The sequence below is a fragment of the Camelus ferus genome, chromosome 8 (genome assembly GCF_009834535.1).
Source record: "Camelus ferus isolate YT-003-E chromosome 8, BCGSAC_Cfer_1.0, whole genome shotgun sequence".
NCBI classification, from domain to species: domain Eukaryota; kingdom Metazoa; phylum Chordata; class Mammalia; order Artiodactyla; family Camelidae; genus Camelus; species Camelus ferus.
This window is the reverse complement of record NC_045703.1, coordinates 50644887-50716975: the sequence shown is the minus strand read 5'-3', so window position 1 is coordinate 50716975 and position 72089 is coordinate 50644887. Positions and strand designations below refer to the sequence as shown.

The following is a 72089-nucleotide window of genomic DNA, read 5'->3' as shown; positions in this document are numbered from 1 at the left end:
ATCTCCTTCTGGTTCTATTCATCACATCTTACGACTTCTCACCACATTTGTTTTATCTAACATTTGTGTTCAGGATTGCTAGAGATATACTTGGACAGGGGTGTGAGGTTGGGGGGCTTTGTTGCTTTATTTTAGGATGTCAGGTATATTTAATTGGATTAAATCATGACACAGTCTCATCAATCTATATTACCCTCCTTAATTTTTTTAAAATGTATACATAAAGTTTTAAAGACTATAATGAATACCCATGAACCCATCACCCACAAATGAGAACATTACAAATAATCTTCTATTTTCTCTTCTTTTGTCTTATACCCCTCTTCCCTCAGGAGGAATAGTCATCCTGAATTTTACATTCATGCTTCCCTTTATTTTACAATAAATATATATGAGCTAAAAATATGCAGATACATAAATACTCTACTATGCAATTTTATGTGCTTTTAAACTTTATAAAAAAGAATATTTATATTATGTGTTGTCTTTTTGGCTTTGAACCGTTGATTCAACATTATATTCTTAATGTCATTAATTCACATCACCACATGACATATTTGATTCATTTCCCTTGTAATATACTATTCTATTATGAACATGTGACATAGTTTATTTATCCATTGTCTGGTATGTGAGCATTTGAGTTGTTTACAAATTATTTGCTATAATAACCCAAGCTTCTATTAATATTTTTCTGCTTCTCTCCTGATTCATTGGTGCAGAAGTTTCTCATGTGCATGTAACTAGAGTGAAATGGCTGGGGCATAGGCTGTACAACTGTTTAACTTTGTATGATAAAGTTATACTGCTTTGCAAAACATCACAAAAAAAAAATCTTAATGTAACAATAATTACAGTAAATGAAAACAAACTAAATTCACTTATCAAAAGACAGACTATCTCAAATTTAAGAAAAGCCAAGGAGGAAAATTGTGAACACAAGCGAATAAAGGGAAGAAAAAAATAAGGAAGGAAACAATAAGGATATATTTAGAAATAAATGAAATAGAGCAAAAAACAATGATAAAATATTAAAATTTTAAAAAAATTTTGAATAAATTCCTAAGTTAACTTCCTAAAAAAGACTTTTGGGAAAACTTCTGCACAGGCTCTTAGAAGACCTGACCAAGAATGCACCTTGCAGCTCTGCTGACGGTGTCACAGAACTAGAGGCACCACAGGTGTCCGTTCCTGGTGGGATAGATGGATGAAGTGTGTTGGGTGTGCAGGACGGAATGTCATGCAGCAGGGGCCATGTGGATGAATCTCAAATATCCAGCACCTATTTATTATTTTTAAAAATCTCAGAACATTAAGAATAGAGAGAATTTCCTTAAGTGATGAAAGATCATCTAGGAAAAATCCTTTAAAAAATACCCTACTTAATGGAGAAACTTTGTATGCTTCTAATTTACCATCAGGAGCCAGACCTTCTATCACAGCTCTATTTGATTCGGTACTGAAAGCCTTGGCCAACATACATAAATAAGGAACGAAGATTTAATGATTAGAAGGGAAGAGGCAAAACTGTCATTATTTGCAACTGATATCAACTAGCAAAAATAAAAACATACAGAATCAAGAGGTGAACTCCAGAAAATAACGAAAGGATTTAGCAAGATTGCCAGAAACAAGGTCAATTTACATTTCTCTATGCCAGCAATGACCAAAGAGAAGTACGATTGAAAATATCAAAGCGATAAAAATAGCAAAGGAAGTGTTTTTTTGGAGAAAATTTTAAAACCCTATTTAAGGACACCACAGATAAGCAATTTAACATTATTAAGATGTAATTTCTCCTCAAACTGACTGAATGCAATTTCAATGAAAGTTCCAGCTGGATTTTTTTTTTTAAGGAATACAGCAAACAGATTTCAAAAAAATATATGAAAAATTAAAAATTATGCATATCTAAAATAATTTTGAAAAAGAATAGCAAAGCGAGGGGTTTCCTGTTAATAGGTATTAAGCATACTGCAAAGCCATGGTAACAACTTTTTAAAAATATCATAGCAACAGAATAGAAAGCTCGGAAGCAGTCCTTTCTATACATTCACATGTAACCAGTAAATGATAGATTGTTTAGTAAATGATTTGGTAAAATTAGCTTACTACAAAGAGAAAAATAGATTTCTACTTCACATCATACATTAGGGTTAACACTACATGTTTTAAAGAACTGAATGTACAAGGAACACTATAAAGGTAACAGAAGAAATGTAGAATATTTTTGCAGACTTAAGATGGGAAGGAATATTTTAAATGAGACCCAAATACTACAAGTCATAAGGTTAAAAAAAATGGTAGATTAATTTACACTGAAATTAAGGATTTCTTTCCAACAAGATAACTTCATTGGTGACAGATGGAGAGAAAATACTTGTGATACCTAATATCTAAAAAGGATTTATTTCTAGAACAGAGACATAAATCAACAGAAGACGGGAAACAATAAAAAAAATGGACAAAGGATATGATACAATTTACAGAAGAGGAAATACAAAGATTAACAAGTATATAAATAGATACTCAACCCTACTATTAATTAGAAAAATGCAAACTAAAAAGATTAAACTTTAGGTAAATTTAGGTAGACTAAATATTAGATAGAGAATGCTTAGGTAATCGAAAAATGTTAAGTTTTAGTAAAAACGGGGAAATGAAAATGATTATGCACTCCAGGTGGGAATGTAGTGTTTCAGCAGCTCAGGAGCGCACACGGGTGGTCATCATCAGCAGGTCCCATGAACAGGATTCCTACCCCTGGGTATATTCCCAGAGTGGCCTCCGCAGAGTTCCACAGACCGAGGCCTGCACACAGGAATTCCTTTACAGAGCAGGAAGCTAACGGCATTACTGGAGGAACAGATGAGTAAAATCTGGTATAGGACTGTTAATGCAGCGGTCGGAAGGAACATGAATACAACCTTAGAAACAGAGTATTGAGTTTTAAAAGTAAGGAGAAAAATCATGGTAAATATTATTAAATTAAAGACATGTTTATATACAAGCATCAAAGTATCTCTTGCAGGATATATATATATCTCAATACATCTATATTCATGTATTTTAAAAAAAAAAAAAAAACCTCTAAGACCAGTGAATCAGAACCTAACTTCAGCCACTGCAATGAAGAATTGTGGTCTTTCATCCAGCTGCCAGATTTGGGCCATTTATACAGGCAGAGTCCCTTGAATGTTAGAGTTCCCTTAAGGAAGGACCATTTATCATTGTCATAATTGTGTACCATAAATCTTTTTCCAAACTCTCCAACAAATAAACATGAGGTCCTTTATTAAGGTAACCAAGCACTGGGGAAAAGAAAACTCCCAGACTTTGGGGATATAATTAGACACTGGATTTGAGCTGACCCTAACCACTGTGGAACTAGAATCCTGCTCAGGTCCACCTGTCAGAGTGGAGCCTAGTGGTGGAGATCCAGGAGGCAGATAATAATGAAGTCTTGGCCTGAATTGGCCTCAGTCTGCAAACTCAACTTGTGACTGTTTCTCTATTTCCTGGAAAAATTGTAATAAAAATCCTTCAGTGATGGAATTAATGTTATTATGGTAGAAAAGACTAAGTGGGAACCCCTCTGACTGCCCCTTCTTTCCAAAATATCAAACAAAATAATAGCACATCCATAAAGGAATCACAGAGAACAGTGCTACCCACCCTCAAAGATGTGGACAACTTCGGGGTTGGAAGATGACTTCTATGATGTTCCCACTTAATCCACTTGTCTGGCCCATGAAGGAGATGCATGTCTTGGGAATGACTGTTAATTACTGACTGTAAATGTAATCACAAGTTGGGCAACTCCAAGTTAATGTATTTTTACATGTCTGGTCTCTTTCCTGAAGCAAATCAACTCAACTCAATCCCAGAAAATCATTGGGGACAGGGACCATCTTTCAGGACTTTCATATGAAGTGATAACTTTTGTGTCCAGAACAACTCAATAGAGGTAGGACCACTGAGGGCTTAGACCTTTCAGGAATGTAGGTTTCAAAAACTCAACCAAGTAAAAAAATCATCTAACCATGTAGAAAATTCCAACCAGCTAAGCTGCTGGTTAGAGGCAAAGAGAGAATTAGTGAGTAGAGGATGGATTAAAGTATAACTGTCAACTAGCCTTGTGATAATTTGCGGAAATAAGTTAAAAGAGACTAATCAGCGTGTACAAGTCTCATAGTTGTACTAATTGCATGTCATCTCTGAGCATTAATTACCAGCCTACAGGTTTATCCTGAGCTGAAGATAATCATATCTACTGTGCAGGGTTGTTTTCTGAACCAAAATCAATATGTATTTACTACCTACAGGCTGGGAGAAAATATTTGCAAAAAATGCGATAAGGGCTTAATTTCCAAAATATACAAACAGCTCATACAACTTAATATCAAAAAAACAAACAACCCAATCAAAAAATGGGCAAAATACCTAAATAGACATTTCCCCCAAAGAAAGAATACAGATGGCCAACAGGCACATGAAAAGATGCACACATCACTAATTATCAGAGAGATGCAAATCAAAACTACAATGAGGGATCACCTCACACCATTCAGAATGGCCATCATTAAAAAATCCACAAAAGATAAATGCTGGAGAGGATGTGGAGAAAAGGGAACCTCCTACACTCTTGGTAGGAATGTAAATTGGTGCAGCCACTATGGAAAAGAGTATGGATATTCCTTAAAAAAATAAAAACAGACTTACCATCTGATCCAGCAACCCCACTTGTGGGCATATATCCAGAAAAGTACAAAAACTCTAATTCTAAAAGGTAAATGCACCCCAATGTTCATAGTAGCACTGTTTACAATATCAAAGACATAGAAGAAACCTAATGTCCACCAACAGATAAATGGATAAAGAAGATATGGTATATATGTGCAGAATATTACTTAGGAATAAAAAAAGAATAAAATATTACCATTTGTAGTAACATGGATGGACCTAGATATTATCATACTGAGTGAAGTCAGACAGAGGAAGACAAACATTATATAATATTACTTGTATGTGAATCTATAAAATAATTCAAATGCATTTATTTAGAAAACAGAAATAGACTCACAGACATAGAAAACAAATGTGACTACCGAAGAGGAAGTGGGGGATGGATAAATTAGTGGTATGGGATTAAAAGACACACATTACTGTATATAAAGTAGATAAGCAACAAGGACCTACTGTATATAGCACAGGGAATTATTGTCAATACCTTGTCATAGCTTATAATGGAAAAGAATCTAAATATATATATATATGTGTGTGTGTGTCTAACTGGATCACTTTGCTGTATAACTGAAACTAACATAGTAATGTAAATAAATTATACTTCAAAGGAAAAGAAATATATATATATATTTGACATTTAGTAGGTGTTCAGTACATAGTGGCCATCTTTTAGAGGAGCAGTAAGATTTAGTGTAAGGTGGTTAAGAGCAGAGACTTTGGGATCAAAACAGAGGTTGGAATCACAGATGTTTATAGACCTGGGACATGATGGTTAAATTCTCAAATTCTTAAATTATTTCTTTGGCAAAATGGAGTTAGATACACTCTTCAATGGTTTTCTTTAAAATATTCAATTAGGTGGCATTTGACACTTGAAAGTACTAAAAAATAGTAGCAATTATTTTTATGAGTTAGAGTCCAAGTTTCTCAAATCTCGTACCGGAAACCCCTGTAAGGAGATATGTTCAATGTAATGTGATAAATGGGGAGAATCACGTGTGTTTGATGACTAGGGTGCAACGAGAACATGGCAAAGTGAAGATAATGGTGATTTTTAATCCAATCTGGTAGGCACAGTTAACAGAAATAAGTCCAGAATGGTAAAAGTGAATTTTCTTATGGTCCCAGACATAATTAAGGAAAAGATTGAGACCAAAATCCAGAACTTCTAACCCTTGCACCAATGTCTTTTATGTGATAACATGTTATTATTTGTATGAGATATAAAGTAAATATACCTTATTCAGCTTTCCTACACAGAATTCTCAGAAGCTAAGATGTGTCTATCACATAATTATATCTTTTTGTGAGTAATAACCAAAATATATGAGTTTCTTGTTTGGAACCACTTACCTATTATTCAAATGCATCTTTTAAACATAATACAATATAATAAGACCCTTAATATCTATAGGAGCCATCAAGGAAGGAAAAGACATTAATTCTTTCACTGAACAAATATTTTAATATCTCGTAGTGCCAGGCACTATTCTAGGTGCTGAGATTACAGAAGTTAATAAAAACAGACAAAACTGGGCAGATGGGGCAGGGAGGGAAAGAAAGACAATAATAAATTCATTAGTAAAACATATAATACTATATCTGCCTTTATGGTACTTATGATAAAATAAGCCAGTATGGGGATAAGCCTTATATATATTTTTTAAATATTGCCGTTTAAAAAGAAGCGCTTACATATACTTCTTAAAAGTTAGAACTTGTTATAACTGTGTTTTCTGTCACTGCAACCTCTGAGAGGGGTGGCTGTGAAAAGATTCTTTAGTACACATTTGGAAAATAATAAAGCTGGAACTACGGTTGAAAGAAGAGAGAAAGCATTTCCTGATGAGTTAAGTAATATCCACAGGGCTTATCCAAGTAACTGTAAAGCCCTCATGGAAAGGTACAATCTCTCTTTTACTTCCCTATGGAAGGGAGGGGGAAAAAAATCTCCATGAAAAGGAATGAGAAACTCTGAGAATTATCTTGAGGAAAGGCTGGAAAAATCGGCAAGAATTTTAATACTCGGCAGTCAGAAAGTTCCAAGAAAAATGTTAGGGATTTTGATCTGCAAATTAAGTTGAACTCCCAAAGCCCTGAAACTGTGCAAAACGTGAAAGAGATGTGACATCTGGAAACTAAAGAATCATTTTTTCAATGAAGAATGAATGATTAACCAGTGTTTATGAAACAGAGAAGATCATGTTCATTATATTTAAGCACCTATATTTCTTTGATTCTTGTATTAATTATATTTTTCAGTCAGGGACCAACAATTATGCTCATGCCTAAAGCTTCATGATTTCCCTAGAAGCACATAAAGGGAAAAAGGCAGAGTTCATATCTGAATCTTATCTCTAATACGATGACTCCTCATTTGGACCACAAACCAAGGCTCAATTAATTCTGACACATCCTTATTTCAACATCTGCATATTTCCAGCACTGAGCTGGGCAATTCTAGCGAACACACAATGACAGCAATTGTCACAGCCTGTCAAGACAATCCACGAGCAAAAAGAACTTCCAAGAAGCCAACACAGTTCTCTGGTTTGTTCCCTCACATATTTGACTAATGCACACTAGATGCTGTGAGAATAAACAAGTCCCACATTGTCGTCTCCAGTTGGATGCAAAGCTCTTTCATGGCTGGTTAGCTTCCCTTTCTGTAGCTAGAGTCTTTGTCTCACATCCTGGTTAGCCTCTCCTAATGGCGATCGGTTTTCACAAGAAGAATTAACAGAAAGCTTGGGTTCGAAACATTCTTTTTTTGTTTAATCATGATCAGAAAAACAACCCATGTCCTAGGGATAATGAGTCAGTAATTAAGACTTTTTTAGTGACCAAAAGAATATTTATGTGGGACATCTTTCCAAAATCTAAACCTCATGGCTTCTGGAATAAAAAGGTTAAGGGAGTTTGAATTAGAGCATGTATAACCTCTCTTTCTCAATACCCATGGCTAATTAAAAAATCAAAAAGTTTCTCCCTAAATGGGCTTCTTTATCAAATTATAGATAATAAAACCATCTTCCAGTTTTTAATAAAGGAACATCCAGTGCAAGGAGTAGAAGCCTCACTTTAGAGGCAAAATATAGGCGACAAGAAATATTGCACGTTCTACTCTCTACAATCAGAAGAATGAATGGACTGCCAACCAAAAGCCTTTCCCCTTCTACTCTAAACAGAAAGAACAGCTGAACAGTAATTCAGAAACATGAGAGTTCTTCTCAATACCCAGAAATTCCCATTTTTAAGCCATGTTTTAGGTTATTCAGAAATATTCAATTCCTTGTAACAACCAGAAATTTTTTAAGTGGTCCGCATAAATAAAGTACATTGTGCAACTTCCCTCCACCAAACCACAAACTGTCACAGCATAAGCAGTCATGTCATTAAAAGAGCAGCTGAAAATTGTAGCTCCAAAGTTGGGATCAGGGAAAAGAGACAATTTTTTCTTTGAAATGTAGCTTTGTGTGTTTTTTGATGTGGAATATCTTTTTCTGTAAGTTACAGAAATAATAAATAACTGTTATTAGGGCTTACTGTGTGCAAGATGCTGTACTACTTTAGGTGGATTACTTCATTTATTCTTTGCACAATTCTATGAAAGAGATATGTCGTTATTATTATTATCCCCCTGAAGAAAATGAGGCTTAAAGTGTAGGCGACTTGGCCCAGGGTGGTGTGTGTATACATACATACATACATACATACATACATACATATATATATATATATATATATATACACACACACACTGTATCTTCTTTATCCGATAATCATCTGTTGATGAACATTTAGATTGCTTCCATGTCTTGGCTACTATAAATGTTCCTGCTATGAATATTGGAGTGCATGTATCTTTCAGAATTAGAGTTTTTTATCTTTCCCAGATACATGTCCAGGAGTGGGATTGCTGGATCATATGGTAACTCTGTTTTTAGTTTTTCAAGGAATCTTTATACTCTTTTGCATAGTGGCTGCACCAATTTACATTCCCACCAACAGTGTAGGAGGGTTCCCTTTTCTCCACATTCTCTCCAGCATTTACTATCTGTAGACTTTTTAGTGATGGCCATTCTGACTGGTGTGAGGTGGTACCTCATTGTAGTTTTGATTTGCATTTCTCTAATAATTAGTGATGTTGTGCATATTTTCATGTGCCTGTTGGCTATCTGTATGTCTTCCTTGGAGAAATGTCTGTTTAGGTCTTCTGCTTATTTTTCAGTCGGACTGGGTTTTTTGATATTAATTTGTATAAGCTATTTGTGTATTTTGAAAATTATGTCCTTGTTGGTTGCATAATCTGCAAATATTTTCTCCCATTTCATAGGTTGTCTTTTCACCTTTGAAAATGGTTTCTTTTGCTGTACAAAAACTTTTAAATCTAATTAGGTCCCATTTGTTTATTTTTGCTTTTGTTCCCATTACTCTAGAAGACGGTTCCAAAAAATATATTGCAGTGATTGATGTCAAAGAATGTTCTCCCTATGTTTTCCCCTAGGAATTTTATAGTATCTGGTCTTACACTTAGGTCTTTAATCCATTTTGAGTTTATTTTTGTATTTGATCTTAGAAAGTGTTCTAATTTCATCCTTTTAGTACAATTGGAACAATACATATAGTTGTCCAGTTTGCCACAATTTGATGGACTTTCTTAGTCTACAAGGAAGTGTGGGAAATTAAAAAATTCCAATGCTCATTAAATTGGTCAAAGGACTGATGTTTTCCAATAAAATACAAGCTCACACACCTAGTAGAATGGTTAAAGTAAAACTAAAACAAAACAAAAACAAACACAATCTATCTTACAGCACCAAATATTGACAAGGGCAAAGAACAGCTGGAACACTCACTCACTGCTTGTGGGAGTACAAAACAACTTGGCTACTTTGGAAAATGGTTTGGCAGTTCCTTATAAAGTTAAATATCCACTCCTAGGTATTTACCCAAAAGAAACTAAAACACATATCCACACACAAAAAGCCCATAAGTGAATATTTATAGCAGTTTTACTTATAATCACCCCAAACTGGAAACAACCCGAATGGCCATCAAATGGTGAACAGATAAACAAACTGTTGGACATCCATAAAATGGAATCTTACTTAGGAATAAAAAGAACAAACTTCTGGTGCGTGCAACAACATGGATGAGTCCCAAAGGCATTATGCTAAGTAGAAAAAGCCAGACACAAAAGTCTACATAATTGATTCCATTTATATGGCATTCAGGGAAATGTTAAAGAGACAGAAAACAGTTCAGTGTTTACCAGGGGCTGGTGGTGGTTGGAGGGTCTGAATACAAAGAAGCCTGAGGGAACTTTTTTCAATGATAGAAAATATACTGTAACTTGATTGTGCTGGTAATTATGAGTGTATAGATTTAACAAACCAATAGAATTGCACACCTCAAAATGGGAAATTTTACTGTATGTAAATAATATATCAATAAACTTGATTTTAGAAAGAAAGTTTCATGAGTGTAAGAACTTTGTTTTATTTACTGCTTTATCCTTAGCATCTGGCACATAGTAAGTATTTATAGAAAGGAAGGAATATAAGAATGAGAGAATGAAGGAAGGAAGGAGGGAAGATGGAAGGAAAGAAGGGAGGGAGGGAGGAGGGAAAGAAGGAAGAAATGAAGAAAGGACAGAAAGAGAAAGAAGGAAAAAAGGAAGATCTAACTCTAGATTTTAGGCTGAACATTCTTTAGATTTTCTAATATAAAAATTCTGGAAATAGTAGCTGGTCTTAGAGCCCTAATTTATTAAACATTTGATTTCAAATTTCTTTTATGGTTTGGAGCAGAGAAGAAAGGTTTATGTCTTAGAATCTGTGGCCCATATATCCCTCTTTCCAATTACTGAAACACAACAAGGATTAAGAAACCATATACACTTCTGGTTGAGAGAATACAGATACAAAATAAAAGAAGAAAACTCACAATCCAATACATTTTTTAATTGATTGGGAGTCTAAAAGAACATAGAACAAGTTAACCTTTGCATATAACTGCAGAATTTTCTATTCAAACTGCTTAAGCTAGGAGTCAAAATTGGTCATTCAAAGTTAGATTTCTCTACACAGAATTATCAAAACAAACATCACTGAGTTCCAGGAGCAAGAAATAAAATCTTAAAGAGAATTGTCTTTAATTAATTAGTGTGCTCCGTGTCAAGCTTCTGCTATATTAAGTTAAAGTGCAAAAGAAGAGTCTGTGTAGTCCCAAGGTATAATGTACAGAGGATGCTTCAATTAGCACAAGCTTAAAGACTAACAGTAGTCAAGTCTTCATAAAACTATGCTCAAACATAACATTGTTCAATTCGTCTGTTTTCTCAGTAGAGAATTTCATTCATTTCACCATGGCAAGTAACTAAGCTAAAAAAAAACAAAAACAAAAACAAAAAAAACAAGCAATTCAGACCTTAACGCTAACTAATCCTCCAGATGCTCACAGATAATACTGGAACACAGAAAAGCATTTAAAGGCTGGCAAGAAAACATTTCAGGAATATTTCATGCAGAGAAGAATTACGCTATGAACATGACTCATCTATGTGTTTCTACTGGTGAGAAAACATATTGCTTTTCCTTCCTGTCAAAGAGGCAAAGTCACCTTTCACAACCCTCCCTTGCAAATGGGTACAATGCTGGCAGAGGATGAGAACAGCCAAGCAGAAATGGAGGAAAGGAGTGATAAACCTCAGAGAGGTTTATTTCATTAAGGCCACTAATGAAGCTATAGGAAACTAACAGGAAAGGATTCTTAAAAAACTAACTGCCTTGTGAAGCTTATAATCAGCATCCACACAGAGTCAGTGAAGGACAGAGTATAGAAAGCAAACTACAATGGTGGGAAATAAAAATAATTTTAACATTTTTAACAAAAAGTTGTTAAAATTAGTAAGATGTGTGGCAACTAAGAAATGTACTAGGAAGACTACATGAAAAGAGGGAAGGGAAAATAAGAGCCTGAGTCTAGTTTCTCCTCTCTCCGCTTATTTGTTTTTAACATCAAGAAACTCCCATCATCCTCCCAAAAATCCCCAAGATATAAATCTTTTGCTTCCTCAGTCTTGGACAATGACTCATCTAGTCAGCACTGTGCACCACTTTCCTCTTCTCATGAGCCAAAGTGCATTCAGTAGGACGCAGATCAGGTTACTTGGTAGCTTTTAAAGATAAAGTTTCTTGCAGAGCTCAGAGCCGAAGGGAGTTTCTTGAGAAAATTCAGCAACAGGAAATGTGCAAGAATGGAGAGTCCTGATACTTGGCCACGAGCCCAGCCTTTAGGATGAGCCAAGCGAGGAGCCTGGCTTGGGACCCTGGGGAAGTCAGTTAGGTGGTCTGCACCTCTGTAACCAGGTCTACAAAATGGTGATAAACAATACTGGTGCCACCTACAGCTCACAGTTGTGGGACCCCAATAATACAATGGCTCTTTGAAAGTGCCTCCTACAGTGTAAAGCAAACAATAAGTTCCTGTTCCTATTGTCATTATCAGTCAGTCAGTACTGGAGAGAGGGCCCATGTGCTCAGGCCAACTGCAATGAGGAAGATTAAAAGAAGTTTTGGATAGAGTCACCAGACCATGGACCCAAGCTAGACATCTCCACTTTAGAATCAGAGTGTGACATGTGCCATTCTCCACCTACAGCTGAAACAGATTCATGGGTAAACATCAAAACCCATCCAATGGCTTCTTTAACCAAGTGCAAGAAACAGAAAGCCACAAGAAACAGAAAACCATTAAAATGACTCTCTTGAGTAGCCCACGGGGCTCTCATCCCTGTTCCTTTCCCAAGACCCAGTCTTTGAACCCCCAGAGATGCACCAGTATCCTTCCAACAAATTTTATTTTGCAGACTAAAAAATATATAATTTCCGCAAAAGCCTGATGCCAAGGAAGTCCAGGCAGAAAGAAGACTTGGAACCTTAGGCTTAGCAGTGGGGAGTTACTGTCAGTCTTAAGCACAAGGTGACATGCTTATTGAGGAAGATTGGAGCAGCAAGAAAGGATGATGGAGTCAAGGGAAAGTGATGTGGTGGCAGATGGCAGGCTGTTGCTGTTACCAAGCAAAAGAGCCTGAGACCACCATGGTGACAACAGATATGTAAAGAAAAAGGCAGAAACAAAGGACATCATTTTCTAGCTCGGTGGATTTTAATGCAAGTCACATACATCATTTAAAATTCTCCAGTAATCACATTAGATAAGTATAAAAAGGCATAAAGAAATGGGTGAAATCAATTTTGACAGTATGTTGTATTTAATCCAATATATTCAAAATATGATCATTTGATATATAATCAATATTAAAAAATATTAATGATATATCTTACTTTTTTCTTTTGTACTGACTCCTAATCCAGTCAGCATTTTGTACACCTCTGTTTGGAACAACCACATTAAAAATATTCCACAGCCACAGGTAGCTGGTGGCAAGTCTAGGCTCTCAAACATCTTTAGGTGTTTAACTCTTTCTCATTTCCTAATCTCCAAACCACACTGTGTTTACAGATTTTTAAATCCAAATCTTCATCTTTTAAAAATAGATTGTATGCCCAATCCATTTTTCCTTTTTGTTCCAAAACTCATCCATGTAAAAGGGAAGTGTTCGTTCACATAAATTTGGACCAGAGCAACGTGTATACAGTGGGTGATCAAGCTAAAAACTCCAGTGGTCGGTGGCGCTCAACGAACTCTGCTGCTCCTCTTCACTGCTGACACATTAACACATACATTTTAAACCACAGAGTTGAAAAACACAAATCTTTTGAAGTGATAATGAAGTAATGATTAGAATTTAACACCTTCTAAAAAGGAAACTCTTTGCTCGCGCTTAAGCTACATAAACTTCTAGGCTCTAATTCAAAGTCTCCTCAATGTTTTTCGACAGAGAAAATGACAAGCAGGTTTTAACCATCCAAAGACTGTTATTTCTGTACTTTCATTTGTTTACCTAAAAGAAACATAAAAATATCTTAAATAATAACTCAGTACAGTCTTCATCTCAATAACCGTTCTGCAATGACCGTGCTGGAAATTTTAAGAACCGGGTGTTTCAGCGCCACCCTCACCCAGTCAGAAATGGGGCCCCCGGTCCGTCGAGGCGAGGGCAGGATTTTGTTCACTTCCCTCATTTCTCCTCCCACTCAGATTTCCCATTTTCCTGAGGTCAATGCCCAGGAATGTATGCGAAAACTGTACTGGACACCAACTGTCTTCTTCCTGAAGCACGTTCTGCTAATTCGCATTTTTGTGGATGTTTTGCTTCTTAGAGGGAGTTAAGTCCAAGTGCAGCTGTACAGCCTGGAAGTCGGGTCTTTCCTTACTCTCCCAGGCCTGCTTCTGGGAATTTAGTTTTATGTCAGCCCTTACCTTCTTCCTCAGCCCACTCAGAGATAAGTACCATTAACTGCAATAGGAAGACTCAATTCTGCCCATATTATAAACCAATACCCGAGTGCATGGGGGGAAAAAAAACCTAATGAGCCAGTAGATTATACTATCCTGAGAAAGTGCTCAGAGTCCAACTTTATATTTAATACCTATGGTTAATTTTATGTGTCAACTTGGTTGGGCCATAGTGCTGAGATATTTGGTCAAACATTATTCTGGATGCTATTATGAGAATATTTTTGGATGAGATTTACATTTAAGTTGGTGGACTTTGAGTAAAGCAAATTGCCCTGCATCATGGCATCATGTCGGTGGGCCTAGCAGGTAGGGTGGGGCAACTCAACCCCAAACCTGTAACTGCTGTATAGTAGGGGAGGGCAGAGTGGGGGTTGCAAGACACAACCATAATGTTCAGAGCAGACCCTACACTCTCCCAGGCTTGCAAAGAAAGTACTAGCTGCACAGTCTATAAAAAAAAGCGACTAAACTTGTGCAACACTATACACGGTTGCATAAGTCGGGAGAGATTTATTTTAAGGCATTGGCTCACATGATTATGGAGGCTGGTAAGTCTAAGATTTGCTGAGTGGGCTGCCAGGCTGGAGACCTAGGTGCCAATGTCACAGTCCAAGTCTGAAAGCTGTCTGCTGGCAGAATTCCTTCTTGGAGAGGGAGGTCAGTCACTGTTCTACTAAGACTTTCAACTGATTAGATGAGGCCCTCACTAGCGGCCCAGCCCTGCTGCCCCTCATCTGTCTCCCACCAGACTTCCTTCTCATGGAGATTTTCTCTCAGAGGCCAGCTGCCTCTCCCTGCCGTCCTTCCTATCAGGGTCTATGTTCCTGAGTCCCAGTTGCAGGCAGGTCCAAGGTCATCTCAAGAGGTTCCCAGTCAGAGAAACAGTGCATGTGGCTCAGCACCTGTTTCAAAGGCTCCTGAACATTTCAGATAGTCAGCAAGTCCTCAGTATTCTGTGACCATCCTCAGCTTGTTCTATGCACTCTGAGGAGTTGTAGCAAGTTTTCACCTGTCAACAGAAATAATCAATGAACAATCTATAATAGGAATAGAAAAGAGTCTTGTTTGAGCCAAACTGAGGACCATATGGCTCAGGAGACATGGATTCAAGAAACACTTGAATTGTGTTCCCCTAGACTGAAAAATAGGGCAGGCTTATAGAGGTAATAACCACAAAATTACATAAATTGTTTGTCAAGAATTCTAATCGGAGCTGGCAAGAAATAAGGGTGCTTGTTAAGCAAGGATTGGTTGAGGTTCAAAATGGTTGCATAGTTACCTTGCGACCATGAGGCTGCAGCTGGCAGCTGCTAGCAGACAGTATTTTGAGAATGGCTGGTGGTGTCCTTGAGTTGGATACAGTTCAGAAAACTCAAGTTCTCAGTAATCCAGGAACGTGTCTGAAACCACATCCTTGATGGCCACCTGGCTCCATTTTGGATGCCTGAACCATACTTACTCCATTTTTTATTTTTAGATACATTCTTGCTTTTAATGATTAAAGCAGATGTACAATGCATGTTTGAAGGCCAGAAGACAGGTTGTTTTAGTGAGTGTAAAGTTCAAGCCAAATCATGTGTAAGCCAGAGTGACGTCCACATGCATCAATATGTGAAAATGTCTTCCATCACACCTAACACCACAGCCAGAATCTCAGCTTCAGCCTCACTAAATAATCAATGTTAATGTCAGGGATGCCAAAATGGAGTGAGTTTGTGTATAGAATGTGCTGGGATTTGGGGCCAGAGGAAAGATGGTGAAACTATGACCAGATGATGCTGAGAAAAGAGAAATACCAGCTATGATTTCTCAAGCACTTACTCTGTGCCAGGCATTGCACTAACATTCTTACACATATTGGCTGAATTCTCACATCTGCCCTACTGAGGTGAGTATGACCATTACCCACATTTCACAGATGAGGAAAATGAGGCACACAGCGGTATAATAACTTACACAAGTTCACCAAGTTACTAACTGACGGGGCTGGGATTTCAGCACCAGGCAGTCTGGTTTACCACACTCTTAATTAACCGCAGTATTCTTTTGCAAAGTGTCTAGAGACGTGTATGATCAGGAAATGACAACCTTTCTCTCTGGGACTTGGCTGGGGCCCACTAACAGTTTTGCTGCCCTGAACTCCATGTTTTTTCTGTGTTTCCATCGTAACTATTCTTCTTTTGATGCAGATTTTTAAAATGATGCTAACATCTTCACTTAGGTCACGATTAAATCGTTCCTTCTTCCTGCGGCCTAAGGAATAGTGTTAATTTCATTATATATTGATTTTAATAAGCAAGGCCCTTCATAGATAACAGAAAACAATTGGTAGTTGCCAAAGGTGGGGAGTGGGAGTAAGCGAAACGGGTCAAAATGTACCAACTTCTAGTTACAAAAGAGGTTAAGTCATGAAGATGTAATGTTCAGCACAGTGACTCCAGTTAGTAATACGTATTGCATATTTGCAGGTTGCTAAGATCTTAAAAGTTTTTATCACAAGAAAAAAAATTTTTTAATTATGTATAGTGATAGATGTTAACTGGACTTACTGTGCTGATCATTTCACAACATATACAAATATTGAATCATTATGTTGTCCATCTGAAACTAATAAAATGTTGTATGTCAATTATGCCTCAATTAAAAAATAAAAAGCAAATTCTTGTTATGACTTTCGACCAGACTGCCAAAGTTCTTAAGGAATGACTAAGGAATGGGGTGTGGTGGTGGTGCAGAGTTTGTGAGCTTGTAAGTGCAGGAGTTATAGAGGGCAAAAACAGAGGAAATGTAAACTGATGGTGCTTACAGATTTGTTACTTGTATCTTTGAAATCTAAGGTAGTAAGCATTTTTTTTTGTCCAAGATAGAGTCATTTCTTAGTAGGCAATAGGAAAATACGTACTGTTAAAATTATCTATTTTATTTTTTCTACCATTTGGTGGTTGCTAGGAGATCAAGGTGAGAATGAACACTGGGTTCAAGATTTAGTTCAAAGATGCCTTCCTCCTGTAAAAAATTTCCTGATTATTTTTCACCATTTTGAGTAGAACTAACCACTCCCTGCTGTGTTCTCATGAGAGCTGTTACAAATTTCTATTACAAAACAAAGCTGGAATGCCATTTTCAATTTACAATAATCTCTCATAAAATAAGTTCCTTCAGAAAAGAAATTATAGCTTCTTTTTTTGGAGGAGGGGGACAGGTAATTAGATTTATTTATTTTTTTTAATGGAGGTACAGGGTATTGAACTTGAGACCTCATGCATGCCAAGCACACATTCTACCACTGGGCTATACCCTCCCCCCTTATAGCTCATTCTTATTTAAATAACTGTGGTTGGGTGGAGGGTGGGGGGGAGTATCTAGCAAATAATAATACACAGCTAACATTTACTTACCCAGCAGGCATGGGCCTAAGCACTGTTGACAACTGTCTCATTGAACCATCACAATGATCCTATGTGGCATACATAATTCTATCTCCGCTTTACAGATAATGAAACCAAGGCACAGAGAAGTTAAGTAATTTGCCCAAGGCCACGTGGGTTATTCAATGGTGATGAACCCAGGTAGACCAGCTTCAGAGGCTTCATGCGTGGTCATGGCACTGTACTGTCTCTCTCATCAACTGTCCATCTGATGACGGACTGACTGAAGAAAAGACTGTCTTGCTCACTCCTAACCAGCAGCTGGGATACATGTAGAAAAGATTGTTCTCTACACAATCTGGAGGAGTATCTTAGTCTGATCCGGTTGCTGTAACAGAATACCATAGACTGAGTGGCTTATAAACAACAGACATTTATTTCTGTCAGTTTTGGAGGCCAGGAAGTCCAAGACCAGGGCACTGGCAAACTTGGTGAGGGTCCTCTTCGTGGTTCACAGACTGTCATCAGCTTGCTGTGTCCTCACATGGTGGGAGGGGCAAGTCTGCTCTGTGGGGTCTCTTTTATAAGGGCACTAATCTCATTGTTGAAGGCTTCACCCTCATGACCTAATCACATCCCAAAGCCCCCCCCACCCCCGTACCGTCACACTAAGGGTTGGGATTTAACATATAAACTCAGGGTGGTGGGGGGACACAGATATTCAATCTATATAGTAAGCAGTAAGAAATTATCTTTTCATTTTGGTTTGATTTCTAGTACAAAGAATCATATTATAAATTCTCCTTTCACACAAACTTAATGTATTTCAATTCTCTTTTTAGAGGTCTGAATGGTAGCACATATACATTCTTTGATCAAAGTATTGATTATGACAGCTTGGTGGAAAGCTTTCATTAAGGGTTGATTTAAATTAAAGAATGATGTAAAGTAGAGATCGCAAACTCAAATACCTACAAGAATCCAGAAGGTAGCATAAATCAAGCAATGCATCAGGTGATTCGAGAGAGTGAGCCTGTGGTTCAACTGGGGAACAGTAGGCTGTAGAGAAAATTTGTATGCTTCTGTACAGTTAACTATTTTCTGAGCAAATGTTACTGACAATTGGGATCTGAGCTAAAAGAACAAGCCTGAAAGTAAATTTATGAGTGATTCCCTCATGAGAATTCCAGAGAGATTTTCCTCCCTAGAGCCAAGTAGGTTTTTTAATGTCAAGGAGCAATGAAGCCCCCACCCCCGTGGGACCATGCAGACATCTCCTGTGATGTAAAGCTGGAGGCTCTCATCTTATTTTCCATGGGGATATATTTATTTACATCCCAAAGGTAAGAATCCATTTCCCTTCTTTGCGTCCTCAAGGAGTATTTGTCTACAATAGGAAGCAGATTTCACTTAGCTTCTCAGAAAAGGGAGAGACAGATGTGCAGATTGCTTTGAGAGGGAGTGAGCTGCTCAGCTGCAGTAGACACTGTTACATGTAGGATGACATCTGGCTTTCATTGCATAGCCCCAGGGGTAAGAACGGGGACAAAGAGGAGATGGGATGACTTTTGCGTAAGTCAATAATAATTTGTTTTGCTCTAGAAACCCAGTGTTGGTGTATAGGATAATATTAATTAGTGTAGATATTGAAAACTTAAAAGGAATCTATACTCTGCCTAGAGCCAATGAATACAAAATCATCTCTTCTGACCAAGTAAAACATGTCTACTGGCTGACTTTAGTACATGAACTGCTAGTTTGCAGTAACCTATACCAAGTGTGCCCTGTATTTCAGAAAATGGGCTGTTATAATCAGAGTTACCAAAAAAAACCCTCTTTCAGAGCAAAATATCTTATTCTTTATGTTCTTGTCAAGACCTCCAATGTCACTACTGCAAATCCACTGTTTTGCTAGTTATAATGCTAAGATACGTAGGTGTGCTTACACAAAATTGGTTATCAAATGCTGATGTCTATCAATTACTCTGTTTACCCATCTTTACCCAGAGCCAGCTAAGAGGATCTGCCTGCAGATTATGGAACCATTTACCTAAATGGCGATCAGAGGTTAAGGTGGAGAGAAACCTTAGCTGAAGCCCTGTGAACCAGGGCAATCCTAGATATTCTCAAGGCTGAAGGACTCTCGGTATCTGAAAAGCAACAAGAGGGCATTGGCGTGACGTGGGAAAGCACCTGGAGAGGAAGAAGCACTGAAAGAGGAACCGCGAGGCACCATGTATGCTCCTTTACATTGCTTGGTTCTTCTCAGCAACAGCTTATCCAGCCCAGTGTTTTGGGTGATACTGAGAAATATTTTCTAAAAACACATGGTAGCCTGTCCTCTATGGGACTGACCACAGACGGCAAGAGACTATGTTAGGTGAGCTCTTTCAGTTGCAAGGACAGAGACACTCAGATGTCCTCTAGTGACAAGGAATTCTGGTGAAGATGTGCAGGAAAGTCAAAAGGGGAAACAGTCACCAGTGAGGTGTCCTCTGGGGCCGCCAGGAGGGAGCCGTGTTCAGGGTACACAGCAGTGCTACGAAGCCCGGGGCTGCCGCAGCAGCTCCAAGTCTCAGGCCTCCTCTTCTCCCCTCAGCGAGGGAACTTCTTTGCTTACTATGCTAGTGCTGTACTTTCTGTCCCGGAGTCTGTTGCTTCTTCTTTTTTCTTTCTTCCCTCCTCCCACGCCCATCTTCCCGTCCATTGTGGTTTACACCCCAGCTCTCTGAAAGGGAATTTATTTAGGTTGGTCTGACACTGAGTGAGAAAAAAAAAAATGTCAGTTTAACAACAGAAAACCAAACTGGCAATGGTTTAAATCAATAGGGCCTTATTTTTTCTCCTTTGACAAGAGTCCAGAGGTAGCTGGTTGCAGACATGTGTTCGGCCATTCAGTGCAAACATCGACATCTCAGGCTTTCCATCTCTGTATTCTTCCATTTTTAGCTGTTGGTTTTTCATCCTTAATTGTGTTGCCTCCTGGTTGCAAGATAGCTGCTGCAGACCCAGGCATCTTATGTCTACATTTAAGGCAGGAAGACTAGAGAAAGGTCAAGGCCAACAAGTTCTCCTGTTGCATCCGTCACACACACATGCACAGAGACTTCTATTTATGTCTCACTGACCAAAATTATGTCATATGAATATGCTTAGCTGCCATGAAGGTTGGGGAAGTGACTATTGAGCTTTTATAGCCTCTACAGTGAGAAGGAAGCAAGGAGAAACGTTCTTAGCAGTCAGCCAATGAACGATGTCTGCCACCGTCACCATCGAGTGTGTGGCATCTATCTTAGGCAGGGCTCCAAGACAAGACATCTACTCGAAGACTCTGCAGACTATGAATAACTGCCTTTGAGTCAGGGGTTGATCTGATATGATCAGATGTCAGCACGACAGCTTTCCTCAAAAGCGGGCTGCGTGCAGGATAAAAACGGAGAGGACTTGGTTTGGTACCAGTATGATATCCAAACATGTCTAAATTCTCATCAGTGACCCAATCATAGCTTGATCAACCATAAGTTTAACTATACCTGCTACAATCCTACAAGCTAGCTTTGTTCATAGCTTGTTTTGTCAGTTCACATATTTATTCAATACACATTAATGGAATGATAGGCATTTGGCCTAGATGCAGGGGATACAGCAGTGAAGAAAATAAGGAGTTTGCTTTCTAGCGGAAGAGAGGACTGATGCCCCAATAATCCTGTTCTTTTCTTTGTCATGATTACCACAATTTCAGTACTTACGTGTTTGCAGACACACAGTGGCAAAAACATAGTTAAGAGGCAGGGTGGAGGCAAAGAATGTGAAGGTAGAAGGTAGCAGAGGGTCTGCTTGAATTTCTAGAACAATCAGAATTTGGAGCTAAATGCTTTAGCCACAGATTTTTTCCATTTGTCTCCTTTACAGGGACATGGGCGGGCATTTTCCGCTCTAGAGAAAAAAGGAAGGAAATGCACAGTGCCAGGAGCCACGAGTGCACAGTGCGTGCTGCACAGCCAGTCTCTGTTCTCATTAGAACATAGTTTTGATTTCTTAAATTATGTTATTTGGCCTTTATTTAACTTCCTCTAGGCCACGTCGAGTGTGGCCTACAAAAAGTAGCCTATTTCCTGAGCGGTACGTCCCTTTACACTTGGCCTTGGATGTATCCACCCCTCACCCCACATTGGCTTTCTTGGTCTTATATAAAACCTCACCTGAGGATGTAGCAGGGACCAACATATACTTGAATTTTCTCTAGTCATGAGGCATTAGATGTTTACCAAGGACACTGGCACTGCTCATTTGACTTCTGTGTGTGTGGCTATATAAGATTTATATATTGGATTTTTAAATATCTTTTACTTTTGTCTTCTCTCTCTTACTAGCCTTTGACCCCCGCATCCCCCTGGCTTTATTCTGGCTAATTCCCTTTTTATCTTTCAGGCCATAACATAATTGTAACTGCCTCAAGAAAGAACTTCCTTAGAACTTAGACTAAGCTCCTGTTTATGTTCCTGTTAATTCATCGCTCTCCTTGATAACAATTCCCACAATTTCAGTACTTGTTTGTGTAATAGCTTGATTAACGCCTGTCAAATCCCTCAGTAGACTAAACTCCATGAAGGCAGGGGCCATACCTGTCTCGCTCGGGTCTATACTTCAGCATACAACAGTGTTGGACACACACCGTGGCAATCAATAATATTTAACGAATTAATAAATATCTTTTGTCTCCAAGTAACCAGCACAGTGCCTCAGAAAAATAGGTACTGTGGTGGACAATGATTGTGAAGCTCTGCCCAGCAATAGAAGATTTAGCCCCATCTTCTCCCTGCTTCTGGGAGTGTTACTGGCAGGCACCCTCAGCAACCAGTCCTCTTCAGAGAATGCCTCGGTTAAAGAAACAGGCAGCCCCAAATCATGTCTTCTCTCTGGGTGGTTTGCATCTAATGATTAATCATCTTTGGGAGTTGAAGTTCCAGCCATTCAAGCTAACTCAAAGATACCTCTAAAAGTCCATCCCAGCTCTGAAGGCCAGCTGAAGGCTTTGTTAGGATGGCATTATAGACCATCTTCTCCCTCTGCTCAATCCTGTTTCTTCCACCTCTTTTTCATAGGGGTCAATTCCAAGAGCATGTCTTGCAGACTAATCTCCCCTTCAGAGTCTACTTCATGGGTAACCCAACCTGTGATGGCTACTACAAAATAATTTACTGAACTGAATTGAATATTATGTTCTGTCCCACTCCATAAACTCCTAAACCGCAAAGTTCACTTCTTATTTATCCTTGCATCCTTGCAATGAGTAGAAGGTGATTTTATATAGTGAGTGTTATGGTATGAACATTTATGTGCCCCCAAATTCATACGTTGAAATTCTAATTCCCAAAGGTGATGATATTAAGTGGTGTGGCCTTTGGGAGGTGCTTAAATCATGAAGGTGGAACCCTCATGAATGGGATTAACACCTTATAAAAGAGACGTCCCTCCCTCTTCTGTCATGTGAGGAAACAACTACAAATCTGCTCCCCAGAGGAGAGCCCTCACCTGACCATGCTGGCACTCTGAGCTTGGACCTTTAGCCTCCAGACGATGAGAGATAGAATTCCATTGTTTGTAAGCTACTTGGGTCTGTGATATTTTGCCATAGCAACCCAGACTAAGACAAACAACCCAAACTAAGACAAACTTAGATAAACACATCAAACAAAATAGGCCCCAAAACTTAGTTTGAGCTAAAGCCTTCCTAATCAAAGTGTGGTCTTAGAGCCAGTGGTATTGGCATTCTTGGTGTATTTTGTTGCAAATGCAGGCTCTTAAGGCCCAAACTGAATCAGACCAACTGAATCCAAATCTCCATTTTTACAAGATCCCAGGCAGTTCACATGTTTATTTATTTTCTGAAATACTGAGCTAAGGGGTTTATTAATATAAATAAAATGATCTTGCTAATATGTCCTCTCTTGTTTGTACAGCATCTTCATAAGGTTTTTCTCTCTGAAATTTTGCTGAGTGCTAGTGTAATCATGCCTTCTTTCATGCAACAAACACTAAATGAGTGCCAAAGATTTCAGCCCTACAGAGCTTACATTCTAGAAGCCGGGGTGGGATAAACATCAATATGCATATTGTAGAGTGTGAGGGAAGGTGATAAGTGCCATGAAAAAAAAAGCAGGGGAGATGCGTTGTAATATCAAAGTTTTCCTAAGGCCATGATAAGCAGAGACTTGAAGAGGTGAGGTCTTTAGCTACATTTGTATCTGAGCACAAGCCAGGAGTGTTCTAGGAAGAGCAGAGGCCAGTGTGGCTGGAGCAGAATAGGTGAGACGCAGAGTAACATGAGATGTGGTCAGAGAGGAAAGAGGGCAGATCTCGTGGTGAGAGGCTGTTGAATAAACCGCTATTCGATATTTAATTGCTGAAAAGGTAATTCAAGTCGTTTTTCCTCCAAGAATAAGTAGTTCTTGGCTGAACCAATTCGATTTGGGCTGGGGAAGTTTGCACAAACCATTTCACCGGCGAAACTTCGGGATTCTCAAATACAAATGCAGGGACTGGAGAAGGCACCTAAGCTCTCTTTCTATCCTAAACTCTCAAGTTTCCATACACCTTGATGCAGAAGTCTAATGTACTGTAAGATAAAGACCGTGGCTGGGTTGTGGCCTAGGGCAAAATTCTGCAACCCCAAAACACTGCAAAAAGAGGAAGATGAAACTGGGCAGGTAATACCAAGCTGAAAGAACATAACCTTTGGACACAAGTTGCTTACAAACCTGCGAGCCAAGGTCGCGCGACCACAGATTGCATGGCCCTGACGCCGAGCTTCCTTGGAGGCGGCCCCTCTCGGCCTTCCCATTGTAGTTTTGCCTCTCTTACCACACCCCACTTCTCAGGCCGCCTCCGCCTCCCGGCAAAAGTCCGAGTTCCCCCCAGCGAGCCCCACCTCCCCGCCCTGGCTCCGCAACCCGCTCTAACTCCGCCCCTCGCTCTGACTCCGCCTTCCGCTCTGGCCCCGCCTTCCGCTCTGGTCCCGCCTCCCAGCCCTGGCTCCGTCACCCGTTCTGGCTCCGCCTCCCCGTCAAAGCCGGCCTCTCAGGCCTAGCCCCGCCTCCCCGTCTTGGTCTCCACTTCACTGTCCACATCTTACTTTCCCGTCCACGCTCCGCCTCCCGTCGGAGGGCTGGTCCGCGGTGGCGGATGTGACGCAAGGCCTAGGCCCCGGGGCCGCGTCTGGCGACGGCCGCAGTTGTTCAGGGCCGCACCGGAGTCGGTACCGAGCATCATGGCTCTTCTCCTTTTCCTTGCCCTTAACCTTCAGGCCGGAAGCCTGGCTGAGATGAGCACCGCGGATCCAGAGCTGTCCTCGGGTACTGTCGCCCGCGGCAGGGCCGCGGCCGGGTGGGGACGGGGACGGGGGCAGGAGGAGAGCGAGGAGCCGTGCTGGCCTGACGCTCCTCCCGGGGGGCCGCGCCTGCGTTCGTCCTCAGCGCCCCGGGGCTTCGGGTCCTAAGGGGCGACGCCAGGTCTCCGCGGTTTGGCACCTTCAGTTCCCTTCCTCTCGCCTTTTCCGTTGTTGCCGAAACAGCAAAACACGCCTAGCAGTTCTCTTAATTCAGTTTTAAATAGGTGGAGTTTTCTGGTCAACATGTGGACAGTGGCCGCAACTCAGGATTAAAATATTCGTAGGGTAGTCCCCGTAGCCTTAGACGTTCTTTCGCCAGCTGAGAATTGTTGAAAGGCAGTAACTGGCCGTCTTACGTGCTAGTCTGGAAGTGGTGCAATGCGTGCACTCACGAGCCCATGTGTCAGGCAGTAGGTCTCTTCACAGAGCTTAGTTCCTTGTTTATCTCCGCCTGTTTATTGAGATGTCCCAGGAAACAAATGCTGAGAATAACGTTTTTCTAAAGCTCGGTGTAATGGTGATTAGGGGCTCCAGGGAAATCAGTAAACCTTTTCTGCAAGAGGGATAAACTTCGATTATCAGAAAGCCCTGCAGTCTTGAGTGTCTCCTCAATGCACGCAGTTAGCAGCTGCCTGGAAGAGGTCAGGGAGACGAAGCCTCCACCCTTATCAAACTCTGGGTCTGCACCTCTGTATTATGACTTCCTCTTTGACACTTGCTAGCTGTGCTTCCCATTCATCTCAGCTCTCCTTTGGCTTACTCCTTAGAGGTCAAGCAAATAGTCATTCCTTGGAAGAGGCATTCTGCCAGGTGTTTGGAATACAAAAAATGGGAGTTATTCCATTTCTGCCTTCAAGGATCATGACTGTAAAGCTAAAAGCTATTAGGCACTGTCGAAAGTTCTTATCACAGCTTGTTTCCCCAAAGCCCTATAAAGCAGGCGCTGTTGTGTTTCCACTTATGGATGAGAAATTGAGACACAGGGAGGTGTATCCAGATTGTATAGAGGTTGCTGCTACTCAGTGGGGAGCTTAGCAATTTGGTTCCAGAGTCCAAGTTCTTAACTCTGCATTCTGCCATTACCTAGGGCAAGTTAGTCACCCACAAGGGCACTTGCAGTCCATTGTGATAAGAGCTTGAAGTTACACGTAGGTTACTGGAAAGCAAGAAATGGGTGCCTAGCTCTGAGCAAGGGAGTGAGGAAAGACTTTACAGAGAAGTTGACCCCAGAGTTGGAATGGGAGGTACAAAGAGACCTGCATGTGCAGAGGAAGGGCTATGAAACAGCATGTTGAATTAGCAGAATATTAAGCATTTTACTTAGAATATGTATGTGAGAATGTAAGGATAATTGTGTTACTTGGAGAGGTGGGAACCAATAAATGATGTGCCTTGTCATGTGTAACAGCAAACTGGCTAACTTAGGCACAAAGAGGAATTTATTGGCTCAGAGAAGCCAAAGCGAGAGTTGAACAGAAAGGTAAAGATGCCAGCAGGGCCTTAGGAAGCTGAACCAGAAATTCAAACTGCCAAGACCATCCATTTCTTATTGCTGATTCTGGCTGTTGACAGCCTTCCCTACTTGGCAGGAATCATGGATGTTGACAGCTTTTGAGTTTTGACATCTTGCAGCTTCCTCCACCTTAAAATCCCTGAAGAAGGCTCTGATTCACCCAGCTTGGGCCAGGCACCAGCTCGCAAGGGAAGGATATCCTTTTGCAGGGAGTGGCTGTCAGAGACTTCCCAGAAGAAATCATGCTTCTGAAAGAAGTACAGGTGCTGAGCCAACAAAGTAATATGCTCACTCTCCGTGCTCCAGTCAGTGGGCAGCCATTGGATTATCTTGAGGTAAATGATTTTAGGCAGGATCTGACATGCCATTTAGAAAGACCGTTACAAAATAATTCAGGAGTAGACTCAAAGGAGGGAGGCCAATTTGGAGGCTGCTGCTAAAGTCTGGGAGGAGCTGAGAAGAGGCAGTTTAAATGGAGAAGAAGAAATTAGAAGGCAGAGTCAGCAGGACTCGGTGACTAACTGGACGTGGGAAGAGAGGAAGAGGAGGACTGAGGTTCCTGGCTAGAGCAGAGCATTAAACCCAGTGCAAGACCCTTCCTGCTGAGCACAGAGCCCTCTCGAGCATCAGGGCCCTTGTGACTACATAGTTTGTAAGTCCTTAAAGCCGGCCCTGGGAGGAGAATTGCCTGCCTGCCCCCCATAGAGAGATGTTCTGTGGCCTTCTGCATTCCAGCATTTGCAAACACAGGTGTCCGCTACCTTCTTCCAGTTTGTTCTTGCACTCTGGGTACCACCTGAAGAGAAGGCTGCTTTAGCAGAGATGCGGGGCTCTTAACTCCCCTTCTCCGCTTCTCAGCTATGGGTCTGTTTACTCTCTGACTTTAGGATAGTGCTCTGGGTGTGTTGAAATTTTCCTTTATTTTCTTTAGATTTTATATTTATTTCAGAGATTCAGAATACTTAAATCAGTGCATTCCAGTTATATTTATTGAATGGGATATTAATAATAGTTTTCTTTTTCACGTTATTCTGATTCATGATTCAGATTTTGGATTTTGAAAGATCCTCATTTTGGTTCTATATAAAAGAAAACCTAAAGAATTGAAGAGAAAAATAACCCTTTAAAGAACTGTCTTATAAAATTTAGCAGCACACAGCAATAGTGCAGTTGTTTTGGGAACTAAATGAATAATTAATGGTTCCATTTTAATTGGATAAAGAATCAGAATGAGAACTGAACCAGAATTAAATGAGTTCCTGACAGGAAGGAATCAGTTTACCAGTAATTTTCTTATTAAGGGAGACTATTTTAAATTATCTCAATACATAATAATCAGAATACTGGATATTCATTTCAGTCCTGTCCATTCTAAATACATGATTTAACTTAATACATTGTTCAGATTTTGCTGTGGCATTCATGTGGTTGGGTTAGTGTAATAAATAAGGCAAAATTACTCAAAGCAGATACTTGTGAAGTCATCAGAAAACAGTCATCTCCAATTCCTATTTATATATGATTTTTCCCCCCTTATTTCATTAAACTGTCATAAAAATGATGCTCAGGCAGCTTATGTTAATTAAAACCAACAAAACTATACACATCATCAAGTCTTTAAATAGTTTCTATAAGCCTTTTTTCTCTTTGGCAAAAATATGTATGTACGTAACTATTACTTCCCTCATAGTTTGGTGCTTAACTGAGATAATACATAACAAAGTTGAGCTCATAGCTTGTCCTGTAGTAAATGTTTAATATATATTGGTTATTATCATTCAATAATGTGCATCATTATTTTCACAAATTTTTAAATATTGTTTTAGCTATGTATGGGAAATTGTGTTGGGTTTTTAAAAAACTCATCTAGATCAGTATAAGAAATTTGAACTAAGTTCAGCAGCTCACTCCTCCCACCTTTTTCCTGTTCTTCATAGACTGAAAAGACCTTTAGTTTTTCCAACTTTGAATTAATTAGTCCAAAAGGGAATTAATCTTGAGAAATGACTTTTCTCAGGGACTTGGTCGGTCTGGTTAAATTAGAATTTATTGGCATACCAAGCAAACCCAACCAGATGAAACTGAATAAACAGAAGCAATAATAAAACCCTAAATTTCAGGTCAGAAAAGTGGCTGAGGAGATGTTTACTGGATAAGCCCTAACTTGGTGGTGGGTTTGAATAAAAGATCTGGGGGATTTTAGTTAATTACAAGTTCAGCATAAGCCACTGTTTGACATGCCCATCTCTTTAAAAAAAAGAAAAGGAAAAGTATTTCATTCACATTAATTGCATTACTTCTGGGCTCTACGTTTTAAGAGAAAGTCAATGATAAAACCTGAAGACAGACAAGAAGGGAAGATGGCAAGACTGTGACCCAGGTAAGGGTCTTGACCCAGCTAAGGAACTCTTACATGGACGGTGAGATAGACCTCAAATATTTTAAATGTCCTCACTTAAACCCTTAGTTCTGATACTCTTTTTCTGAAAGTACAAGAAAGTAATAGAAGGAAGTAGAAGAAGGACTCTTTTTCCATTGGTTTCACAAAGTAATGGATATGATTCCTTTCAAAGCCCCCAAATATTGCAATGTTTCCATTTTAAAACTTTTATGAACACTTGAAACATCATGTACAAAAATTCTCAAAAGTCTTTATTCATCTTAAATCTAGAGGATACTGTTATTTGCTAAGAGAAAAAGTTGGAAGGCATTAAGAAAAAGTCACTATAAAACCACTCAGGAGATAAATTGTAATCATAATTATTCTGAAAAAAATGAAAAAGTCTTGGTTTGATGTTTTTCACTTTTTCTGCCTAAATTTCTCATGCCATTTCTCATTTTGCAGTATAAGCAGAAACTTTTGTGAAAACATCCATGGCCCCACACCTTTAACATGGGGAAGGTGTTAGATCTTTTCTCTAAGAGTTGTTCATTCAGAAAAGGGTCTAGATGCTTAAATTTGGAGCATTTGTTTTTGAGTTTTAGTGTCAGATGACTTAGAATCCCCCCAGACAATTTTAGTACTGGCCCCTGTATCCTTACTTCTCTGTGCTTCTCAGTTTGTCCTTCATAGAGAGGTTGGTAAGCAGATTGTCGAATGGTGCCCACAGAGTAGAAGCTCTGTTCTGCCATCAGTGTGTGCATCCTTGATTCAGTCTTCATGTCTATTGTGTAAAAACTGGTGAAGGACTACTGTGGCTGTCCCTCTTTTCATAGAGGCACAGACACCTTCGGTGGTTATGGGATGGAGCGCAGGTGGCAGCCCATGCTCCTGTCACCTTCCATTCAGAGGAAATCTCTCATCCTACTACCTTCCCCAGTAACGATGGCAGAGCTGTCCTGGCCGCTGGGTTGGGGCCTCGGTGATGCCTCCATTACCCCATCTAGTGGCTCTGCTTGACCACTTGCTGATCTGCATCTAACCCTTGCTCTTTTTTCATATCCTTGCTCTTTTTTCTTATTTATCATGAGGAAACAGTTGGTTATAAACAGAACTCTCCCTTTTTTCTGCATTGTAATTAGAGTGTTATGAAAAGTGATTCTTCTCTCCTTTGTTTGGTTTTATTTAATCCCCAGCTGCTAGTTCTAGAGGAGTTCTTGGAAGTAGATCTGAAAAGAGCTAATATTTACTCTGGGTGGTATGCAGATACAACACTCCACATAACTGACTGCACTTCCAAATCCACTTCCAAAAACAACATGTGTTACCAAAAACTATTTGGGCATTTTTAAGAGATTAGGAAATCTGTAAAATTATTCTACTTCATGAAATATTCTCTTAGGATCTTAAACTCTATAGATAATACTCTCTTACTACTTCTACATATATTTTTATTGACATAAGGTAAATTTATTATGAAGAGAAGTTTTCTTTAAGCCTCAACTATTTTCATCTGAATATATAACAAGAAAAAGGATAAAAAGGAACCCTATTAAGAAGCCTCAATCTCCTCTGCTGTGTATGGCCCTGGGAACTCTACCAAAAACAAAAGAGAAGTTTGAGGGCTAAATCTGGCAAGACCAGTGCTTCCTGGCTCATCTGCAAGGAAACTGCTTAGGGAATCAAAGATGATAGGTGCCAACAGCCATGAGCAGTATTCCAGAAAGATCAGGTAGAGAAATGGTAGATGTCTGATCACTGACTGCAGAAAGGACGTATTGTATGTAGTGAGTATTTGAATCTGAGACATCTTCCAGCTTCATAATCTCAACCTTTAGGCACAGACTGTTCTACTGCTTTTGTAAATAATATGGAAGTTAGACATTTTGGCAGGAACCAAAGCTGTTCGTTGAGCAGGAAGCCATAAAATGTATTGGCTTATCAAAAAACATTCTATTTCATTTGATTTATCTATTTTATTTCTTTTATTGAAGTATAGTTGACTTACAATATTATATTAGTTTCAGGTGTATAACATAATGATTCAGTATTTTTACAGATTATACTCCATTTAACGTTATTATAAAATATTGGCTATATTCCCTGGGCTGTACAATATATCCTTGTAGCTTATTTATTTTATACATAATAGTTTGTGTATCTTAATCCCCTACACCTGTCTTGCCCCTGGTAACCACTAGTTTGTTATGTATCTGTGAGTCTGTTCCTGTTTTGTTATAGTCATCCATTTGTTGTTAGATTCCACAAATAAGTGATAGCATACAATATTTGTCTTTCTGTTTGGTTTATTTTGTGAAGCATAATACCCTCCAGGTCCATCTGTGTTGTTGCAAATGGCAAAATTTCATTCTTTTTTATGACTGAGTAATATTCTGTTGTGTATATATACCACATCTTTATCCATTCATCTGTTGATGGACACTTCGTCTGCTTCCATATCTTGGCTGTTGTAAATAATGCTGCTGTGAACACTGAGGTGTATGTATCTTTTTGAATGAATGTTTTTGGTTTCTTCAGCTATATACCCAGGATTGGAATTGCTGGATCACATGGTAGTTCTATTTTTAGTTTTTTTGAGGAACCTCCATCCTGTTTTCCATAGTGGCTGCACCAGTTTACATTCCCACCAAGTGCACGAGGGTTACCTTTTCTCCACATCCTCGCCAGCATTTATTATTTATAGACTTTGATGATAGCCATTCTGATGGGTGTGAGGTGATATTTCATTGCATTCTGTTTTTAAATTAGTTTTTCCTCCTCAGTAAAAAAAAGAAAAAAAAAAGATTCCTAAAATTATGAATGTGTAAAGCAGGATTTCTGAGTATTTGGCACTGTTGGTGTTTTGAACTGCTGAGACGTGGAAACTGTCCTGTGCTTTACAGGCTATTTAGCAGCATCTGTAGCCTCTGTCCTCTAGATGCCAGTAGCTTCCCCATCACTACCACTGAGTTATGAGAACCGAAAATGTCTCTAGACAGTGCCAGATTTCCCCTGGGGGACAAAATCACCTCTTGTGGAATACCACTGACAGAAAGGAGAAAATAATCAGAAAAAAGGAGGGGGGATGGCAGTAGAATCTAATTGTCCATGAGTCCAGATTTTTTACCTAAATAACTCTCGATCCATATTCTGCCTGGGAAAGATAATGCAGGTGATAAGTAATTGTAAATTAAGACAATGTACCAGCTTGGGTTCAAATATTGGAATTTTGGGTTTGGGAAAAAAATATTGGTGTTTTCTTTAACAGTAAGCAAATATCCTGTGTATGTGAAATTAACATCTTACTTGACAGATGAGAAAATCTGAAATAACTCTTTAGTAGTATAGCAAGGAAAGAACCCAGATTTCTCAATGTCCAGCCCAGGGAATATCTTATTAGAACTGTCCACTAGACATAAACCTCAGTGATCATTGGTATCATCTGTGCTTTTAAAAAGTATAGACTTCTGGCTCCCTTCGAATTTTTTAGAGTAAGTTAGTTTGGAAGCCACTGTACCTGACCACATTGCTATTCATTTATTTATTTCAGTTGTATAAGCAAATGATGTTTAATGGTGTTTTCCAGATAGGTAGGATAGAATAATCTTAAATTTTGGGTCATATTGCTCATTATATACCTTCATGTTCATTCATAAAGAAGGGAAGGAAAGAAGGGAAAGAAGGAGGGAGAGAGAGGAAAGGAGGAAGGGAGGAGATGTGTGTGCGGTCACTTTTCTAAGGGATGGTGGACAACACATTTACACTGAGCAGGGGGAAAAATGGCTGCTTTCAGTAACGAGATTATGGTTTTGGTAGTGTGTGATTATAAGATGTTAAAGTGACTTCTGCTTATTCTCTCCTGTGACACTTTCACGTCTCATCAACAAACATTTTCAAAAATGGTTTGAAAGAGCAAAGGCAGGAAGAAATACAGGATATGTTTTGGAAAAAAAAAAAAAAACTGCACACCCTAGAGAACAAAATGTTGATGAAACTGGAGTGGTTAATGGCCGCATCAGGCAATCACTAGACATCTATTCCTTCCTGGAGAAAAGGCAGTGAAGGTGTGTGATGGTACTCGGTGAGGGGTGGGAGCCTGGGTAGTATTACACAGTGAGAGTGGCCATCCCTAGTGTAACCAGTTCTTCTCTAGACATTGCATACAATCTGTGGTTTCAAATATAGAAAATTCTAGTGACTAAATAATTGAGGATTGTTATCGCAACAGGCAGTACAATTATTTATAAAAATTCCTAGAACACTATAGGAATTTATTGTTCGTACTGTATTTGTGTTTCCCTTAGGTATAATGTTGTTTCAGTAATTCAAAATAAATTAGAATACTTCTATACAGTTTTCCATAAAATTAATTTTTAGAAATATCTTAATTTAAATAAATGTATTTATTCTAGTGACTGCTTTCCTTCAAATACATATTTGGCTAACGTGGCGTCTTATGTTAAGGTTTTCTAATGTTAATGTTAGTTTCTTACTATCATCTGTCCCACTTTTTGAATCTGTTACAGTGCCAGTTCCAGCCAATCTGACCTTTGAGGCCTATAACTTGAATGCTGTTCTACTCTGGGATTACCCGATCATGCCATGGACCCCTGTGTTTACTGTACAGGTGAAGGCCTATGAGTGAGTGTCAGTCTTTTATCTTTTTCATTCTGCTTTTGTCTAGGTCCTTGCACATTTCATAACTGCCTCCTTCTGTCACTGTTCATTCCCCCGTAGCAGAACCTCCTGAGCTGCTTTTAGACTTCCAGAACTAATAAGGATGCAAATTAGTTCTTTTCAGAATACTTCCTGCCTCTTAGTTCTTCTTCCTGTCAAAATTGAAGTAGAGGAGTAGCACTAACTTCTGACATTTTAATATATGACAAATAAAGCTCACAGTTTTGTATTAAAAATAGTGAAGTCATCTTACTTCCTATAGTGTATGTATTGTGGAGTAGAAAGAAAAATGACAAACTTTGTTGACAATGTTAGGACTCATTGTAATGTGCTGGATTCTGTAATTAAGTAATGACTATGCATGGAGTCTAGATTTGTTTAAAGAGGAGATTTTTAAAAATTACATGTGGAATGTGGTTTGTACAGGTCTTATTTTGAATTGAGCCTCTTTATTATTGTAAGAGAATTTATAGACCTTCTTTGCAGAGTAAAGGCTTCCTACTTTGCCTAGCTTCTCGATCCTATTCTTACTCTGCTGTGAATGAAAAGCAAGATGCAGACAGTGATGGTTCAAGTTTATGTATTAACAATAAAAGTTACCTTTGTGTTTCTTCGGTCTTCATTTTAGGGACCCAGTATGGATTGATGCCTGCAATACCTCTCTTCATTCTTGTGATATCTCTTCCTTAATTAATGATCCATCAGGTTCTCTCTGGGCTAGAGTTAAAGCTAGGCTTGGACAAAAAGAATCAGCTTATGCAGAGTCAAAAGAGTTTATTTTATGCAGACACGGTGAGTAGAACGTATACATGTCTAAATTTTACATTTGAAAAGTGCTTTACCCATGTCTTCTGTATATATATGCTTTTGTTAGCAGTTAAAATGATCACAGTGCCCCAGAAACATTTGGAGGGATTTAGGGAGTTCGTGTCTTCCTCTTCTCCCAAGTCCCACAAAATAGGGTCCCCTCACTCTGCTCCTTGTACACCGCTGCATTTCCACTGTCTGGACGCGGCACCACCTCCCCGCTGTCTTCTGTCAGTCCCTCCTAATTACATTCGCTAAGGACTTCGAGAGCTGTTTGCAGTCTTCCCCTCTACCATAAGTCCTCAAGGCCTGTGGGGATTTGAATACCGATTTAATACATTAAAATAATAAGAGTTCCATAATCTCTTCAGCCGCAGTGATTTCCAGCTCTTCACGCTTCAGGCATCCATGGTGCCGTCCCCGTGGTGTACCTGGTCTTTGTTGTCACCTCGAACTCTGGCCTCTTCAGTGCCAAGTCCTCCCCCCCGGCTAACCTCAGCCTTGTAGCGCTCACACCCTCGCTCCTGGCTGAAAGAAGCCGTTGGTCACTGGACTCCTCCCTGGTCTGCTGGCCCCTTCGTGCCTGGCCTGCCAGCTTCACCTTCATGCCTGTTCTGCTTCTGTGCTTTGTTACTTCAACCACTGCCTTGGTTCCACTCCTTCTTTTAGGGTTGTGCCCACCTGTTCTCTTCTACAGGCCCCTCCTCTACCTGCCCTTGAGGTAGTTTTATTCTGTGTGGTCCACGCCTTTGTCATCTGATAATTATACTGTCTGTATATGTCAGCTTTTCCCCACACAAACGTATCAAGGGTATACTATGTGCCAGGAAGTATGCTAGGCCCTGTGGATACATTGGTGAGTAAAAACAGACCTGCCTGGCACACAGGTGTGTGATCAGTATGTGAAGAATAGATACTCTACCGTGGTTCACCTACGAAGTTCCAGACATCAAACACACATAATAAATAGTTGTTGAATCAGTGAATATCGAGTTCTGATTTTCAAAGTAAAAGTTGAATGTATCTAGCAAGCTTTTATAGAGCCTTCATGCCAGACACCCATAGGCGTTGGAAGTATAGAGTTTTGATGAGGATTCAAAGATAAGTACAATGCCTTTTCTGAAATGTGTTTTAGAAAACAGATCTTCCATTTAATGTTTTTTAATCTAAGGAATCAAAGATAAAGGAAAAATAATAGAGCTTCTATTATGTCAAGGCTTTTTACCAAGATTCATGACCAACTATTTTTCTTTAGGACAAGAAATGAATTTAAACTGTTAAAGAGGAGCTTGGATGAGATAAGAATACTTGTTGCCTGAGATTTATTAAAATTTCTTTATTAAGGACAGTTAGAATATCTTCTAGATATTTGTGGAATGGTTTAAATATAGTCCTGCTTTACAACAACAACAACAAAAAGAGTACATTGATTGACTGATTTTGGTAATGTTATGTAATACGCTGTGACATTCCAGGGCTGGTACAAATTCTGCTTCTTTTTTGTCCCTTCCCCAGGGAAAATTGGACCACCTAAACTGGATATCAGAAAGAAGGAAGACCAAATCATTGTTGATATATTTCACCCTTTCATTACTGAAAATGGAAATGAACCAGAACTCGTGTATGATGATGAAAATTCTTGTTACACATTCACATACAATGTGTTTGTGAGGATAAATGGAAGTGAAGTATGTGTTTCTGTTTCATCTTTTTCAAGCTGGAAATTTTTCTATTGCTAGCATAAGTTGTTTCCACATGTGGTGTGATGAAAATAGACTGTTTATGAACATTCAGGCAAGATTCACGGATCATAAATTTTAGTTAGAAAGATGAAATATATATGAATGCTGTTGAAGGGAATTGGAAGTGGAGTTAATTTTTAACACTGGTCACTTGAGTATATTTTAAGTTTTTTCTTTGCCTCTTTTAACAGCATGGTCCTAACCTACGATATCAACCTGTGTATTTCCATTTCTCTAGTAGTTAAGATGAGAAAATTTTAATCTTTTTTTCCTCATTGGTAGTAAGGTAATGATGTAAAGTAATATGAAGCTCTAATTGGAATCATTGTTCTTGAAAGAAAAAACTAGCACTACTGCTGTGAGGATGTGATTTCGTTCCGGCACTGGTGTGCGGACCACACTTTGATTAGAGTTTTCCTGTTCCATCCAGTCTCCACAGCACTGCCGTTCCTTTATTTAACGGTGTTTGTCAGGCACGTGCCCCGTGCCTTCTGGCACCAGGAAATGGCAGTGAACAGTACAGACAAAACTCCAGTTAAGTACTGTGGAAAAGAAAACAAAGGTCCGAGCATTTACTGGGGGCCACTTCTCTGAAGGCATTGGAGGGATGTGACTTCCATTCCGAGTGAGACACTGTGCCTCTGGAAAGATTTAGGCAGAAGAATGGCATCTGATTTAGGTTTTAAAACATCACTTTGGTTGCTAACGGAGTTGTCTTTCTAAAGTATGACTCTAACCATATTACTTCACTGCTTAAAACCCTTTAACAAATCTACATTAGCTACAAAGTAACATCTAAATTCTCTTCCACAGCCTTCATGATTTGGTCTCATGTCATTTCCAGCCCTCTGTCTCCCAAGCCCTCCAACTTTTCATTTGTGCTTTGGCCAACTGTTTGTTGTTCCTAGCTCCCTGCAGGTACCATGCTCTTTCAGAGAATGCCCTTCTCCACCTTTTCTACTTTGGAAAATTTCTATTCACTCTTCAGTATTCAGCTGGCATATCATCTCCCCTTGGGATTCTTTCCTGACACAGTAGACTGTTTCCTCTTCTGTGGTCTGGTTATTCCTAGATCCATACTGTGCAGGACTCCTTACTCTCTTACATTTCTTTCTTATCTCTTTTCCACACTCTATCATAAGTTATTTGAGGTCAGGGACCACTGCCCTACCTTTGTGTCCTCAGGCCCTAGCATCAGTGATCCATGATAAACTCCCAGAGGTGGCTTCACTCCCTTCTGTGCATCACTGCCGACAAAGCCCAGGGCCTTTGCATGATACCTGTATGCTGGTATCTCTCACCAGCTAAGTTTCTAGCACTGTAGGAAGAGGACTAATGAACATTTGTTGGTTTGGCAACTAATAATGAATATTCCTGCTATTTGAGTTTCTAAATTTATAATCTCTGTTTCAGTTTTTAAATTTATAATCCCTATAGAGAACATTTTAATGGATGTATAGCATCATGCCATGTTGAAGTAACAAACTGGCTTATTGTTTGATATCAACACTATTTTCAGATGTGTTCAACATTCATCATATATATGTTTTCTTCAGATATTTGACCGGAATAAATATGATGGTTTGTTTGTTTATTTGTTTATTTATTGCAGATTAGAAGGAGCCATGCATTTTCATTGTTTTTTTTTTCCATACAGGCCACAGATAAAACATACATGAAGAAGATAGATGATTGTAATGAGACTCCATGCTTCTTAAGTATTCAGGTGTCCTCACTGAATTCTGAGTACTGTGTTTCAGCAGAAGGAGTCTCAGATTTGTGGGATATTAAAACTGAGAAGTCCAAAGAACTTTGTATTACCATTTTTGATGAGAAGAGCACACAAAGTAAGTTCTTGCCATTTTCCCCTAAGTACAGGGTAATGTGCAAAGAGGCAGTTTGCCACTTCAATAAATCTTCTCTCTTTTGAAAAATACTCAGTAGTTCCATTCCCCAGAGTTCAAAATTTAAAATAAGGTCATTTCTCAGGGATTAAAAGATACAAAACAACCAATTTAGAAAGTCATGTGATAACCTTTTGGCCCAGGAAAGAAAACAAATATAACAGACACATAAAACTATGTGCATAAATGTCTGCATTTCAGGATTATGCATAATAATTTAAGTCAGTTTACTTCAGTATAGCAAAATGCTATATAGCCGTTAAAATGTTCTTTATGGGGACTGTAAGTTTCAAAACTAAAAAGCAGAAATGTTCATTGACTAAATTGTGTAACATGCGAAGCACTGGAAATTAACATCCAAAAATAAATATAGATTGGTTTAATTTTTTAAATTTTTGTATATATATATATATATATATATATATATATTATTTATTGAAGTAGTCAGTTTACAGTGTGTGTCAATTTCTGATGTACAGCACAATGCTTCAGTGATACATATACATGCATATATTCTCATATTCTTTTTCCCCTTAAGTTACTACAAGATAATTGAATATAGTTCCCTATTCTATACAGTATAAACTTGTTTATCTATTTTACATCTGTTAATTAGTATCTGCAAATCTGAAACTCCCCCTTCCCTCTCTGGTAACTGTAAATTTGTTTTCTATGTCTGCGAGTCTGTTTCTGTTTTATAAATAAGTTAATTTGTCTTTTTTTTTAGATTCCACATATGAGTGATATCGTGGTATTTTTCTTTCTCTTTCTGACTTACTTCACTTAGAAAGACATTCTCCAGGTCCATCCGTGTTGGTGCAAATTGCATTATTTTTAAATTATTTTTTATGGCTGAGTAGTATTCCATCGTATAAATATACCACAGCTGCTTTATCCAGTCATCTGTTAATGGACATTTAGGTTGTTTCCATGTCTTGGCTATTGTAAAGAAAAAATAAATAATTGGTTTACATGATGGATTATGGGTCATTTTTATAACACATGTTAAAATAACTTTTTTATTTTATTATCTTTTCTTTGTGTGAGGGGGATGCATATAATAGAACTTCAGAACTGGCATTCTTAACTGGCAGGTACCTTAACAAAAATTTGGGCTCTTTGATCTTACAAAATTTAAGTGTTCATTATAGATAATTTATAAAACATAAAAAGCCAGAATGAAACAAAATTATCTGTAGTTCTGCTATCCAAGTGAATACTCAAGTTACTCACAGTTGGGTTTTTTCCATCCTATTTTTTTTCCTTTTCTACAACATAATCATGATCATACTGTATAGTATATGTAATTTTATATACTGGTTTAAGCATATACTATAAATATTTTCCATGTTATTTTGCATGTTTTATTAATATTATTTTTAATGTTTTTAGAATGTTTTATCATGTAGATTGTGTTTATTCAGTGTTCCTTAATTTTTGGACTTTTGGATTATTTATAGATTTTCTCCATGATAAATCATGCTTTGGTGACTGTCTTTGGGGGCATATGTATATTTTTTTTATTGTTTGGATGTTTTTAGAATATATTTCCTAGGGTTAAAAATGTACAAAAATTTATATAATACAAATATCTTTTTGAAGAATGGAAATCTAGGCTGAAGAATCAGACCAAACACCTAAAATTAATACTAAAAATTTTTAGGCCATGATATGAGGGTTTCACGTATGTGACTTAAATGATGCAGTGCAGTGAATTTAGTGCCAGTTTACATTTTGCTGTTTTGAAAAGGAGAATCCTAATTAATGGACAAAATTTGAAATGATACAAATGCCCCAGATTTATTTAAAAAAAAAAAAAATCCTGAAGTATAAGGTGGGCTTATATTGTGGCCACATGATGGCACCACCGTGGCTCATGAGCAGCATTTCCTGCCTGCTCAGTGCTTCTAAGTGAGGTGCTTATATTGCTTATGTGGTTATTTTATCTTTACTATTGTAATAATTTAATTTTTTCACCTTCTGTAACAGGTGTGATACCGGCATTCATTTTAGTACCTTACAGAGTTAGTATTTCAAGGAAGTAACTTTGGAATAGAAATTAAAGGTGATGAAACACCATGAAAGAAGGCAAACACGACCACAATACTTAAAGTTCTGTTAACTTGGAAGAGAGGACTCTGAAAAAAATACTGACGATTATGCTGTGAAAATAAAAAGCAGCATCAGAGAAAAATAAACAATTGTGATTATAGATAATTTGTGCTCTGAAACAAATCTTCCCTGTTTTATATGATTCTTTCTATCTAGTTTGCATTCAAAGAGACTTCATTCCAATGCAACTTTCCTGTGTGTGTGTGTATGTATGTATCTGTGTATATTTACTGTGCATCTGTGTATATTTATAGGTTTTTGTAGTTTTTAAATAAATGCAAAATGTAACAATTCAGAAGAGTGAGACTAAATTATTTTAGGAGTTATAGACGTTGCTAGAATTTATTTCTAAAGAGATATATTTTGAAATTTTTCTTTTGCCTTTTCAACTGAGAGAAAAGCATAGCTCTGGAAACACCCTATATTTGGGGCTGTAAGGAAATTGTTATGAAAAAGCTATTTTAGCCACACTGTATCCTGACAGTATAGTTGCAGAAAGTTTCGAATCTCAAAGCTGGGAAGAATCATACTGATACCTAGGAGAGGTAGAGCTAAGTTTAACTCATCTCTCCTGACTTCTGTGTCAGTGATCTTTAAATCTGACCATATTAATTACCTGAGGTGTAGATCTGTTAAAGAATAGCACAAAGACTTTATGACTGTTTGATGGATAGAGCAGTGTCCGTCGTAATTCTAATGTGTGACTTTTCTCTTTTCTCAGATCCTGTTTGGATTCCGATTGTTGCTGTTTTACTGCTCTTTCTGATACTTACCCCGGTAGTTGTGTTTTGTCTCATCAAGAAGGTGAATCCACTTAAGAAAGAAAACATCATGTTACCCAAATCCTTGGTAGTGTATTTAAGTATTTTTTCTTTAATTATATACAGTTGGCCCTTGAACAACATGTATTTGAACTGTGAGGGTCCACTTACACTTGAATTTTTTTTCAATGAATTTATTGAAAAATGCTTTGGAGGTTTGTGACAATTTGAAAAAACTCAAAGACAAACCACGTAGTCTAGAAATATTCCCAAAATTAGGGAAAAGTTAGGTATGTCATAAATGTGTAAAATATATGTAGATATACATATAACATATGAAATACATATTAATCAATCATTTGTGTTATCAGTAAGGCTTCTGGCCAACAGTGGATTCTTAGTAGTTAAGTTTTTGGAGAGTCAGAAGTTATCCGTGGATTTTCTACTGCACAAAGGCTCAGTGCTCCTAACTCTCAGTATTGTTCAAGGGTCAACTAAAATGTTAATTTGAATCTTTTCGATAGTTCTTAAAATTTGTTTTTTAAAGTAGAAGGATGTTCAGCAGCATGTCACCTATCATAAATCACTTAATCTACCACACACCCAAAACCACATGCTTTTTACTATGCACCAGGTACTTTTTAACGCATGGGGCAAAAGCATAGGTAGACAAGTCTATTAAGGAGCTTAATGTCTAGTGGGAGAAAAAGAGAAGTATTCAGTGGGTGAACAGTGTGATAGGTTTAAAGCTAGAGGTTTTACATACATGCCAGTGAGGACTTTGTCTGCATCTGAAGGGCAGGATTAGTCGTGGCTTTTCCAGAGGCAGTGATGTCCAAATAGTCTTGAGGGACAGATAGGCGTTTATCCAGGTACTGAGGGACAGTATGTGCTAAGGCCCAATGTCAAGAAAGCATCACTTCTGAAAATCTGCAAATAGAGAAACACTTCATTGTGGCTGGAGTGTAGAAGGAAAGATGGCCAACAGTGAGACCAAACTAGAAGTTTGACATTTTAATGCCTAACGTTTAAAAGCCTTTGTATGAGGAAAAGAGCATTTTAAGGTAATAGAATGAGAACTATTTAAATCAAGTATGATAGGGGTAATACCTGTAACATGCAAAGGGCGTGTTTAAGTTTGGTAGGAAACACGACCTTTAAGTAGAGGGGATAATAAGAACTGTCAACAGCTAATAGACAACTCGTGTGAATTACAGTGTTTACCCTTACTAGTAGTGAAGCACAAACCAGCCTCGCAGCTATTTTACACTCACTAGAGAAGGAAAAACCTGAATATCCATTAGTACCTGAGTAATACAACCGCTGTACACTGGGAAATGGTAATTATAGCCTTGTGGGAAGATAAGCGTGCAAGGGGCATACAAAGTAGTGGCACCATTAACACACACACCACACTCTTAGATTTACTAATCCCACTCCTAAGAATTCTTTAAAAAATTTCATAAAGAAAAAGATGTATAAAAATATTCACTCCAACATGTTCCATAAATGGTTAAAGTTTGGAAACACCTTAACACTTAGATAAATTATTTAATCATCAGTATAAAAAATTATTAAGCCAATGAAAATTAGAATTATGAAGGCAGATGGTGCAAATACTACGTGAAATAAGGAGCTGTACTCCTGTTATAAATGTAACATGCATACACATGGAAGGTAGTACACAAAAAGTTGGTGAGATAGTGACTTTCTAAAAATGCTAAAAGCTTGTTTTTCATCTTGATATAATATATTTTCATTTAAAAGAAGGAAAAGGCAACCATCAGATTCTATTACATTGTTATCCTAAATATGCCATTTAGTGTTCACCCATTACCCTTAGATCGTTTTTGTTTTTGTTTTTGTTTTTGTTTTTGGATAGACACTTAAGTTTAATAATTATTTTTAATCATTGATTTCTGTTTCCTTAGCTGTCTGTGGTAAAAAATGGCTCTTTAGAGACAAAACCTGAGCCAAAATATATATCACCCATCATCTACCAACCAATTGCCCTAGAAAACGAGCAGTTGTCTCCAGGGACAATTTCAAGCGTGCATACTGAAGACAATCCAGGAAAAGCGGAAAACGGAGATCTTTCTAGTGAAACGGAAGTGGTGACCACTGAAGAAAATATTTCTGACTTGTTCCCTAGTAGCCCTGTGACCTCAGTAGAGAGAGAGAATTCTGTCCACTCAAGCAGTAACCAGTCTGAACCCTGCAGCATCACTTTAAATGCCTATCACTCCAGAAATGGTTCTGATGGTGGCCTTGTGATATTGAACAACTGCTGTGACTCAGAAAGTAATAAAACTGAAATAAAGACAGAAGGGCAAGAGCCCATAACGCTGAGAAACACTACCACCTCCTTTGGTTATGATAAACCACATGTGTTAGTGGATCTGCTTGTGGACGAAGGTGCTAAAGAGTCCTTGATTTGTTACAGACCTACAGCGGATTCCAAAGAGTTTTCATAAGATCAACCAAGATGCACCAGCTTGTACAATGTGCTTTTCCCACGTAATTTTCTCGCTTTGAAAATTGTGTCTTGTTGGTATCAACCAAGTGGAGTATCATGGTTTAGATAAATGTATAAAAAGAGCCTGTTTGAAACTGTCAGAGTTGGTCTGAAGACTGCAGAGACTCTAAAAAAACAAAAAACAAAAACAAACAAGGTCACATAGGAACCTTTCCATCTAGATTTGTTAACCGTGCCAGTGAATGCTCTCTAATAACTCTGCTTCCTGTGATAGAAGATGATACCCCCAGGATCTTTTCTAACCACTTCTAGAGATTAAATGGATTTTTTTCTGTGCCTCATAGTGGTATTTGCTTTTGGTAGTTTATGTATATAGGCTTTCAGAAGTAACCTGAATGCTTTTGAAAATTGTACTTAAAATTTAATTGAAATGAATACAATTAATAGAGTGTGTACATAGCTTATATATATTTTTTATGGAACACATTTAGAGATTTTTAAATAAAATAATTCTAAAATTCATTTTTGTGTTTATTCACTTAGGCAGTTAATTAATATTATTTATTCATTTGCATTAAAATATTAATATTTTATTCATTTGCTTGTTTCCATTCACTAATATTTTAGAATCACTTTCTAATTATTCATATCTTTAAAACAGTCCTGAAAATAGACTAATTTTTTAAAATGGGCCCTTTTATATCTATGTTTTAATATTTAGCAACCGGTGTGCAGAACACACACAGGCTTTGTGTTCCAAGCTTTCTGGGGAATAAAGCAGATTTAGCTACAGAGCATGAAGTTTGAGGAGTCTCTAGCGTAAACATGGGGGTCAAAGCTACAGGAGTGGGTGAGGAAGAACTGAAAAGTATGAGGTACGAAGAGAGAATCCCCAACAAGAGGCAAACCAAGAGTTTATATTACACAAACGTTCTTGGGGGTTACTAAGAGGATAGGAATTAACAGCAAAAAAAAAAAAACAGTTAAGTGCAAACTACACGAGCAAATTAACAAACCATGGAAAAAATATTTTTCATTTAAAAGTGCAAATTAAAATGAGGAGCTAGTTTAATTAGTGGGAAAACAGTACTAGTATGCTCACTTACTGGGAATAGTGTCTTATGAATTGCTTTTTTTAACCTATAGGAATGCACATAACATTCCATAAAAATATGTGTTCTTCACAGAGTCTAATCGCTATTGTGGGAAAATTATGAAAAGTAAATCCTGAAGACATGAAAAATGCACACATGAGACTGGGCAAAAGCAGAAATACGAAAATAATGGATATAGCCAAGGATAAGGTAATAGTTACTGCTCTTCATAAGGACTGTATTAGGCATTACTGCCAATGTGAACGGAGTACCTGTTTGTTTATGCTATCTAATTCTAACTGATAATCTTTTTCCTCTCTCCCAGTCTTACAGATAAAATAATGCTTTTACATGCATTTCTTTAATAATTAGTCAAGTTGAGCATATTTTATATCATTAGATGTTTCGTACTTCTTTTGCGACTTGACTAACGTCCCTTGTCCATTTCTTTCTAGGCTGTTTGTCTTTTTTATTGTATTTTACTGTACTTGCTCTACATTTCCCCCTTCTATGCTGCTACGTGCTACAGCTTGGACTCTTTTGGTCACTTTCTACTAGAGATACCAATCGGGAATGAATGAACAAACAAACAAAAAATACAATCAACTGTTTCCAAAATACCCCGTTTCATCTCATCTTTAAAACTGCCTGTCAGGAGGAATTGCTGTACCCATTTAAGATGAGGAAATCGTGACTAGTCAGATTAAGTGACTTACCCGGGGGGCGATGGAATGGGGATTTGGCCTCCCATACTTCCTCCAGTAAATCCTCAGCTGTCTGCTGGTCTTTATTCACACATTCGGTGGCAGAGAGACCTTTGAATAGAGAATGTTTTCTGGGACACTTAACCTGTGTTAAGAGACTAGAAAAGTAGAACTATTTTAGAAATAGTTACAAACTAAAGGAAAAAGGGGAGGGATTAAGCAGATAGAGGAAGGTAAGCCAAAAGACACCCAGCTCTTCTTTTTATTGAGTACCAATTGCCACGTTCTGTGAAAGTGTGCCAAGATCAGTAAACTGTTCATTTCCATCATTTACCCACATTGTTTTCCTGCAGGGAGAGCGCCAAACCAGATATGACTCACCCTCTATCCTTAGGGATCCTCTTTCCACACAGCAGGATTCCTGCTTGAATGGGAAACACCATGACAGCTATCAACTCATCAAGCCTGCAGGAGAGACTAAAGTTTATCAAGCTTCTGCTATAACCAGACGTTAGCCAGATTTCTCTTACTGACCCTCAGAGCCACCTGGTGAGGCAAGTATTATACATTTTTTTCCAAGGGAGGAAACTGGGTCACAGGAAAGGTAAAAACTGTTCTTTAGGTAAACTAGAAATCAAAGAGGTGTATCTTAAGAATACAATATAGCAGGAACTCAGAATGCACATGAAACACTGAGGATGGCAGGGCTGGTACCTTTTGCAGCTGTGGAGTGGAGGCAGGGTACAGCTCAAAAGCTAAGGAGTCCACCAAGAGCTGGGATATGGGAGCCAGGAATCCAGCATGACCTTAGGCAGGAACCTCTGCTGGTGTCTGTTTGGCTGAGGGAAAGACACAGGCTGGAAGAGGAGGCAGGCGCCCTCTGCAGGATGAAGCTGGAGAGCCTATTTTGGGGAACATGGGATGTTTAATGTGTTCAGAGACCACAAGAAATCAAATGAAGTTAGTCAGTGCTCTGGGTTTGTCTGGGCATTCTAGGGAGGGAGGATTTAAAAAAAAAAAAAAAGACATCCTATAAGTCTTTGAGTACCAGAATGGGGACCCCACTACAAATGGATGAAGTTCTGAGAAGTGTATTTTGAGGGAATCGAACTTAGGTTTCACCTAACTCCAAAGTCCAGGCTTTCCCCACTGTGGTCTGACATCTCTGGCTTCCTATAAAAAAGGAACACTAAACCTTCCACTTGTCTTCAAATACATGTTATTCTTTAACTTTGACAACTCGCAGCTACCTCCGGAAATAGCCTTAGGTGGAGCTAGAAATACACTGTAATAAGATATGGTGATTACTTATAGTGCTATAATAAAATAGTATGTAAAGTCATTAAAATGCAAAAGGCACTTCCCTTACTGTGAGGTTCATGAGGATTTCAAAATTTTATTTAGAAGCTCAGTGTATATCTTGTTGACTGTCTGGCCATGTTTTCTCTTTGCTCAGGAATAATAAATTAATACTAATCTTCTCTGCCCTTCAACTCCCAGAAAGCAAAGCAATAAGACAGGGGATTTCCAAATTGCACATGGTTGCTAAAATCAGCATCTTTTTCTTCCCTGGGAATCATGAAAAAACAACAAAGAGAATTGAAATTTAAAAGCTTTTCCACTTGGAAAGTTTGTTTTTAGTTCTCTCTTTAAAAACCCTTGGATCAGAAAAAGTAATCTAAATTGCAGAAATGTTTAAGGAAAAAAATCACATTTAAGAGCCAAGGGGAGAACCTATGGGAGACATTTCAGAGTAAATTTCTCGTGTAAATACTTGTACTGATATAAAATAAATAATAAAACAAATGAAATAAATACCTGATGCAAGGAGTTTTTCTTAAAAAAAATAACAAATTAAATAGAAAAAAGACAGAAGAAATAAATTTAAACGATAAAAGGAGGTATGACTGAGATATGAAAATGTTTTAAAAAGTAGAACATGTAACTAATCACAAAATCTGTTTCCTCGAAAAAAATTTTAAAGATAAATAATAGATAACTTAACTAAAATAAGAAAACAAGGGACAAAATATCACTACACAAAATAGGAAATTATAAAAGAGATACCAGAGAAATGGGAAATTTGTTCATCATAAAGGAATAATTTGTTCAACCCTCTGCAAATAAACGTAAAAGCATGAAGTGGACACTCTTCTAAAGAAAATATGATTTATAGAAACTGAACCTAGAAGAGATAAAAAAATCTAAGACTAATGATCATAGAAGAATTAGAATTATTAGGAAATGGCCAAAGAAACGCCACGCCTATGTACCCCCATGTGCCGCCCAGAAGAGCATCCAGATTATTTCTCAGGGAAATCTCTCTAACCTTCAAGGAGCAGGTAATTCCCAGGTCACACAGATTAATTTGTCCAACTGAAGGGTTGGCAACAGCGCCACACGATGCGGTAAAGGGCAGTGTTGCCTGTGTCTGAACCACAGTGACCTCAGAGATCAGAGAATCTCAGCCCTCTCCCACCAGGACTCCCAACCCCCGACCATAAAAAAAAGAGAAGAGTCTTCCTGTTCTTTTAACTTGAGTCTTGCAAATTCATGCTGACTGCTACTATCACATTTCTTTTCACCGATTCATTTAATAAGCATTATGTGCTTACCCTATGCTGGGCATCCTTCCTAAGGGAAGCAGTGAACAAAACATACAATGTGCCTGATCTCATGGAACTTATATTCTAGTTGGGGAGGTAGACAACAAGAATGAATTAAAACAGAGTCCATCAAGTAATAAGTGTGATGGAGAAAAATTAAGCAGATAAAAGGGTGGGGCTAAAAGCTGCCACATTGGGTAGCCATGAAGGGATTCACTGATAAGATAATATCCCAGCTGAGTCATGAGGGAATGAGCCTGGATGTCCCAGGAAGAGCATTCAAGAACAGACAGTTAATAAAAGGTTCCAGTGTGGGATGTGCACAGTGTGTTCCAGAAAACAGCAAGAAGGCCATCAGGGCTGGAGCACTTCGGGTCAGGAAGAAAGTTAGGAGATGGAATAGAGGAATTTAGAGGAATAGAGCCAGTTTATATAGTGCCTCGTAGGTGACTATAAGAATTTTGACTTTTATGTGGGAGAAATGGGAAGACATTGGAGGATTCTGAGCAAAGGCTCTGATCTAAAAGGGACACTCGGCCTGTCAGAGAGGACAGAGGCAGAGGCAGGAAAATGAGGCTGTGGCCACAACCCAGGCAAGAGATGATGGTGGCAAGGACCCAAGTAGGTGCAGTGGAGGGAGTGACAACCAGCTGGACTCTAGTTATGCCATGAAAATCTTTCCAGAGTCAGAGCAATGTACAGGCATGTGCTAGTGGTTGGGCGTGAAGATTGGTTACGCCCAACAGAGTTTTTGAGGTCAGTAAAAGACCAAATCAAGAACAGTCAAAGAAAAATCAATAGCATCTTTTATTCAGGACAATATGAGTGAAGGGCAGAAAACATTATTTAATGAAGCCCCAAGTCCTATGAATAGAGATTTTTAAATAATGTTATTAGTGTACATAGTCCAAAAATTAATCAAGATTAAACTTGGTCAGATTGGTCATTGTTCTTATTGCCAGTACTTGAACAATGAAGTTCCTTTTTTTTTTCCTGAATTCAAGTCCACAAGCTATTTTATAACGCATAGCAATTATTTCCAGAACGCGGAAGTGCTCAAAGGTCACAAGTATTACTCAGTAGAGTTATTGAGGGCCCAGCTGATAAGAGAGAACAAATAGTTTCCCTGGTTGTGGGTACTACAGATATGTGATTCTCCGTAGGTCTGAGGAGGAGAAGAGTGGTGTCCAAGTTATAATCTGTGACGGAACTTTAAAAGATATCTTGCTGCTAACTCAATCATAGAATGAAGGAAAGGGTATGGAGCAGAAACCCAGTCCATCTGACCCCCTTGGATAAACCCCACTGAAGTCATCCAGAATACCAGTTTTGAAACACTTTTCTTAAGAGAACGAGGAACATGTAGTCCTTCATTACCAAGACCTGGCTGAAGATGTTGTTGGCCCCGAGGACTGGCACTCCCGCACACCTAGCCCAGCATCTGGCACACAGCACATGCTTAGTGAAGATTTGCTTGACTGAATAAACAAAGGAATGACTGGCTGAATCTTCTCTGACATCATTCTATCTCTTTACAGAATGAATATTATAAGTGAAGAACAAGGCATTGTAACTTTTTTTAGGGTTTGGTTTTTTTTAAATTGAAGTACAGCTGATCTACAATGTTGTGCTAGTTTCTGGTGTGTTAGAGTCAATTATACATATATATATATTCTTTTTCACTTTAGGTTATTATAAGACATTGAACATAGTTCCCTGTGCTACACAGTAGGTCCTTGTTGTTTATCTATTTCATATACAGTAGTTTGTATCTGCTGATCTGAAACTCCTAATTTATCCCTCCCTGCCTTTCCTCTTTGGTAACTAAAGTTTGTTTTCTATGTCTGTGAGTCTGTTTCTGTTTTGTAAATGAGTTCATTTGTGTAATTTTTTTTAGATTTCACATATAAGTGATACTATATGATGCTGAGAAGGCTAGGCGACAGGGGGCACCCAGATGGTGCAAAGAGAACCTAAGATAGGCTGCATATTTCTTCTTTAAAAGCCTAAGTCAGCTGAGAAGCAATGGAAAGTTCACCTGGAGGAAATAAGGAGTTTAGATTCAGAAGCCTGATCCAGCGCGGAGGTGTTGAAAAACGTGTTAGCTCCACAAACCCCTGCATCCTGCTCCAGCAGGGTACCTACTTCCCTCTGTAGAAGTCGGCTTCAGGAAGGTAGGGCAATGTCTATTTTATTTGCTGCTTGTATCCTTGCTGCAGAGAACAATGTCTGGCACATGGCAGGGCAACAAATATGTTACTGAATGAATGAATGGGTACTGCTCAACAACCATCACAATTTCTTACTAAAAGGGGCGATTCTACCAAGAATGTGAAAGCAGTTACCCAAGAAGAAAAAGAAATCAGAATATATTTCTTCTTTTGACCCAAAAATCCTCTTTTAAAAGTATCTTTTTTATGACTTTCTTGTGCTTTTATGTATAATTTTAGTGCCTCTAAAAACATGCGGTTAAAAAATGTTGGTAAGAAAACTGATGTAGTGAATCATGGGCAAAGAACAGATGACCTAGTTCGATTAGATTTCCAAGAAGATATGAATAAGATTTGATGTCGTTCAAAATGATTTTTCTCCGCCTTCATCCTTTTAAGGAATTACTTGGTTTGATGGGCTCAAAAGCTTTATCAGATTGCTGGAAGCTGAGGGTGGGCGTGTAAAAGGCAGAGGCATTAGCTGAGTGGGGCCCAGGGCCCCGTGGATTGGGAAGGTGGAGGAAGACAGCGAGGGGAGAGGCTGCGAGGAATGCAGTGTCTGCGGCGGGGCGGGGCCGCGGAGAAGGCGGGGGCCGCGGAGAAGGCCGGGGGCCGCGGAGAAGGCCGGGGCCGCGGAGAAGGCCGGGGCCGCGGAGGGGCAGGGCTGCTGAGAGTGTGCAGTGAATGCCAGGGAGGTTACTCAGGAAGCTTCCAAGAAGGAGAGAAAGGAAGAATTAACCAGAGACCCGACCCACCTGCTTGAAGCCCTGCCTGGGGCCCTGGGAGCTGCAGTCACCAAGCCCATCAATTAAAATCACCCTGTCAGCCAAGGCCTGTCCCTGGCAGGCCCCACCCCGCCCCGCCTCCCGGGGCCAAATTCCTTGAAGGCCTCACAGGTTGGTTCACTCACTCACCTGCGAGCACGTTGCACAATCCCTGGCCCTACCCTGCCTTCCAGTCTGCCAGTCCTCAGTGTTTTCCTTTCTTCTCACCTAACAAAGTTCTCAACCAAAACAAGCCTCCACATCAAAGTGACCTAATGGCAAATGGTTTTTGAAGTGATTCTTGGTCCTTATTCCACCCAAACAATAAGACAGTCAAATCTATGAATAAAATGAAATTGGATTTGCTTCAAGGACCATGGTTCAAACAAAAAGGGGATGTTCGGTGGGAGGATTCTAGTTTCCTCTTCTATCCAGAGCTGTCCGCTCACTGAGGGGAACGCTGGTGTCCCGACCAGTCACACTCGCAGCCATGACGCCTAAACACTGCTTTCTAGGCTTCCTCCTCAGCTTCCCCCTGACAGGGATGGTAGGTAAGTGCTTCGTTTCTTTTTACTTGCTCTCAGCTTTGTCATCTGAGTACGCTCAAGGGGACTGTTGGAAATGGTATGCATGACTGGGACATTGTGTGTACACCAGAGGTTGACACATTGTAATTGACTGTACTCCAGTTAAAAAAAAAAGAAAGAAAAAGAAAAAAAGAAATGGTAATGGTGCTTTTCTGAGCTTTGTAAAAATTTCAGCTTTCTGCTGTCAGGAAATAATCAGAACAGACGTGGGGTCAGTTTCTCTCTGCAGCCTGAGTAACTCCATGCGGACTTAATGCGTAGCTCCTAAGGGGGAGGCACTCTAATGCAAGAAAAGGGTGCAAGAAACTACACACAGGATGAACGAACACTGTCTCCTTAGCATTTCTTTTCTTTCAAGGGATGAGATAGCATAGTGGCTACCAGTATAGCTTCCTCAGCCAGACTCTGAGTCTGGATTTCAACTCTGCCATCTTTTTATCTAGAAAAAACATGGGCAGTTGGCTTAACCACATGTGCCTCGATTGCTTCATCTGTAGAATGGGGATTATAGGTCACTGTGAGGATTAAATGAGTTCATACATGCCAAGTGCTTAGAGCTATGCCTACCACAGAACAGAGACCATAAACACCATGTGAGAATTTGCTACTGGTGTTCATGGAGAGCTGTCCAAGAGCAGAGAGCATCTAATCACCCCAGGATACCTCTGAGCAAGGCCATCAAGACCCGCAGTTAACAGATGGGCACCTCTCAGTGTAAATGGCTCAAATAACTTTCCCAAGACTATCCAGTTGCCCAGTGACTGATAACAGAACAGTTCAAGCCTCCATTTCCCAGAAATGCGTGGATTTGAGAAGACCATGTCTTTGGTCTTTGTTAATACCAAGGGCTTAGTTAGCAGGATATGGTGCTACCAAAATGACCTTGGCTCTGCATCCTACTAGACTTGTCACCTTGGGCAAGATACACAACTTCTTTAAGCCTCCATTTCCCCATCTTTAAGATGCACTAATAAAAATACTTACCTTATTTGGTGGTTGTGAGAGTGAAAGAAGATGTAAAGCTTTGAGTTCAGTGCCTGATGTGTATTTCATGTTTGTACGTGTTCCGTGATTAATGAACGCCAGTCAGGCGGAGGAGGGGGAGGAGGAGAAGTATCTTCAGCCTCTCATTGCTTTGCTGCCTCCACTGGCTCCTCTGTCCCAAGGCTGTCCTCTCTGTTTGCTGTGGTAGGGGAGACTCAGACTCTGGAGGCAGAGTGCCTGGGCGTGAAATCAGCTTCGCTGCTGCTGCACCAGCGCTTTCACCTCTCCAAGGCTTGGGTTCTGGTCTGTAAGAGGAAGACCGCAAGAGTCCCTTTTTCCTAGAAAAGTTGGGTGGATTCAGTGAGCTCATGCTCATAAAATCCCCCGTGTCCCATCCAGAGTGATCTGCTATTTTCTTTGATGGTGGTTACAGTGGGGTTACCAAAATGAGGGAAGAAATCTGAAGACAGATGAGATAAAGGTCATTGAACCACCTATCTTCAGGACAGCAGATCAAGTCTAGGCAGGGTCTTCAGGAAATCTGTCATCTCCTGAAAGCCTCTGGAGTTTTACGGACTAAGTATGATTAACTGGGTAGTGATTGCGATGAGCAAAACCAGTGGTGGCAATAGATTCTTTCCAAGTACACATCACCACTTGATGAACTGAAGGAAGTCCCAAAAAGTAAAAGTTAAAACAGACAAAAACAAAATAACAGTATTAACACTACTGATTAATACTATTGTGCTTTCTACTATTGGTTACTATTGGTTGGTTAAAAACAAATACCTAAAAAAATAGCCCGTTTCATTAGAAAATAACAAATCTTGAATGTTCAGAGCTGAGGTCATGGGCTTAGGAGTACTTGCTTCCATTTTAACGATATTTGAGCAAAGACTTGAGAAGGTGAAGAAATGAGGCATGTGGAAATCCAGGGAAGAGAGTTATAGGAAAAAGGAAAGGCCAATGCCGAGATCTGGGAGGGGATCACCCCTAGCATGGCGGAGCAGGAGAAACGAGGCCACTCTGGAGAAGCCAGGGGTCGGCTGGCAGAAAATGACATCAGGGAAAAGACAGAGGATGTGCTTCCTGACTCCTCCTTCTGGCCACCTGCCTTTCCCTTAGCAGAAATTTCAGACCTGCCAGGGAGGCAAAGCTTTACTTCTGCCCATTTTAGGTTTTCAGCTGGGACTGTGGTGGATTTTTTTGTTTGTTTAACTTACACAATGTTACATGTCCAATTTATTCAATAAAAAAGATCAACTGGGACTCTAACAAAAATTCAGATTAACAAGGAAACAGTTTATTAAGGCGTGCAGTGCACAACACTGGGGGAACTTAAACAAAGAGAAACTCAGAATAACAGCTTAGAACTCTGGCTCATGTGGCATCTTCAACAGAGAACGACACAACCATAGGAACAAGACAGGACAAAGGAAAGCAATCTTTGGCTTCCAAGGGTGGCAGTCTATTAGGAAAGTAAATCTGTGGGAGGAAACTAATGAAATAAGTTTTATTTGCAGATCCTTCTAGTGTCTTCTCTGGGCTGGCAAGAGACTGTCTCCAGTAAAAGGAGAATTTATGTCCTGCCTTTAGGCAGAAAAGAGGGGAGGTTGAGAGAGCTTTTCCCACCTTTGTTGCTGCTTAATTGCCTTCAGCTCAAAATCATTTTTATGTCAAAGAGGCATATTTGGGGGTAACATATTCTGGTTTCCTTCAGACTCTAGAATGAAATTCTGTCAAAGGTCTCTTGCGTCCAATGGACTAAATGCAGATGAGACTGGCCTCCATGTCACATGAATTGAGCAAGAAATCACCAGCTATACCAGTGTGAATTTATCTCCCTTCCAAGCATGTCTCCTGTTGAGACTCTTCTCAGGCACATGAGGCCCCACGGTAGGGCCTTGGGCAGTTTCCATCCACAGCCTGGACCAGTCCCCTTGAGCCATACACCAGGTACCTGGAGCAGGGATGCAGGCAGGTGAGAGCAGCCCCTCAGGGGTGGAATAAAGCCAGGTCAGCTGAGAATGGTAGAGGGCAATGAGGCAGGACACAGAGCTGTAGCAAGAACCAGAGATAAGAGGACCGAGTCCCAGGCTGAGGTCCTGGAGGCAGAATTGATCCCAGACGACAGCTGGCCCCAGAGTAGGGGTCATGCAGGAAGGTGGGCAAGCGGCCAGGCCTGGGCCTTTCATCCCAGGCATCACACTCCATCATCACCAGGGAAGGGACCCAGGACAATATCTTTTCACTCCTATTTCTTCCTCTCCAGCTTGGGAATGGGGTGGGAGTTTATCACTCAGCCTTTTTATAGTCTGGAACACAACTGTTCGCAAACTTTAGCATGCGTCAAAATCATCACACTGAGGATTCAAAATGTTGACTTCTGGGCTCCGCTCTCACCATCTGCACTTAAGAGCAGCCACTTCAGGGAATCCTGATGCAGGCATCACATTGAAAACGACTGCTTATAACAATGGCGCTCCTACAATGCTTAGTGTTGTTCCTTTTCTTATTATTTTAGAAACTCAGTCAGCCCATGAGTCTCTGAAGCCTCAGCGAGTACATTTTCAGTCCCGAAATTTTCACAACATTTTGCACTGGCAGCCTGGGCGGGCTTGTACCGGCAACAGCGGTATCTATTTTGTGCAGTATAAAATGTAAGTAATCTGAGCTGGCTCCGGCTGGTGGAGATGGCCACTGAGATTACAGCTTCTAAAATGCAGTGAAGGGTTAGGATCTGAGCTTTTTTTCTCAGTTTCAGAAGGGTTGAGAAGAAGCAGAGGTCGGGGCAGGAGTGTCTTGTCTGCCCTAAATGTGACACAAAATGCATGATGATGTACACTCCTTTGGGGGAGACAACGTTATCCCTTGGAGACCCAGCACTGAGACCTTACAGGCTCAGCCTTTGGCTTCACAGCAGAGCCTGACACACAGTAGACTCTAAATATGTATTCGTGTAGTGAATGTTAGAAGCAATTTGTTTGCACATAATAGGTACTCAATTAAATTGATGTACTATTAATAGTTAAAAAAGAAGTTGCTGAATACGTGAATGTGAGTGTGTAAACTACATTTGAAATTTAAAGATTATTTTTTTTAGAGTGGGATTACTATTTGGAAAACTCCTTCCAAAAATGGATGTTTCCTGTAAGTACGAACGCAACTTGGAACGTGCCGCTGCACGTTCCTCTCGTGTGGTCCTCAGGCTAGTTCTGGTGGATCATTGCCAAAACTCAGATATAATCTACTCCTTTCCTGGATCAAGGCTTGGAAACAGAAACTTCTAATTTACAAATGGCAGATTTTCCTGCCCTTACATCCCATATATTTCGGTGGGGGCGGGCGTGGGGACACAGGGGGAGAGTTGAGGCTGTTCCTTCTCTTACATAGTTTGAGATGCTGGCTGAACATGAGACAGGAGATATTACAATTTAGCTTTTATGGTTTTTCTAGTTAGAAATTCAGAAACTCAGATGCAGCTATGGAACAAAATAGCCATTTTTATGCCATAAATTCATTCGTGTCTCTCCAGCACAGGGTACGTCCAAGGTCAGATTTTTCCATTAATCAACCTCTCCCTAACTTCATAAGGACTGTCTCCAGAAGTTTCTCAGTCTTTAACTGCTGCTGCTTTTCTCAATATATTTTGTGTAGCAACTGTAAACTTTACAAATCTTTATAATAAAGATTTCTCCACTCTAAAAATAGATACGTGCATCGTTGGAGATGCTTCCTGCTCATGAGAAGTAGAGATCAGTGATCTTTTTCTTCCTCTCCCTTACACAGCATAAATATGTCCAAAGTGGGCCTACTTATGATCCAACATAAAAAGTGGATTAGAAGTTATTTTATCCATGAAAGTAATGAAGATTAAACTTTGGGGTCCCCTGGAAGAATTTCATAGTTTTAATTCTTTTTCTTAAATAGGGCTCCCAAACTTGTATAAAATTCAGAATACCTGGATCTATTCTTACCTATATGGTAGTTTCAACAGCACAATGCAGATTTATGTTTTTGAAATCTTTCACTTTGGGTCTACCCAGTTCTCGTGGGTCTACTGTTAATATCCGTGCCATTTGGCATAGGACAAAAAATGAGGTATTACATTAAAAGAGAAGCCATTCATCACAGCTAAATTCAGCTAGCAAAGACAGTATCTCATCAATAAAAAAACATTAAATTGTGCTCCAGGTATGTTATGATGTCTTCTGATATAATGAAACTGCTGTCATCATAGAGCTCCCAGAGTACAGGCACAAACAATATTCCTCACTATGTGTCAAGAAAGTTATATTTCAAGTCCTTCAACAAGTATTTTGGAAGCTTTCCTCCCAGCCTCTAATTCCTGCTCTGTGCCCACCACCATCTTACTGTTTTTCTCTCTGATTTGTAACCGGTAAGGAGGGGAAGTATACATCTTCCCTTTGGCTGTTGCATCACCCCACAGTCTTCAGCTGAATCAGCCTAGCTGGCTCTTTGCCTCATTACCTTTGCTTCGTGGGCACTCCTCCCTTTCTCCCAGCCTCTAGCTGCAAACTCCTTATATAACCCTCACTACAACGCCCCTTCCCCCCAACCCTGTTTGTCAAAAAGGAGACCGACCTTACTTGTTGGGCAAGCATCACCTGAGATGAAAAGTGGTAGCAACTTCTCAGAATCAGCCACATGACTCAACAACTAGCTGATGAGAAGTGAAGAAAACCATAAGCAGTTGAAACCTCAGGGACATTAAGGATGTGGAGAGCTCATACTCAAAAAAATGGAAGTTGGTACAGACGTCAGAAGAAAACCTTCACTAAGTACTAAAAAACCCCAAATCCTTATGCTAGAAATAGAGAAGTTATCAGACTTGAGTTTATCTTTCATCAAGATAACATTTTAATTAACAAAAAGGAAAATTTTTAAAAACATACTTAAGAGTAGCTGTCAACTTTCACCGTGGTACTGATATTGAAGGACAGATTGCAACCAGTCTAAAAAATCGATAGACTGAAAAAATTGAAGACTCCTTCAGTGAAATAAAGGAACTCAGAGCTTTGTCTTTTCCTTTCTATAGGTATGGACAGAGACAATGGAAAAATAAAGAGGACTGTTGGGGTATTCGAGAGTTCTTTTGTGACCTAACCGATGAAACGTCAGAGATATGGGAACCTTATTACGGGAGAGTGAGGACAACCTTGGCTGGGATCCACTCAGGCTGGACCATGACACAGCGGTTCACTCCCTGGTGGGAAAGTGAGTTCTGTGGACTTTCTTAGCATTTGCTCTCCCTGACTTAAAATAGCCCTCACAGAGCATGGCTAGCTTCCTGGCCCTCTTTTTTGCTGAGGTCCACTCCACCATCTCATTAGATCTAACTCTCAGAACGACTCTAGCAAATGGCTCTTACTATTCCCCTTTCACAGCCCAGGAAATCACAAGCCTTCAATAGCAACCCAGGTCTCACAGCTTGTATTCCTCCAAGTCAGCGTTCACATTTGGTTGCATCCAACTGCAGAGCTGACACGCTATCCCACTGCTGAGATGTTGCCTCCTAGAAAAAAGAAGTCTCTTTAGATAGCAGAAAAGGAGTCATATTGCCCTTCCTGAGCATGAGAGTCAAGTTCCTGAAAATACACATTAGAAGGATTTTTTGTTGAAGAAATTAAGACTTTTAATTACCTCTCCAAAAGGGAAGAACCAGAGTGCTTTCTTGTATTCATTTCTCAATGATGTATATTCTTCTTCTAGTTTATTCATAATCTCAAAATAATATATTTTATTATAACCTATGGTTCAAATTATGAAAGAAACCATTACCAATAGACCTTATAGAAAATAGTAGACAAAAGTTACGGGAAAAAAAGAAAGTGTTTAATGTATATGTACAAAGATATGCAAAACAAAACCAAGTAGAAAATACAGGTATTTATTACAGTCTTCACTACTGCAACTCATCATGAAGCTATAGTTAATATTTATAATTTTTTTCCTCATTATTAACTCAACATTTGCTTTCTTTTCACTCAGCACCTCAACCGTACATTCTCAAGGAGTTTGAGTCTTTTTGATCTTTCCTGTATTAGCATAACATAGTCTTATATTAGTTTTTATCACTGAATATAGGAGTTCTAAGGGGAACCCCAGAGGATGCCAAGCATACTTGACCCTGTTGTATATATAACAACTCTATTTCCCTTTGAGAATCAGAACCAGTCACCCTAGATGACACAAGGGCCTCATTTTCTCCTTGTTGGTTAAATGGTATAAGGAGCTCCAGACTGTCCGGAGGCTGCCTCAACTTCCTATTCTTGAAAACCACTGTTGTTATAACCCAGAAGAATTAAGAATCAAGTGTATGGGGAACAAACCATTTGATGAGTGGTTCACTGTGTTTAATAGTGAGAATTGCCCCTCCTGCCTCCACTTCTTGTATCCTAGACCATGAATTCCATCTATGGAAGAAATAGCACCATACATTTGATAAAAGGTTAGAGAATATACCAATTCAAATTTCACCTCTCAAAATATTGTCTCTCACACTGAGTTTTCAATTATCCACTCTACCTTCCTATCAAGTCAAGGGGTTCTGAGTGATGGGGTATATGGTAAGGCCAAATAGTCCTGTGGATATGAGACCACTTCTTCCATGTTGACCTAGATTTTCTTTCATAAGCAATATATCGTGGAGTACTATGTTCATGAACAAGGCATTTGCTATATCTATGGTGAGGGGTGATCATGGGGACTGCTGATAAAAGCACTGAAGCAGGAAAAACAAATGCAAAATCAGAAAAGTATCTATTCCAGTGTCTCTTGTCCCCTTCCTATTGGAAGGGATCAAAAAAAATATGCTAAATAAAATGAACTTCACTGGGGGTTCAGCACCAGTCCTTTTTACTGGGAAATTGGACACACTGCAGTGTTGGTCCAGTCTTGGCAAGCAGAAGTCCATGTTGTCAAGTCTGTACGGCTTCCACTCCTTTCACATAACCACTTTATTCTGAGCCTGTTGAGCAAGTACGGGACACCAGGGAAATAGGCTCTCACTGCCTCCATCCAGATTTTTTTAAAAGAATGTTACTGAGATATAATTCATACCCCTTACAATTACTCCTATAATATATACAAGTCAATAATTTTTAGTATATTCACAGATATGTACAACCATCACCTATAGTCAATTTTAGGACATTTTTGTCACCTCAGAAAGAAACTACACACTCTTTGGCTATCACCCTCTGTTCCCTCCCTCCTTCAGCCTCTCAGCCCTAGATAACCACTAATCTACCTTCTGTCTCTGTAGAGTTCCCTCATCTTGATACTTCATGTGAATGGAATCATATAATATGTGATCTTTTGTGATTGACTTCTTTCATTTAGGATAATGTTTTCAAGGTTTGTCCATGTTGTAGCACATGTCAGTGCTTCATTCTTTTTTGTGGCTGAATAATATTGCAGGACATGGGTATACTGCACTATGTTTATCCATTACTCAGTTGATGGACATTTGCATTGTTTCCACCTTTTGACTACTATGACTAGTGCTCCTGTAAACATTCATGGACAAGTTTCATATAGATGTGTTTTTATTTCTCTTGGGTATATACCTAGGAGTGGAATCGCTGGATCACACTGTAACTCTCTGTTTAATTACTTGAGGAACTGTCAGACTAAAGCAGTGGCACCATTTTACATTCCCATCAGCAGTGTATGAGGGTTTCTATTTCTCCACATCCTCAGCAACACTATCTGACTTTTTGCTTATAGCAGTCCTGGTGGATATGAAGTGTATCTCATGAATTTTTTTTTTTTTTCAAAAAAATCCTCAAGTGGGATCCATTAGGCTAGTTGGCAGGATTAGCATTGGCTGACATGAGGTAAGACTGGCTCAATTCTATTTAAATTGAGATAGTGTTGAGTTAAGAAGCTCTTATGTTCTTTCTATGCAGCTATCCCCAGTAAGGAAAAAAAAAAAAAAAAAAGAACTAGAAAAGACTATTCCAGTAACTCTTAGCTAGAAGAATAGGAAGCCCAGGGCATAAAAGAATTCAAATTGTACTTGGTGAGGCAGTAGTGAGGAGCCCTGCCTACTCGGCTGTTCCTTCACCCTCCAGCTTTGCCCTTTCCTGCTACACAGCTCCTGAGGCTTTTTGAAGAACATGTTTTAAAAAACATGTTTCTAAGGCATTAGGACAGTATGTTCCTAGAATCTGTGATACAGGCCTAATGAGCCAGCTGGACATCTTGACTCACTTGAGACCTGTTTCTGGGCAGCAGGAAGTTATTTTGGTTAGGAATTTCTGGTTTCTGGTGTCTATCTAGAGACAAAGCAAGATTTTTAAAATTTTTCTCTTAAGTTAAAAGCAGGATTTGAGGCTTCATAAGATTTCAGAATTATCTAACCCCAGAATTTCTTGGATTAAAATAGTTGTGGAGTTTTAGAATAGGCTTGATTTTCTAATGGAATGGGCTAACTTCAGGCTAAATAATCGCCTTGCCTCTTTATTCCTTCAGCAAGTATTTGTAAGCACTTACTATCTGGTGTTATACTAGGTCTTGGGAAGAAAATAATAAGCATAGCAGAAGCAAAGTCTCTTTCTTCATAGAGCTTTCTGTTTAATAAGGAAGATAGACATTAATAAAATAATCACACAAACAAACATAAAATGATGCCGACAACAGGTGGTACAGAAGAGCCATGCAGTACTATGAAAGCCAGGTCGAGGAGGGACCCAATCAGGGAGGTCAGGAAAGGCGTCTCTGGAGAAATGATACTTGAGGTGATACCTAAAGATGAGTAGGGGTTAATTCTGCAAAGAGGGCAGAATAGAGCATTCCAGGCAAAGGGAACAGCATTGGCAAAGACCCTGTGGGGGTCATGGCAAATACAAGAGACTAAAAGACAACTCATTTGGTGAAGAAGAGCAGGCGGGGGGTGGGGGGCACAAAATGAAGTGGGACTGGAGCACCATGAATGGGAATTTTCTGTTAAGGAGTTATGACTTCCTCCAGAAAAATGTAAATTTAATCAGGGGCCATGTGATCAGATTTGTGCATTGAAAATATCATTTTGGCTATATTTAAGGGTATATATCAGAAAAATACAAATTAGATACAGGTGAGGTAGATCCCTGTAACAGTCCACGGGAGGTGGGATTTGGCTTGAATTGGGGTGATGAAAAGGGCTATAGAAAATCTATTGTTGGAGGAACATTTTGGTAGGAAAAATTAGCAGGACTTGGTGATGGGTTGGCTATAGGGTCAAGGGAGAAAGACATGTTGAAGATGACGTCTAAGTTTGTGGTTGGCATAACCAGATGAATCACTGAGATGTTTTTGATGAAGTTCAATGGAAAAAGACCAGTTGGACAGGGTGAAGGGTAATTGAGATCATGAGTTTAATTCTGAATATGTTGAGTTTAAGATGCTTTCCAGACACCCAAGAAAAATATCTGTATAGATCCAAGGGTCTATTAGAGACACAAATTTGTATGTAATTTGCATATAGTACAATGCTTGAGTAGGGAAGATAAATCTTAAAAAGAGACTGAGACAAAACAGCCAAAGAGATAGGAGGAAATCAGAGGACTGCTTTATTGGTGAATGCCACAGGAAGAGAATACTTCAAGAAGAGAGCAGTCAATTAGGAAAACGGTGCTGTGAGCTCATGTTGTCTTAAATTGGTCATTGTAACATAATCACAATCCAGTGAATGGGCCAAGAATGGTCACTGAGTCACAAAGTCCGTCATCATAGATCACAGATCAGGAGTCCCTGTGAAGTCCGGAGCCAGGCTCCCTGGTATTCCTGGGCCAATGCTTGAAATATGTGCTTCACCTGTATTTAGGGTTAAATAACACATTAGACAACCCAAATCTAAGATAATGAATTGATAAATTCAGAGGAAAAGTTCTGTATGCATATGATTAAAAAAAATTCTTTAACAGTCATAACTTGGGCAAGAAGGGACAAATATTAGTCATTTTAAACATAAATATTTTAGTGAAAAAATACAAATGATGTTTGATCTTGACAGTATTTATCTTCAACTAATTTCTACCAATTAAAGGAAGTCTAAACTCTGAGTCACACAAAAGAAAAACTGGGTTTTTGTTTCTTTCTGTTTTTGTGGGTGCTAAATATAAAAAGAATGTTAAAAATATGTTTTTTTTAATCTAGGAGAAAATTAATTTTACATCATACTAGCCTACAAAACTGAACAGTGACTCATTCTTCTCTCCTTGCAAGTGATAGGTAAGAGGTCAATGGTCACCAGAATTTGGAGCATGAAAACCATATACAGGGTGAAACATCAACCACTTTGCAGGATTAAAATGTAAACAACGGGGAATTCCTTCTTCAAGCAATTAGGCAAAATTTCCAACCTAGTTGAAAAGTGAATTAATAATTTTTGGTTCCAAATCAAATAGCTGGGTGGTGGTGGAGTGGGAATCCTCCTCTTCTAAAATGCTGAGAAATTCTGGATAAAATATAATACATTCTCTTAACTCTATAGAGGAACATGAACGAAGGTAAAGGAAATCTCCAGGAGTGAAAACAAGGTAGCTGGAAACCACAGGAGAAGCAGTGAAGTCCCACTGCCACAAGGGCCTTTGCCCAATTTAGTAACTAGACCGTGGGAGGAAACAGCCACTCCTGGGGCAGAAGACAGTGTCATAAGCCAGCACAAAGTGGGGAGTTTCCGGCCATAAAATCTTCTACCCTCAAGGGGCTGCACTTTCCATGAAACAGCAGACCAGGAAAAGCCCTTCCAGGCAAGGGAGGAAACAAAGAAATGTGTATGTTTCAGTCTTGATTCTGTTAGGAATCAAGTGTTTCCTAAATTCAGAAAGGTTTGAGATTCAAATATACACAACTCTCATGTTTCAGAAAACACCAGCTTGAGGTTGTGCCAGCGTGATGATGCCATGGGATGCCTTGCAAATCCAAATACTTAAACCCAAATTCAGAAGCTGCACCACACAGATGAGGTCATGTGGTCTATGTCCATGATGCAGTTCAGTGGTGTGACTATGGTCTTTTTAATACATGAGACTGGGTCCATTGGGAAAACAAGAAGTCTCGGTCCCCTACATCACCCATTTACAAAATCAAGTCTGGCTCGATGAAAACAATAAAACTTAGCAATGACAGACTGCAGGCCAAATTGAACCTGTGGAAACAAAATTGTATCCGATTATAGTCACACCCATTTGTTTACATTTTGTCTGTGACTGCTTTCACTCTACAGCAGTAAAGTCAAGCAACTACCACAGAGCCATATATGGCCCACAAAGCCTAAAATATGCATTGTCTGACCCTTTACAGAGGATGCTTGCTGGCTTCCATTCTATAAAATAACATGGGAGAAGATTTTCGTGATTTGGGGCTAAGCAGACTTCCAAAAGTACTAATGATGGAGAAAATGACTGGTAAATTAGACTACACTAAAATTATGAACCTCTGTGTATCAAAATATACATTAGAATGATGAAAACGTGAGCCACAGAGAGAAGATATTTATATACATGTTTTTGACAAAAGATTATGCCCAGAATGTACAAAGACCCCTTACAAACTAATAATAAAAAGACAACCAATTAAAAAATACACAAAAGATTTGAACAGGCTCTTCGCAAAAAGGGATAACCAAATGGCCAACAAACATGTGAAACTTCATTAGTCATCAGGGAAATGCAACTTAGAAACATGATAAATTGGTACTGCACACTTACCAGAATAGCTAAAGTTAAAGAGTGAAACAAGCCAGACACAAAGTGTATATTGTATGATTCCAAAAACTAATGTATATGGCGGTAGAACTCAGGACAATTACGGTTACCCTCTGGGGTTAAGTAATTGGAGGAAACATAAAGGAGGTTTCTGGGGTGTCTCCTGTTTGTGGGGTGCTTCTGCTACCACCCAGAATAAGAAATATCTGGTTTCTTGTTTTGGGTAGTAGCTATAGAGGAGTGTTTATTTGTAAAGATTTGTTGAGTCATATGCTCGTGATTCATTTGTCTGTATCTATCTTATAGGTTGAGAAAAAAGTTTATTTGAGATTTTAAAATTCACACTAAAGCAACAAAAAAGGAAGTGTCAACTTTAAACATGTGCTCACGATACAAAAACAAAGAAGCAGATCAATACAAGCAAGGTTGGCAGAAACAAGCACTGGCCAGACCAGCACTTTGAGAATTTGTAATATTGGAAGCAGACAGTAAAAGAAAAAAGTTTAAAGAAATAAGAGAGGGAATGAAAACATAGTCAAAGGACAGAATATTATTAAAACCAGATAGATTGAAAAAGACTCAAATAGAGCTCATTGAAATGAAAAAATTATAATAATTGAAGTTAAAAAATTGATTTTGGGGGTTAAAAATCAGTTTAGATATGACTAAATAGTAAATTGGTGGACTGGAAGACACCTCTGAAGAAACCATTCAGAATCCTCTGCTGAGAAAAAAGATAGAAAAATAAAAAAGAAATTAAGACATGGAAAATCAAATAAGAGATGCTAACAGATGTAGAACTGAAATTCCAGAAGAAAAGCACCTCTCTCTCTCTCTCTCTCCACTGATCAATCATGGCTAATTTTCAAGAATTATGAAAGACAGAAATCTACAAATTGAAAATATATCATGAATGCCAAACAGGAAAACAACAACAAAATCCATTAAAGAACTAAATTTATCTAGAATTACTATAGTTAATCTGGTGGAAATTACAGTGACTATTAATTTATTTAGTTTTCTTTCCTAGTTAACAATCATCTGGGTATTGATACCAAAATGCAAGAAACAAAAATTCTCTCTCGATCACTCTTGTGCTATTCCATGGTGTATAACATAATCCTGTTGAAATAATTTTATAGCAACAAGTCTTCAAATGATTCTAAGGCTGCTTTGAAATTTTACATTTTTAAGGACCTACAAAATATTTGCCTTACTCTAAGATCTTAGCCCAAATAACATTTTGTACTTCATTTTCCAAAACAATCACTGCAAGCTATGGAAATGATTGATAAATGTCAACTTAAAGCTGATTCAGAATGTAACAGTCTTTGCAAATAAAACATCAACTTCAAAGAAAATTCTCAAGATATTTATATTTTAGGTGTCAGCAGTGTCTCTCCATAATGATTTTTGCCAGGTATCTGAATTTAATAATGATTTGTTATTATGCATAATGTGTCCATGTGAAATTCTCCATTTTTTTAATCATTCATCAAAATTTCCTATTCTTTCTCCAGCAAAAATAGATCCTCCAGTCATGAATATAACCCGAGTTAATGGATCTTTGCTGGTGATTCTCCATGCTCCCAACTTACCACATAGAGATGAAAAAGGAAAAGATGTATCAGTGGAAAGTTACTATGAGCTAGTATACCGAGTATTTATAATTAACAATTCACTAGAAATGGTAAGTTCAGATGAATAGATAAGTTTGCTATTTTTTCTTTTGTTTAAGCAACACTTTAGCCATAAAATATGTCCTGTCTTTTGCTACTCTAGCTCCTCTTATTTTCCCTTATCTTTTTTTAGTTCCTTCTCACTTTCACCCTCCTTGATAAACAATTAGTGGTTGGCATCACCATCAGAAGTTGCGTGTGTGCATATGGGTGTTTGCAGCTTTTCAGCCACTCAGCTGGTCTCCATTTGATCTTCCCTGCATAGCCAAGATTGGTAGTAACAATATTTAATTCCATTTGATTGTCACAATATTCATTTTTATGGACTTTACACACCTTATTTTAAAGTGGCATTTGGATTATATATTTGTGCCAATTTTGCTATGATATTATAATCCTCTGGTGCCTTTATTTTGGTTTGGTGGTTAATTGAATATTCCTTTTTTGGGGGGAGGGGTCCATCTAAGACAAGTTTCCTTTGGCTGTATAAAACCAGAAACCCATCCAAACTGATTCAGATAGAAAAGTGGAGGGGAGAGGAAGGGTTTTATTAGGAGGTATCAATCTTATGGACAGCCAGAAGCAAGGAATAAGTGCTACTGGGATTTGTAGTGACTGGGAAGGAGAAATGGGAAAGGAAGTCTTAAAGAACCTCACTCTGTTGGAGGTCACATGCTGCATGTCTACAGGTGTCTCCAAATCTACTGCATTCCCCTCTTGCACAGTTTAAATTCTTGAAAAAGAGACTCTGACCAAGGGGTCAATCCATCAGCATCACTAAGGGAGAAGTCATGTGGTACCTTCACAGCCATGTGACCTGTCCCTTTATCAGTCTGTGATCTAGGACCCCAGAGAAGGAGGGTGTGTCTGGGAAGAAAACCTACAGCCCATCTACTACAGTCGTTACAAACAACTTAATAATTTTATAAAAAAAATAGAGCAAGTCAATGACTTACTAAAAACCGTTTATCATCTCATTTTTCCTGCTTGTATACAGGAGCAAAAGGTATATGAAGGCACCCACAGAGTGGTTGAAATTGAAGCTCTAACACCTCACACTGGTTACTGTGTAGTGGCTGAAATCTATCAGCCCATGTTAGACAGAAGAAGTCAGAGAAGTGAAGAGAGATGCGTGGAAAGTCCTTGAAATGCTCTGCATAGTGGAATCAAAAGGTCTCTGTGAATGGAATGGCTCATGTTTGAAGAATTTCATTGAAAGTCATTTTTGTGTTTTCTTAACGCAGTGTTCACTGTTACACTTTGGAGTTTAATCATTCTTTCTTCCTCTTTATTTTATTTGTAAACACATTTAAGCAAACCCCCCCACACACACACACACAAAGACATTAGAATTTAAAGAAGAGGCAGAGAACAAAGGGCTCCATGAAATACAGAACTTCATTTCTGATTGTAACGTCTCTAACAACAATCCCAATCCTTCTAAGTCAGCTAAATAAAAATTTAAGAATCAAGGAGAGAAGACATTGTTTAAAATGTTGTTGAATTAGTATTTTTTTTAAATAGCATTACAGACAGGCAATCCTGGAGCAATCCTTTTTTACTCTTTATTTGACAGTTAACTTGACATAGACATTTCAACTTTCACATAAACGGAATTTTTAGATGAATGAGTATTTTCCATTGCATTTCTATTTTATATGAATATACTTTTTCATACATTCATTTTCCATTATGTAATACTCCTACTTAATGAACCATTACTTTCTTTCAAATTCTATTCTATGTAAATAAGAACAGTATTTGAAAAAACAAAAAACCTCTCATGATCTCTGGATTAATATCTACATTAAGTTTATCAACAATAACATCTAAATACAAAAGTGTGCCCACTCAATTCAATTTCCCTCATTTAACACATACATTAAAGTTTTCTTTTCTGCTTTTGTTTTGTTTTCTAACATTGCCTTAGAAGAATTTATCCTTATTCTCAAAATCAGGTATAATCATTTTTAGCAACAAAGTGAAAAAGAAACCTTAACTCTAATTTATATCATACTCATTTCTCAACCATCCTGGTGAAGAGTCACTTGCCAGTAGAATCTTCATAATCTCTATAAACAAGGATCTTAGGAATGCCAGTTTGACTGGGGACATGAGGTTTGGTTGAGGACCGGGTAGAGAGGTTGACTTGTAGCTGAAAGCACACCATGGAGGGTAGGTTTATTTGGAGGAGGGACCAGCGCTGGGGGAGACTGTAGGGCCAATTAAAGCCCACCAGCAACCTCCTGGCAGCTCCAGGGCCCCACCAAGTGGAGGTCTATGGCCTTAGGCTCAGAAAGCTGCCTTCCTCACTTTGGGCTCAGTTTTATATATGTGTTTATGGTTGTCTGTCTTGTGAAGAGATATATGCTGGACAACATTTGTACAATTCCTCATGAACATTGCTCCAAAATGTGACAAAAATACAGTCAGTGTTTCTGGTTATGTACAATTACACACAATAGTAAACTGATTAAAAATTATTCAGAAAGGAGAGAGCACAGAGGGAGAGAGTAAGAGACAGAGAAAGAGCTAGAAAATTGGTTTCACTGCTTTCCCATATGGTCAGAAAAAATTACTTTGTATATCTTGAGATAAAAAATTACTTTAATCTGTGTTTTTGAATTATGCTTTATTTTTTGCTTACTGTCTATTTTGCCTTTCATTCTTTTGAGAAATTAAGAGCAGTGGGATGTGTGGGGAATAAGGATTGTGTGTGGTCAACAGCATTTAAGTTTTTGAAATTCAATAGTCCTGAAGCCTGATTTTAAAAATTTTTTAAAAAAAAAGGTTATGGTTGCCTCATGAAAGTTATTAGGTAACATCAAGTTTTGTTTTATGTTTCTTTTACTTCGTTTCTGCTTTCCTGCTTTGGCATGTTTAGGCAAGAATAAAATACTTCACATAAAATATGAAAATTGTCACATTCTTCATTGTGTAAGGAATATATTGTCATACTATTTCAATAAATCTTTTCATTGTTTTGCTTTGCTTTTTGAAATATCTGTTATTTGGGTTTTTCAAAGGAAAGACTTATGAGGCATATCAGATGAAATCCTCATTAGACTTCTTAGACCCACATAAACATCGGCCAGAGAGGAGCAAACAATGTTTAGCTGGACTGAAGGCCTTCATTTATGTGGCCCTATGATCAAATGGCAATTCCACTCCTACAGGGTCTCAGGCCAAACACTTTGGGGCCATCTTTGTTTCCTCCTTTACAAGTCACATCCTATACTCAATCCATCAATAAATTCTCTTGGATCTAAGCTCCAAAATATAACATTTCTCACAACTAGCTTATTCCAGGCTGCTATCTGGTTAACTGCTACAGCCACTTGGCTGGTCTCCTTACTCTGCTCTTGCCTCCTTCTAGTCTGGTCTCAGCAGGGGTCGCCAGGGTGATCCTTTGAACGTAAATCAGATCATGTCACTCTTCTGCTCCTAACTGCACAATGGCTTCCTGTCTCATAAGGATAAAAACCACAGTTCTTCCTGTGGCCTCCAAGGCCCTGGATGACCTGATTCCTTTTCTCATAATCTCTCAGACCTCATTCCCTAATTCTGGCCACTCTCACTTCATTCCAGCACACTGACCCTGCTGCTTGGCCCTCAAATACAAATGCACTGGCCTCTAGGCCTGTGTACCAGCTGCTTCCTGAAAAGCTGTGCCCCAGAAATCCACAGCCTCCCACCCTCACCTTCATCAGGCCTTTGCTGGAAGTTTGCCTTATCAGTGAGGCTTCCCTCACCATTCAATTTAAAATCACAAACTGTACCCTGTGACTCTCTCTACCCCTCATTTTCCCCCACAGCACTTGAATCAGCTGATATACTATAGTTTACTTATTTATCTTGCTCATTGTTTATTTTCCCCTCCTCCACTAGAATGTAAAGGCAGGTCTGCCCTCGTGTTTTGCTTTGCTCTGTTTTGTTTCCACAGCTCTATCTTCATTCTATTCATATCTGTATAGCAGATGCTCAATTAATATTTATTGGATAAACTAATGAAACAAGAGTTGAACCACTGGAAGTATGGGAGGAAGGAAGGTTTTTCTTACAGTTTTGTGCAGTCTGCTGCCTATCTTCCTCCACAGGTCAGTGTGGAGAACAAGCCATTTTTTACAGAGAGGCAACAATGGAAACAAGCAGAGCCTGGGTGTTGGGCAGTTCTGAGCAGAGAGCTGTCCTAGAGTCATTGTTCTTTCGTCCAAATGAGTGTCATTTCCTAGGTGTTGTTTGTTCTCCTTGGATAACGGTCAAGTCCAGAAATCCTGTCCCAGATTTCCTTTAAAAGGCGATAGAGGGTAAAATTAGGAAAGCAAAAATGACATATCCACTCTGATGAGAAGGAATTTTAGAAAGTATTCTCAAGATAGGGTTGAGGTGAGTGAAAGAAACAATGAGAAACTAGTTCGTCAGAAGCAGATGAGCCTTTTTCATCTCGGGTCGGCTGAGTTGTCTGATGGAGTGCGCTACAGATAAGAGCTAACTTCTACTTGCTTCTAAAGTGAAACACTCATTGAGAGGTTGTCTATATGACAGTGATGAGAAAGAAGGAAAGATTCCAATGGACACACAAGGTGCAATGTTTCTTCAATAGCAAAAGATACAGAAACTTAGGGAGAGAGTTAAATAACGAAGGAGAACACAGGGCTCCCAGACCAGAGCTCCCCACACTCCTACCTCCCCAGATCCCTACATTTTCCCACCAAAACACAGGATTGTAGCTTCTTCCAGCTGCTCAGAGTAAAGCTTCCCCAGGTAAGAGGTCCTTTTTGCCACTCTCACAAGGATTTGATAGCCCCTGGTTCCCCTTTCCTCTGTCTTTTGAGAAGACTGGCTAAAGGCTTGCCTGCTGACGAGGGGCAAGCAAATGGCGACAGTCTCAGCCCAGCCCTGAGAACTGGCTGTGACAGTGGACAAAGGAACGGTCATTCCTTCAGCCATAGTCCTCAGCAGGTCCCGGCTTCAGCTTATCCTCAGGCTACGCTTGCACATACGTTATTTCTTTAACCCTCACACTTGCCCACCAGGTCATGATTATTATGAAATAGACAGTCACCTGTTTTATAGGTGAGCCTCTGAGAGGTTGTGATTTGTAGGGTCAGAAATCATATCTAACTCAACAACTTAAGCACTTTTTATCAGACCGTCTAGAAATTCCTCTGGGTTTTTGTACATATGGATTTCCGCTTAGTCCCTTAGTTAAAATTTCTCTTTTAAATATTAGTTTTGCCCTGTTGAACTTCAGAACTTTCTTTTTTTCTTTAATGTCAGTCAATACATTGAAGGACAAGTGTTGACCTTTGGGGCAAGAGAGCATGGGGACAAGGAGATCTGATAGGACAGCTGGGCAGTGGGTAGGGGGGGGCTGTCTGCTTTCAGGGACAAGTAGAAGCAGGGCCCAACAAGATCTATTTGTCCTGCATGGTTGGCAGGTACGTACTACCTGACAGCACTCGTTAAGTCTATACATTTATTAGTAAACATTCACTAATTTGGCAAATTCCATCTCCAATATGCTTTGAAGGCAAGTGTCAACCATTTCTATGGTCTCTTGATTTTCAAATAACTATTCTGAAATTGATTTTGTAACAGAAGCTCCAGTGTTTTCCACGCAGAGCCACAATGACCATAACAGCAACAATAAAGCAACCTGATGAGTTGAAATCTGATTTAGAATGAACTACAGACAAGCCTTTAAAAATTATAACTACTTCGAAATTCTTACATCAAACTATATGGCTCCCTTTACTTACATGTCATTTATCCAGAGACATAAGTGAACTTGGAGAATAGAAATTTTTTTTATTGTTCCAGTGGATTTCCTTTTGTTTATTTTCTCCTGCTGGTTAGATCCATGTTCCCTTTAAAGGAAAGTCAGCCTTTGGGTCTAAACAATGACAAAACTCAGTCCATAGCCAAGTGTTTGACATTGCCTACACTAAACCACCAAAGTTGATCTCTACAGAATAGGGGTGGTCCAAGGAGAGGGACCTTGACCCCAGAGCCCCAAAGATGCAGATTTTTTTTAAGCTAAGACTCCAGTCCTTTTCATCACGTCTTCAGCAATTGCTAGTCTCTCAGTACCCACAACTCCGGGCCTGATGTGGGCAGGGGCTGGTCTCCTGGACCTTCCTTCCCCTCTCAAAAGCCCTATGCCTTTCTGCTTTCTGACCCCAAGGAGATACAGAGAACAGGCGGTTATGCTTGACTGACACTGTCACCAATGAACCAGCTCTGTCAAATATTTGCATGTGGGGCTTTTTTTAATCTATAAAAGATTAATCTGGAACAAAATGCTTTGCCCTGAGTGAAATATTCCAGACACAATGTGCAATTGGAAATATATATGTTGGGCAGAAAGACCTTTCACCTTGCCAATGAAATCATACTGAACCCGAGGCTGATAATCCTGGAGATGGATCTGTTTAAT

General features: G+C 39.0%; 2 protein-coding genes across 5 annotated transcripts; both read left to right on the top strand.

Annotated features, from left to right (window-relative positions):
• Nucleotides 1-24764: 24764 nt before the first annotated feature.
• Nucleotides 24765-43824, top strand: IFNGR1 (interferon gamma receptor 1). 4 transcript variants are annotated; one of them, XM_032485011.1, is made up of 8 exons: nucleotides 24774-24898; nucleotides 32738-32890; nucleotides 33353-33467; nucleotides 34132-34295; nucleotides 35826-35998; nucleotides 37710-37899; nucleotides 40790-40917; nucleotides 42761-43821. In XM_032485011.1, the coding sequence occupies exons 3-8, from the start codon at nucleotides 33424-33426 to the stop codon at nucleotides 43301-43303; spliced, it is 1242 nt and encodes a 413-aa protein (XP_032340902.1). In that variant the 5' UTR covers nucleotides 24774-24898; nucleotides 32738-32890; nucleotides 33353-33423; the 3' UTR covers nucleotides 43304-43821. The 4 variants fall into 4 exon arrangements, with proteins under 4 accessions (XP_032340901.1, XP_014417908.2, XP_032340902.1 ...); XM_032485010.1 differs by lacking the exon at nucleotides 32738-32890 and having other exon boundaries at nucleotides 24765-24898; nucleotides 40790-40872; nucleotides 42761-43824; XM_014562422.2 differs by lacking the exon at nucleotides 32738-32890 and having other exon boundaries at nucleotides 24765-24898.
• A 6453-nt stretch (nucleotides 43825-50277) lies between these two features.
• Nucleotides 50278-68596, top strand: IL22RA2 (interleukin 22 receptor subunit alpha 2). The gene is made up of 5 exons (XM_006188542.3): nucleotides 50278-51234; nucleotides 54779-54914; nucleotides 57314-57492; nucleotides 65492-65661; nucleotides 66648-68596. The coding sequence occupies exons 1-5, from the start codon at nucleotides 51174-51176 to the stop codon at nucleotides 66795-66797; spliced, it is 696 nt and encodes a 231-aa protein (XP_006188604.1). The 5' UTR covers nucleotides 50278-51173; the 3' UTR covers nucleotides 66798-68596.
• The last annotated feature ends 3493 nt before the right edge of the window (nucleotides 68597-72089 follow it).

Bases quoted from the DNA above. Each gene is read 5' to 3' on its own strand.
- IFNGR1 (XM_014562422.2), top strand. From the start codon at position 24,814: ATGGCTCTTCTCCTTTTCCTTGCCCTTAACCTTCAGGCCGGAAGCCTG. The intron at 24,899-33,352 runs GTACTGTCGCCC...AATCTGTTACAG, and splicing joins GGATCCAGAGCTGTCCTCGG to TGCCAGTTCCAGCCAATCTG. The intron at 37,900-40,789 runs GTAAGTTCTTGC...CTCTTTTCTCAG, and splicing joins TGATGAGAAGAGCACACAAA to ATCCTGTTTGGATTCCGATT.
- IL22RA2 (XM_006188542.3), top strand. From the start codon at position 51,174: ATGACGCCTAAACACTGCTTTCTAGGCTTCCTCCTCAGCTTCCCCCTG. The intron at 54,915-57,313 runs GTAAGTAATCTG...TCCTTTCTATAG, and splicing joins TATTTTGTGCAGTATAAAAT to GTATGGACAGAGACAATGGA. The intron at 57,493-65,491 runs GTGAGTTCTGTG...TTCTTTCTCCAG, and splicing joins GTTCACTCCCTGGTGGGAAA to CAAAAATAGATCCTCCAGTC.